Here is a 72,089-nt window from a genome sequence, read left to right on the forward strand (position 1 = left end):
ATGATTCTACTGTTTACCGAAAATGGAATGAGGCCTACAAAGAAAAGAACACAGTGCCTACAGTCAAATATGGTGGGGGTTCAAAGATGTTTTGGGGTTGTTTTGCTGCCTCTGGCACTGGGTGCCTTGACTGTGTGCAAGGCATCATGAAATCTGAGGATTACCAAAGGATTTTGGGTCGCAATGTTGGGCTCAGTGTCACAAAGCTGGGTTTTTGCGTCTGAGATCGTGGGTCTTCCAGCAGGACAATGACCCCAAACATACTTCGAAAAGCACACAGAAATGGATGGCAACAAAGCGCTGGAGAGTTCTGAAGTGGCCAGCAATGAGTCCAGATCTAAATCCCATTGAACACCTGTGGAAAGATCTTAGAATTGCTGTTGGGAAAAGGCGCCCTTCCAATATGAGAGACCTGGAATAAACAAGTGTATAGCAAAACGTGTTAATGCAATACTTTTCTGTGAGAAATACTTGATTTTCTGGAGAAATTTCAGGGGTGCCAACACTTCTGGCCATGACTGTATGAGGGGTGGTTCATGCATATAATAGTTCTAGGGAAGCTACTGATATGACTCACCAAGTCACTTAATGTCTGAACAGAGCCTTAAAATTATGTTTTAAATTAACACCAAATATGAGGGGTGGTTCGTGCACATAATAGCCCTAGGGAAGCTACTGATATGACTCACCAACAACATAATTAGGTATTGTGCAGCTGTTGAATGAATAAATTGTTGCACCTGCTATTGACTGCGCTGGACAAAAGTAAACAATTTCCTCCAGTCGATTGCTCTATTTTCCGTCATAAAACGTACTAGGGAAGAGATGCTCTCATAGAACTGGGTGGAGGTTTTCATATTTGGAGCATGCAAATTGAAAAAGTCACAGAATCCTTTCTTTTTGTGTGTTTAATTCTCATTAATTCTAATGGCAAATGATCTGTATCGTTTGCTACACTGTCAAATTGTTTTGATGGCTTTATTGGTGATGGGACTTTGAATGAGTCGATAGACCATGGTTTTAGTAGTTTTGAAGTTGAGAAATCCATAGGCGAATAATCATTAACACAACAACGCTTTCTGCTGTCGAGCGCAGATATTAGAGACCTGTTCACCAATAATGCATCACCTAAACCACACACTCAAAGATGCAGTGTCATAGGTAGATCACCTAATGTTTATTGATGGTTATGATGGTGTTAAATTCTTCCTTGGGTTATCCCACCTTTAATGAAATAGATTCCAATAGTTAACTTAAGGTCCATAGACACTGCATGAAATATATTAGAAACCTGACATTTAGACTTAAAGACGTATTTATAGGCATTCAGGTGTATTAAACTACAGTATGTAAAACTGTCTTAAGTTCACATTACTAGCAGTATCATACAAGCACAAAGGAGGCACAATACGCTCTTTAAATAGCAAAGCTCATAATAAAGACATTTCCATCCTTGGTAATGCCAAGATGTGAAGTCTTCCATTCCAAGTTTAATCTATTTTTCTCTACGTTTGGTCATCAGTTGTCAGATGTAAAACAATGCTAACATTATATAGGCCTGGGAACTCAAACATACTGTGCAGTTCATTTCCTGCCCAGTAGAAATACATTACTCAGCTTATATAGTCTAGACTAGTAAAAAATATAATTATTTCTTCTATGTGTATTACTCAACGGCATAGATTTGTACTGTGTATTGGAGGGGCTATTTTCAATGGATTTTCACTCTTGTTCAGCGGGGTCACATTGATCTGCCTGTAATATTGGGGGGGTCATGACCCCCTGTCCCCCCCTAATTCTACGCCATTGGTATTACTGGATATAAAGCCTGCACCCAAGGTCTAAAGCAGTGGTTCCCAACTCTGGTCCTCAAGTACCCCCAACAACACACATTTGTGTTGTAGCCCTCGAAAAGTACCCTCCCCAGGAGATCACAAACTTTTGAGCACCAACGTACATTTATGTGGTACAATGGGTGTTATAAAAAAATCTCATTTGAATTTTCTAGGCAACTCCTACAGTTTGATAAAATATTATAAACCTTTTGACTGGTACATTTTAAGGACAGCATTGAAAGCATTACACTGGTAAGAGAGGGATAAAGTCACTGGCTAGGAGCTTTAGGCCTGAAATGCCTTTTTGAACAATGTTTATAATAGTTGTTTCAGTTTTGAAGAGTGAATTTGGATGTTTACTTCACAAACAAGTATGGATCATCCATCCTAAACAAGAACAGGATATTGAGTGCATGAAGATTCCAGTAGTTCCAAGGTTTTGTAATGGACCCCTAATCATGAGAAATAAAACAATACATTTGAATGGTTTAGTTCATTATTGGGCCTCATTATGCGGTGTAAAAAAGTAGACAATTATTAATCATGATTGTTGATAGTTGTTCAGCCCATATCAATAATATACCAAATTAAGGAACAGAAGTGTTAAAATTAAGAGACCTCTGCAAACGCTTCTGTTCCTCACTCAAAACCTTCCTTTTTTGGAAAGGAAAGAAAAAGTGCAGTGGTCTCATATTTTTTCCGGAGCTGTTTGTATAAAAACTACATGTTGATGTTCATAAATATCAATATTTATGCATAAATATATTTGCTGCAGTAAACAAAACAAAAAAAGAAATAAGGGTTTATCCTCATTATTTCTGCTTAATAATTGCTAAAATAATTACATTTATTTATTGCTATTATTTTGTTTTACTAAGCCATGTTTTGTTTGTGTTCATTCATTGATTAGAACACATTATTTGCGTTGAAAGTCATACCATGAATTGTTGTGGCTCAAATGCATAGACTAGGTTATTTTTATTTCTTTGCTTAACAGTTGTTAAAGGTGGCAATTTTAGCAACATTTAAAAAGTATTTTTGATCTGCTACGATCTGCCGCTGCTTTATTTTCTTCCCGCTAACAAATAATGATAATGAGCCTGGTTTATACGTGGGCCAAGCGGCCGGGATAAAACGTCATCACGCTTTGGGCGCGGTCTCTTCTCTGACGAACAATATTTGGAAGGGTCAACTTCTGTTATCTTCCGTCACGGTCGTGCTGCGGCTGCAGCTGAATATATTTGCATGAAGGGGGCATGCCAAGATGGCCGAATGAGTAGACGCTTTGAGTAGACGCTTTCTGTTTTACCGTTTTTTGAAACGGTAAAACCAAATGTATTATCTCGCCAAGCTCTAAATTATGATTTCAGAAATACTACAGCACTCGTAAGACGAACTATTAAGCAATGCCAAACCAATGTGACAGGAACAGAGGCCAAGAGAGTGCCGGACAGAAGCTAAATCCAGATGCTAGCAACATTACTCTTAAGGCTGGCGATGCTCTAGTTTACAATTGTCACGATTATACCTCCACTCTCCTGCCTCTCGCCACTACGGAAAACTTTATGGATTCATTTCCACTTCTTCCTATCACCAGTAAGTCGCCAGCACCGAAGAAAATGATGTACACAGTCGGGTCTGAACAAACCAACACCAACAATATCATAGCTAGCCTCTCAGCTCTGATAAACACGCGGTCAGACAACATTGAAAGCATGGTCAGTGCCAATGCACTTAAAATTGAAGGTCTTAAAAAGACTATTGACTTTGTGTGTGCAGAGATCAAGGATGTAAAGAGCAAAGTGTGTACACTCGAGGTGAAAATGGCAAAAGAAGAAAAACGGGTAGACACATGTCAGCAAAGGGATTCGGAGTTAGATAGATACTCCAGGAGATGGAGCCTTAGACTTTACAGAGTCGAAGAATCAGAAAATGAAAACATATGAAAGAAGGCCATCGAGGTCTGTCAGGCTGTTCTGCCGGAGGAAAAGTACAGGCTGGCTGACGCTATCGACACTGTACATCGGCTCGGCTCTAAGTGGCAGAATGACTACAAACCCAGAGGCATCATCATCCAATTAATTGCACGTGTCTGCAGAGATGCCTTATGGAAAGCTGCGAAGACGTCACTGCACCTGCGTGACAACGGATTAAGATTTGGGGAGGATCTCTCTAAAGAAGACAGAGAACGAAGGAGCAAACTTTGGCCAGTGATATAAAAAGCTTGAGAAGAGGGAAAACACCCTTCCATGAACTGCCACCTTAACGTGGTGGAGGGATTTGAGTACCTGAGTGACCCTAGGAGCTATGTTATCTGGGGCTATATACCCCTGGTAGGGTCTCCCAAGGCAAACAGGTCCTAGGCGACGGGTCAGACTAAGAGCGGTTCAAAACCCTTTAATGATGAGTTACATTTCGAGCACCGTGACGTCGCCCGGTATGGCGCAGCCAGGGACCCACCCTGGAGCCAGGCCCGGGGTTGGGGCTCGTATGCAAGCACCTGGTGGCCGGGCCGGGCTCAGCCCGAACGAGCAACGTGGGTCCGCCTTCCCGTCGGCTCACCACCTACAGGAGGGACCATAAGGGGTAGGTGCGGAGAGGATCGGGCAGCAGTCGAAGGCAGGGGCCTCGACAACCCGATCCCTGGACACGGAAACTAGCTCTAGGGACGTGGAACATCACCTCGCTTGCGGGGAAGGAGCCTGAGATCGTGCGTGAGGTTTAGAGGTTCCGACTAGAGATAGTCGGGATCACCTCTATGCACGGCTTGGGCTCTGGAACCACACTCCTTGAGAGAGGATGGACTCTTCACCACTCTGGAGTTGCCCATGGTGAGAGGCAGCAGGCTGGTGTGGGTTTGCTTATAGCTCCCCAGCTCTGCCGCCATGTGTTGGAGTTTACCCGGTGAACGAGAGGGTGGTTTCCCTGCGCCTACAGGTCGGGGATAGGTCTCTCATTGTTGTTTGTGCCTACGGGCCGAACGGCAGTGCAGAGTACCCGACCTTCTTGGAGTCTCTGGGAGGGGTGCTGGAAAGTGCTCCGACTGGGGACTCTATCGTTCTACTGGGGGACTTCATCGCCCACGTGGACAGTGACACCTGGAGGGGCATGATTGGGAGGAATGGCCCCCCTGATCTGAACCCGAGCGGTGTTCAGTTATTGGACTTCTGTGCTAGTCACAGTCTGTCCATAACGAACACCATGTTCAAGCATAAGGGTGTCCATCAGTCCACGTGGCACCAGGACACCCTAGGCCGTAGGTCGATGATCGACTTGCGGCTGTATGTCTTGGACACTCGGGTGAAGAGAGGCGGAGCTGTCAACTGATCACCACCTGGTGGTGAGTTGGATCCGATGGCGGGGGAGGAAGCTGGACAGACTCGGCAGACCCAAGCGTACTGTACGAACAGGGTACTGGAGAGGAGAATACGGCCGATAGTAGAACCTCGGATTCAGGAGGAACAGTGTGGTTTTCATCCGGGCCGTGGAACACTGGACCCGCTCTATACCCTCTACGAGGTGCTGGAGGATTCATGGGAGTTTGCCCAACCAGTCCACATGTGTTTTGTGGATTTGGAGAAGGCATTCGACTGTGTCCCTCGCGGCATCCTGTGGAGGGTGCTTCGGGAGTATGGGGTCCTGGGTGTTTTGCTAAGGGCTGTCAGGTCCCTGTACGGCCAAAACAGGAGCTTGGTCGGCATTGCCGGCAGTAAGTCAGACTTGTTCCCAGTGCATGTTGGACTCCGGCTGGGCTGCCCTTTGTCGCCGGTTCTGTTCGTAATTTTTATGGACAGAATTTCTAGGCGCAGCCAGGGGCCGGAGGGTGTCAGGTTTGGGGACCACACAATTTCGTCTCTACTCTTTGCGGATTATGTTGTCGTGTTGGCCCCTTCAAACCAGGACCTTCAGCATGCACCGAGACGGTTTGCAGGCGAGTGTGAAGCGGTGGGGATGAAAATCAGTACCTCCAAATCCGAGGCCATGGTCCTCAGTCGGAAAAGGGTGGCTTGCCCACTTCAGGTTGGTGGAGAGTGCCTGCCTCAAGTGAAGGAGTTTAAGTATCTAGGGGTCTTGTTCAAGAGTGAGGGAAGGATGGAACGGGAGATTGACAGACGGATCGGTGCAGCTTTTGCAGTAATGCGGTCGATGTATCGGTCTGTCGTGGTGAAGAAAGAGCTGAGCCGCAAGGCGAAGCTCTCGATTTACCGGTCAATCTACGTTCCTACTCTCACCTATGGTCATGAGCTTTGGGTCATGACCGAAAGGACACGATCCCGGATACAGGTGGCCGAAATTAGCTTTCTCCGCAGGGTGGCTGGGCGATCCCTTAGAGATAGGGTGAGAAGCTCGGTCACCCGGGAGGAGCTCAGAGTAGAGCCGCTGCTCCTCCACATCAGCTGAGGTGGCTTGGGCATCTGTTTCGGATGCCTCCGGAATGCCTTCCCGGGAAGGTGTTCCGGTCCCGTCCCACCGGGAGGAGACCCTGGGGAAGACCTAGGACACGCTGGAGGGACTATGTCTCCCGGCTGGCCTGGGAACGCCTCGGTGTCACCCCGGAAGAGCTGGAGGAAGTGTCTGGGGAGAGGGAAGTCTGGGCATCTCTGCTTAGACTGCTGCCCCCGCGACCCGGCCCTGGATGAAGCGGAAGAAGATGGATGGATGGCTTTAAGAGCTAGAGTTGAATATCCCGGTCATATATCCATGTATTGAAATGACAAAATGTGTAATGTGTAATATAATGCAAGAAAATGTCCTACTGTGGCTAACAACGTTTGTGTGTATGTATGTATGTATGTAAGAGGGAAAACCAGCCTTCTTCATTGGAGGTTGCGTATTTGTCAATGGATCAGAAGTCCCTCGCCTGCTGCTTGTTAACACATGGACACCCACTGGTTTGATTTGCACTACATTCAGAGTTGATGTTGTAATGTTATAGTTTTTGGTGGACTGTTAGTAGGACTTTACAAAGGCACTTTAATTTACAAAATCGCTGCCATTTCTATTATATGTTTAAAAAAATTTAGGTTTCTTTTTAGACTGTTTGATATATGAGTGTGGATTAGGAACGCTGTGCTTTTTAGTTGGCCAGAACTATATCCTTTTCTCTTTACCATTTTTTTTTCTTCTTATATGAAGCAGCACTCGGTCCCCTTATCCGATATTACCCTTCTAACCAATTGGTTAATGATCACTTTCTAGTTTATTCCTTCGCGTTCGTTAATAACTTTGTCTTTATCTATTGTTTCTTTAAATGCTAGGGGACTAAGACAGATTTGTAAAAGGAAAGCCTTATTTTTATTTGCCAAACAACTTCGTACAGATTTTTGATTTTTTCAAGAAAGTCACCCAAACTCTCTTCTTTTGATTGGTGGAGACTTTAATATTGCCTTAGATATTGATATTGACAGGTGGCCCCCTGGGCGGCCTTCCTCAATCAGCACAAACCTTAAAAGATTTATGGGAAGATTTAACATTATAGATGTATGGAGAGAGAAATTTCCTGATGGAAGATCCGCATAGATTTTTGGCTATTATCCAGTAACATTGAAAAAGAGAAAGTTACAGTAAATATCCATGCAACACCCCTTACTGACCATAGAGCAATTCATATAAACATCCAATTTAGTGCATCCCATACATTCCATAGATCTTGCTACTGGAAATTAAACAATTCCCTGTTAAAACATGAAAAGGTTAAGGCTGAAAGTATTAGGATAATAACTCATTATTACAACAAGGCTAAAAAGGAAAAATCTTACAACACTAATTGGGAATTACTTAAGTTCGAGTCAGGAAAATTCTTGAGACAGTATGGAACCTCTATTGCCAAAGCTAAAAGAGCAGAAGAAGATGAAGTCATAAATACAATTTCCTCATTTTATTAGAGACAGGAAGTTTCAGAGGAGAATAGACTACTTCTTTTACAACTCCAAAACAAGTTAGACAAATTATATCGACAAAAAGCAGAGGGAGGCTTTGTAAGGTCTAGGAAAAGATGGCTGGAGTAGGGGGAGCAAAATTCTGCTTACTTTTTCCTTCTTGAAAGATACAGATCTAAAATCAATTCCATCGATAATTTAAATATTAATGGGGTCGTTACTGATAACTATAGCAATTTATACAGCTCAAAATATAATTTACGTATTATTTTCTTAACTCCAAAAATAATGTAAGAAAGATTGATGTGGCAGTCAATGATTATTGTTACACCCCACTTACTTTGGCAGAGGTCACTGATTCAATTGCTCGACTTAAAAACAATAAATACCCCGGCACTGACTGGTTAACTGCAGTGCGGGGAAAAGGTGATCTCTGAGCATTTTGCCTGTTTTTTACTACAGGTTTTTACGGAGAGTATAGAGAATGATTCCCTTCCTCCTAGCCTCACTCAAGGGCTGGTCACATTGATTCCCAAGCCTAGAAAAGATTTGCTCTTTATTGACAGCTGGAGACCCATTTGTCTGCTTAACAATGATTACAAAATTATGGCATCAATATTTGCCAGAAGAATTAAAGAAACCCTTGACACAATTATCGATGAGACACAATCAGGATATTGAGAAACCGGCATATCTCTAATAATATTAGACTAGTATTAGATATTCTTGACTACTCTGACCTAATATCTGAAGATAGCTTCATCCTCCTCTTAGACTTCTATAAGGCCTTTGATACAATAGAACACCAATATATTTATCTTTAGAAAAATTGGGTTTTGGGTACTTTTTCCGCAAAGCAGTTAAAACATTTTATGTTAATGGCAATAGCTCTATAAAACTGAGAAATTGAACTTCCCCTAGATTTAATCTGGAACGGGATATTTGTAAGGGATGCCCGATTTCCCCTTATTTGTTTTTACTTTGTACACAAATTCTCATAGTGCTATACAAGGAATCTCTATTGCGGGTAGGGATATCATCATTAGTCTGCTTGCTGACGATACCATAATCTTTTTGAAAAATGCAAGCCAGATACCTGTTACCATTCAAGTAATTAACCAGTTTTCATATATTCTCTCGTTTTGGTGGTCTGGGCTTTATTTTGAATTGTAACTACAATGTAGACAAACTCCCTGTAAAACTGTCCAGTTTTCACAAGCAGGTCCTCTTTGCTTGGTCTCTTATCTACAAGCATAATGAAGACCACCCAGAAACTGTTTTGCACCTCTTTTGGCATTGCCCACACACCAGAAAGTTTTGGCAAAACCTCAGCAGATTCATCATTGACCATATTTCTAAAGACTTTGCTTTATTGTGGAAGGATGTCATTTTTTGCTTTTATAAAAACCATAGTTAAGAAAAGATGTACTTCATTATACATTTTTTGGCAAAGTTTCACATTCATAAGTGTAAATTCAGCTCTAAAAAACCTAGTTTTGTACTTTTTCTCCATGAAGTTGAACATTATATTAATTTGATTTCTGGCTCAAAAAACAAAAAGGCTGTTAAAACTGAAAACATATGGTCCTCTTTCTTTTTGTAATGGCCTATAAGCTTCCCCTGGCAATCTTATTTTGTATTTTATTTATCCCTTTATTGATGTATGTTTTGTATGCTTTGACTATTCACATGTCATTTATTCCCTTTATTTGCAATAAAATAAAAATATATATACTTGCAGGAACGCACCTTTTGTGATAGTCGCATAATATTGACGTAATTAAGGGCCGCATGCGCACTCGAGCTGCAAAAGCGAGCCCGCTAACTATAACAGAGCTCACGATTTCAGGTAGTTAGAAATTCTACATTAATCTACCTGTTTTGATTAGTTAGATTAAAATGAGTTTAGCATTTACCAAGGAGCCCCGTAAGACGGCTGGAAACCGCATGTCTAAGTTATTGGATGCAGAAGATGAAGATGAATTCTACAAGACCACATACGGGGGATTCAACGACGTGAGTACATTTCGTAGTACTACTGTGGCTGTATAACTAATGCAATTTAGTCTGCTTGTGTATTTAGTTAAATGTTACTCACTTCGCTTGTACGGAACTGTACTCGTAACTACTAATCATCTGAAAAAAACTTCTCGCCATCCTGAAAAAAACAATGCAATGTTCGCTAGCAGGGCTAGCTAATAAGTAACGCTAACGTTATCTTATAAAACAGGCTTGTCGCGTAGTTTTTTCTCCATCTTCGTTTATCTCCACCTCGATTCGATTCTGCTCTTCTAGGCTCTGCAACTTGAGCTGATCCCGCGTCTTTGCGTTCATATATTTTTAGTGACTTAAACAAGTTAATTGATCCATTGCACCGCCATGTTTTTATACTTCTCTGAAAATAATGTAATGCTACAGCTTGAGTAGTTGAAGTATTTTGCAGGCTCTTTAATTAAAGGAAGTAGGGTAATTTTTTGTGCAATTTCAGGAAAAATCCTTTAACTCCAGTACAGTGCCTACAGTACAGTAATTACCACTGAGATTGGCCATAGTGTGTGTGTGTTATGGTATGTAGCCCTACATTTCCTTTGTCCAGACAACTAGGTAGCTAAACCGTAAACTCCTTTTTATTCCCCTTTAAATTTATGTAAATATTTGCATGCATATTGTTTACAATATTCAATTTTAACTTACCTCAATAGCAGTTTGTTCTCTCAAAATGAAATTCCTTGTTGCTTGGTCCAGCTGTCACATTTTCTACCTGACAATCATGACAGTAGTTACTGCATGGAACGCTCTTGTGATAATTTTAGTCGTCTTGCTAATTTCAGATGTTTTAGGGTTGTTTCAGGGTTGTGGGTAATTTGTAGAGCACCAACTTATATCCAGTGAAAGAGTAAACCGCTAATATCTGCCAATAAAATTGGTGAACCGGTATATTGTTCAGGCTCTATATATAGATATTTTGATGTGTGAAAAACACATTGGAACCAACAAAATATACTTTTTCTAGTCAGCTTAAAGAAAAGGTCATTGTGTTGAATTGTGGGTTTATTAATGGGTACATAACTATATTATGCACCCAACTTCTCTTGTTAACTTCCCATCATTAATTTGTATGTTTTAATTTGATTCTCCCTCAAGGAATCAGGAGATGATGAGTACAGAGGGGAACACTCCGACACAGAAGATGAGGTTGACAGTGATTTTGACATAGATGAGGGTGATGAGCCTGACAGTGACCAGGAGGAGGATGCACCTCGCAGGAAGAGTCGAGTTGTCACTAAAGCATATAAGGTACTTTAAGGCACTACTTTTTTCAAACAACTACAATAGCTTCTACCTCTGAGGGATTCAGAAGTAGTTTTGAAGAAAATGTATTAAAGTAGATTTTCTGTGTAGTAATGGTGTGGGTGTAAGTTTCCCCCGGCATCAGTCACACATGCCAGACTCCCACCAAAGACCAGGGTTTGATCCCCTTCATCCACCTGTCTCCATTCTGTCCTACTTGCCTGACTACCCCTTTGATTTATTAAACAATATTCACCAACTTTGTATGCTCTGCAAAGATATCAAAATAGGCTAGACCTTTCAAAACTAACTCCAGTGAAAAGCATTGCGTGACTCATAGGAATGAGCTACCTTATGTTACATCAGCCCATATAGTATGTTATATCATTAATGTAATTCATGTATTGCTGTTTCAGTGTCACAGTTCTTTATGGTTCAAAGTACAGCGCAACATTTTGTTTTGTACTATTCCAAAGTGTTTTGATAAATAAGGAAGAACTGTTTAAATACTAGATGGTTACTAGCGAAGACGTCCACTTCAAGCAAGTGAATGGCTCCAAGATTTTGTCCCACATACAAAACCTCATGGTTATCAAAAGTTTCGGTTTCAGTGTTGGTGCCTACAAACATAGGCTACTTAATATGGGAGGAAATAAACCTGAAGGGTTGAGATATTTTGCCTAACCAGCTATGGCAATGGTACACACATGGCAAAAACTGCAAAGGCCCTCATTAAGTGAGCAGTTAAATAAATAGTTAGACACAGGCTGGACCTTCAAATTGGTAATTAGTATAGAATAGAAAATACTGAACATTAACTGTTTGTTCAGTTTAATAGCACATGATCTAGGATATGGTCTCTGTTTTTTAGTGAGATTATCTACGCTGTTTGCAATCCATGTTTGGAAAACGCATATCATAACTGTACTTGCTATATATCAAATAAATCACAATTCAATATTTATCCAAATCATGAAGCCCTACTATTTTACATTTTTCATACCAATGATTTAGTATGTGACCTGGTCACTTGTTCTATGGTAATATAAGTCTACTTTAAGTTCATGATAATGAAGTAATAGATAATTAACTTAAACAAGGTAAGTATCACATGTCTCGGTTTTGCCCCACTGAACTCTCAAATGTGCTTTGGTCTTTGTAACGAAGGGTTTATGCACTGCAACCATGTCAGTGTAGTTTTAGAAGGACTGTCTCTGCTGACAGTCTCAACATATCCTGCATTCACTTAGTCACCTAGGAAAGAGTTGCGCTTCTGTTTTTCCATACATATTGCAGTATCATATCACTGTCATAGAATGTGTTTTTGACTTCCGGATGAACACACCAGAAAATGGCAGCATAAAAGACTCTCCCGACAAGATTTGAAATATAACCCAGAACTCCCGTGCCAACATATCTCGGTGTATTTGATGGATTCGGGTTAAACTCTGCATCTGTTTATTCAGGGCTGGCATGTTGATTGCGTCTCTGCTGTCCATTTGTTATCTCTTTCTGCCTCGCTGAGCAGCGGTTAAGCTGTTAGCATTCAATGGTGTTTCATTTAAAATGTTGATTGCTGCACAATCCACCATGGTTGGTAATGTGTAGCTAAGTTTACTCAGGCAAGACTGAATGAACCTCACCGGTGTCTGCGTGGTTTAAATACACAGACCACACCAATCATCCCATAACACATGGAAGATTAACACCCACCGGTTCTAGGTTCTGTTGTACTACTTATCGGGACATACAATGCTGGGGAATTTAGCATTGCTGAACCCTGGTGCCCCTTTGAAGGTACATCTTGCTGCTGATATAGCACTTATTTATTGCCTGGGAATTTAACATTCCGGAACCCTAAGACCCATTTGTTAAACATCAAACATATCACACCTGTTATAACTCTTGTTTAACAATCGTTGTAAAACATCAAACCTGGACACATCAATGCAATCATAAATTACAAAGTCACCAGACATGCATACGTCATTCCGGCAGTTCGGCCCTAACACACGTTATACAGGAAGTCTGTACATCACACTGGAAGCAAACCGGATGTCCCGCCCACCTGTCAAATCAATCAGAGCCTCGCCCACCCGGGTTATGAATCACCAACGTGACAGAATATACCAGAGGTGGGGGACTCGAGTCACATGACTTGACTCGAGTCTGACTCGAGTCACAATTTTCTGGACTTGTGACTTGCTTGATTAAAGTATGAAAATGACTTGACTTGACTTTGACTTGAGAACAAGTTACCTGACTTGACTTGAAGTGGAAGACTCGACAATGACTTGAACTTATAATAAACAAACAGCAATAAAATTATTTTATATGTTGTGACATCAGCACCACTAATCAGCGTATGTGCCTTTAACGCTGCACAATTCAAACCGCGCCAAACATGGCAGACAGTAACGTTAGTCGAACTCCACAAATAGTATCGTTTGGATACAAGGACTTTGAACTGGACTGTGTGAATAAAAAAAGATTTGCCAGATGCAAAATATGCAACAACGTCAAATTTCATTAGTTATTTTAAGAACCACAAGGAAAGGTAAGAAAGTAATCTCTTTATATTCAGTTTCACTAAGATCTATAACGATTAAGTTACTAATGTAATGAATTAATCTTTTGTTTGTCAGAATTTGGCTTTGGTTGCATATTATGTTTGTTTGTTTTTCTTGTTAGGAATGTGACCATTATCATTACTGTATACGTCTGGTAAATAGATGTAAGGGAATTTGACTATAACAGTGGCATAGCCTGAATTTTAATGTTGATGGGCATCTTAAAATGAGCGGGCATATACATTACACGTAGGCTATAAGGTCTGTATTAAATGTGGGCTTTTTCAAGTATTTGTGGACTGCGTGTGGAAACTAAAAAGCATTGTGCTTACACCATAACCGTTAACTTTACTGCATGAAAGGCTAACATGGAGGCGCCGATGTGATTACTAGCACCTAAACATTTCAAATAGTTTTTTTTTACTCATACAGACAAGAATAATTGCAGCGTATTTACATATTAGGCAGTTTTTCAGTCACAATAATTTAGTTTATAAGGTTTTTATTATTAGCCCTTATTACATGGATTGGCTGAATTCCAGTGCAGAATGCGTGTTATTTCTTGATAACAGACCGTTGCCATGAAAAACAGCGCGTTGCTATGGACGCAGCAGGATTCTAATCAGAGACGGAACAGACTATTTTCTTTAGAGGAAGCAATACAATCGTTTTTAAATCAATAAATTACTTTTGAAATCAATATTTTGTGTCAAATTATAGATTTATTTTGGTAGGTAGCCATGTAATAAGCGGGATAAGGTATAGCGAGGCGATTGTTCTAGCGAATACAACCCCTTCAGGCTGATTCAAGATCCCTCCACTTCGTCCCCCCAAAAAATTGTACCGCGGAGGAGAAAAATATTTGATTTTGAAATCGAGCTTTGCACCGAGCACACGTCAGAAACAGAGGACAGTGTGTGTGTGTGTGTGTGTTCATCTCTTTAGTACTGTGACTTGACTTGAAACTTATAAGGACTCGACTTGACTTGCTTAGGGTAAACCCTTGACTTGACTTGCTTGATTTATCTGAACTGTGACTTGAGACTTGACTCGAGATTTGATGGTTGAGACTTGCTTGGACTTGACCATGTGTGACTTGTCCCCATCTCTGGAATATACCCTACATAAACTACTCGCATGGTCTGAACTTGCTATGTGGGTATGATGGGAAATATCTTATGAGGGCATGGACTGACTCCTCATCAATATTTTACAACAACCATTCTTGCACCTCTCTAGTTTTGATGCAAACCATCTCTCTTTAGCAATTGGGATGTTTCCCTGAACAAATCTGAGTTGTCTATGAAATGAAAGCCATATTTGCAGCCCTCCAGTTTAAGCCAAATGTTAATGTTTAGTAGCTTAGCTTAGTAGCCTGCCATGGCTGTTGCAGTCTAGTATTGTTTGAGCCAATATGTACTATGACACTGCTTAGTGACAGCACAGCTGTTGCTCCAGGGACCTTTCTAGAAACTAAAACACACCATTCAGCTGCTTAACCAGGGACGTCAATACAGGGTTTTTCCTAGCTCAGAATGGGTCTTTGGGGGATGACTACTCACGACAGTAAGCATGATCGGTCTGCATACAGTAAGGCAAAGAGTTACCTTATGAAAGGAATCTATGCATTTTCTTGTTATTTCTGACCATTTGATAAACAAAAATGTCTCATGCTTGAATAAATGAAACCCCATTAACAGAACTGATTTCAAAAATATATATATTACAACATTGGAACGGGGAGGGAGTTTGAGGGGTGTGGGGTTGGGCGAGGCAGTCAGTTGCGGAAGTCACATCCTGCTTCAGTGCATTTCACCCTCCTCTTTTTAACAACTAAATAAAAGGATCTGACCAGGCCATGGTAGTCTACAGCCCTGGACAAGCACACCCAATTGAACTCAATGAGAGCCTGATAAATTGTTGACTAGTGGAATCAGCTGTGCTTGGCTGGGGCTTCAATGAGAATGTGTACTGTTGGGGGTTCTTGAGGACTGTAGTTGGGAACCACTGGTCTATAGGACTGGACGATAAGACATAAAACGTTTTACCCAGATTACAATTAATGACTTTTTTGTTTTTTTGCTTTGTTTTATAATGTGAAGTTTACATTGTAACATCGTAATAACAAGCGCATTGTAACATTAAGAAAGGTGCTATTTAAACAGTTTTTCTATTGTTGTGAAGGTATTTATTTAGTATGCTGAAGTAAAATATTTATATAGCAAGTTTTTAAGCATAACAAGAACATCAGCACAGAAAAGAAAAGGAGATTTAAAAAGTCATATAAAAACATTAATCATAATTTATGACACAAACAAACATAGAAAGAATATAGCAGCTAGTTACCATCCAGATTTTCCCAATTAGATTATTGAATATTATAGCATTGTGTCTATTAAGCTGATGTGCACTTACCGATTGCAAGGTGCGGCCTGTGTCCAAAACACTGCTGCCGTGTCTGTCCATTGAGCTGTGCAGCTTTGACAACATTAGCGTTGTTGTCTGTTGTTATAGCCATGAGGCTGTCTTCTGTGAGTTCCCACTTAGAAAGCATATCTTTCAGGCCCTGTGCAATCATCTGTGACGTGTGATCGACAGGAAAATATGCCATCTCGAGGCATCTGTTGCAACCTCCATTAATCGTAAGTGCAGTGCAATATAAGGCTCAAGTATGGGTCCATCGTCCTACTTACCAGAGATCAGATGTGGCTGCAAACTGCTGAACAGACTTCAGTTCAGCGGCTACCTTTTTACGACTTTTTTGTACATGTTGGGCTGTGTTTTTTTCAGTGCAAACAAGAACAAACAAGAAACCCCCCCCCCCCCCTCCCTCCCAGGAGACTGGCGAGCAAAAAAAATAACAGTTTTGGATATCTATATTAGAATAGACACAGACAGTTATCAAGTGACATTGTGTAAAGTATAGACATTGTCATAATAATCCAGGAATGGTTGCCATACTTTGTGGAATTGGTTAACCGACCCATTTGAGGTATACCTAAGCTTTTCCAGTTTCAAGTGAGCCATGACGTCACTGACCCAGCGACTCTACGGGGGGGAAGGTGGGACTTCCAGTTGAACAGAATGAGCCGCCTTGCTAGCAAAGATGAAAATGCTAGAGCGCGATTCTGGGACAGAGGGAGGCACAGATGTCTTCGAGCCACTCCAAATATTGCCAACTGCGGTTCTGGGACTATGGCCTATGTGTGAAAATGTCTCAAATCATGTCTCAAAATGGTCTCAACCTTGGGCAGGCCCAAAAAGAGTGATACAAAATTGCTTGGTCCCGATTGCACCATTGACAGGTTGGATCCAGTGCAGGAAAAAGCTGAGCATGTCTGCTCCTAGACAGGTGAAGCCTGTGCAGAATTTAAAATTGGATAACGTTGTGTCTAACACATATGGCGGCTGAGTGAATCCCCGCCACAGCCAAGCTCCAGCAGTCTTCTTAAAACCTTGTACCAAAATCCTCCTTCCATTTTAATTTGAGGTGGTCCAGAGAGGGCGAGGCCATAGACAGAAAAAAAACGTAGATATTGGATATTGAGTTTTTCTCTGAAGGGCCTTCATCAATACAATCTCCCAACCAGCTTCTTTTAGACAAAAGTCCTGATTTGGAGATACCGTGGGATTGAAGAATATTAAACCTAGTGGCTATCTCAGCAAACGACATAAACACATTGTATCCGAACGCATTGTGTCTGTCACTGTGCTCAGGCCCTGCCTAGACCACTGTTTGAATGTAGTGTCTAACAATGAGGGTGTGAATAGTTGGTTGCCGGCAAGAGGCATGCCAGATAAGGCTTGCCTCAGCCCTCAGTGGGACCTACACTGCGACCAAATTTTGAGTGTGCCCCTGATAACTGGGTTTCCAGTACATTTCATATAAATAGGCAGCGGGCTGCACACTAAGGCCCCTAGGCTTCTCGGGCTATTCAGGCTCCTCTCCATGTCCACCCACTCCAGACCGCTCTGATCCTCTGGCCCCAAAAACCAATTATGTATATTAGTCACCCAGTAATAAAAGATGGCATTCGGGAGACCAAATCCCCCGTCCTCCTTGTGGCGCTGCAAAAAAATCTTTTTTACTCTGGGGACAGTTTTGTTCCACAAAAAAGCGCTTATAATCTTATCCAACTCTTTAAAAAATGATTTTGATATGAAAATAGGGATTGTTTGGAACAAGAATTGGAACCTAGGAATAACTGACATTTTAACCAAATGTATTCTCCCCGCCAAAGAGATGGGGAGGGAGACCCATCGTTGAAGGTTCGATTTAGCTTTATCAAGGGCGGGTTTGAAATTCTATTTAAAGAGGTCCCCGTATTTTCTGGTAACTGTTACTCCAAGGTATATACATTTATTGCAGCTCACTTCAAATGGGTATGATGTCGATTTTTGCCGGTTCGTTGATGGGAAAGAGCAGGCTTTTCACAGGATTTATCTTATAACCGGAAATAACCCCAAACTCTGATATAATACTCATCACACTTGGAATTGAGACATCTGGATCAGACAAAAACAGTAGAAGGTATACAGCGCCAATTATTCTGTCTGCCCTCCCCTCGTGATGCCATAAACCCGTCCAGCACCCCTTATTGCAGCTGCCAGGGGTTCAATGGCTTGATCGAACAAGAGAGGGGAGAGCGGACAACCTTGTCTGGTCCCCCTATTTAGACGGAAACATTGGGACAACATGTTATTGGTACAAACTGCCGCCTGGTGGGACATGTACACCATTTTTCCATGCAAAGAAGGGGCCCCCGAGTCCAAACCTTTCCAACACCTCAATTCGATTCTATCAAATGCTTTTTGTGCATCTAAAGTTATGAAGACCTCTGGTATAATTGTAGCATGTGGAGAGTAAATAATGTTATACAGGCGACGCAGGTTGCCATAGAGATGAAAACCTGACTGGTCTGGGTGCACTACCTTTTGCATTACTGTGTCCAATCTTGTTGCTAACAATTTTGTCAATCTTATAATCCACCCCCAACAGACTAATCGGTCTGTAATTCTCACATTTCAAAGGGTTCTTCCATTTCTTAGGGATAAGAAAAAATGGTTGCCTCTGTCATTGTTGGGGGTAGAGAACCTTGTTGTAATGCCTCAACAAATACCTCACGCAGCAATGGGGAGAGCTTGGCCACCTGGTGCCTTCCCGCTCTTTATTTTACTAATCGCAATCTGTATCTTCTCTACTGAGACCGCCATATCCAAGGCCTCCATTTCCTCCCTTTCCAAGGTTGGCAACGTGGTATTATCCAAATTTCTGCAGCCTCTGATGTATACAATTTCTCATAGAATTTTTTTAACTCACTGTTAATCTCCCGTTGGACAGTAGTTATGTTACCATCAGCAGTCTCAATCTCTGAAATATAGGCATCAACTTCTGCCTGCCTTAGCTGATGGCACAGTAGCCTGTGTGCACGCTCTCCAAATAAGTGATACTTAAATCTAGATTTTGAGTGGAGTTCCTCTGCCTTATTTGAAGACAGTGTCAAATTCGGTTTGCCACGTCACCCTTTCCTTATATAGGTCAGCTGATGGTTTAGCTGCATGCTTACGATCTATTTCACTAATAAGAGATGTTAGTTTGTCCAAACGTTGTGTCCTCCTTCTACTCATGCTCGCCGTGTACGAAATTGTTTATCCTAAGGTATGGCTTCCTACAAGTTACCTCTGCTAGTATAGGGTGTGTCATTCATCTCCATGAAGTAGTCTATTTGATTGGAAAGGTATGACACAACATCCTCATCTGAAAGCAAAAAGGGGTTCATTCTCCACATGTGCCTAGAATATACATTCTCTGGAAAACCACTGCGTTATGGTCCGAGATTACAATTTCCCCGAAATTGCAGGAGCTCACTAGAGGTATTAGCCGCTTATCCAGTAGGAAAAAGTCAATTCTCGAGTGCACCGGTGAGAAAAACGTATATAGTCTAGAATCAGGATTTTTAGATAGCCAGTGGTCCGCCATTCCATAGGCTTAGAGGAAGGAAATATGTTGTGCTGAATTGGACAAGGGTCTGCTGGTAGGGCTCGAGCGATCTAGAGTGTGATGCAGCCCACAATTGAAGTCGCCACCTAGAATAATTTGGTGATCATTTTAGTTCCGGCAGCCTGACAAAGAAATCTTTAACCCTTGGATTTCACTACTGGGACATTTTGGGTCCTAGATTCATTTCTGTAACAGATACAACCTATTATGATGTATCCTGGTAATAGCAACCCCTCTGGCTACAATAAAAACACATGAAAACAGATTTCTGGGTCACTATTTATAAAACTCATCTGTTTGAAAGGCAAAAAAATTGTTTTCGGAAAACATTTCTGCCATTCAGCATCAAGATTTTTTTTTTGAAAGCATTATGAGATTTTGTGTCAATGGTATTTCCTCATACTTTCATGCCTTTACTATCAAATTACACTGTAATTGGGTTGAAAATAATGAAATAATTATATAATAGAAGGTAAAAAATATAGGCACCCCTAAAAAATGTGGTTCTTCAACCTAGAAATGAAACACTATAAAATGAAAGATCAAAAACCTATCTAACGGTTTTTTAGGTGTAATGACACAAAACGGCACTAGATCGCTAGTTACGTTTGGACTTATATATTTTATCTTCCCAAAAACTCAAGAACATCCCCATACTATTTTGACAAAATATTTTTTTTTTTATCTTATATATAATACAAACGATGTATTATGGTTCAAAACATCATATATAGTGATGTACATGCTTATAATATCTATCCTTGTCTACACATGAGCCTTTCTAAGATGCATTGGCAATGTCGTTGCCTGGTGAAAAGTTCTCATAGCAACCCAAACTATACAACTATACAACCCATATTATACACGGACAACCCCAATTATACACGGAACGCTTCAGGAAAGTGGCTACAAATAATATACCATTGGAATCAGACGATTTATGCAAATGAGCACTGTCTGCGGTATCGCGGATGTCGACTATGGATGGTTAAAAAATTCGACATTATCCCAGTTTGGAGTGTATATGTTCACCAAAATAACTGGTACATTATACAACTTCCCCTGCACAATTACATATCGTCCATTTTTATCTGATATCACTTTAGATTTTAAGAATTGAGTATTGCTATGTAAAAGTATAGCTGTACCTCGACTTTTAGCATCAAAACTTGAGTGGAAAATGTGTTGAAATCCTCCCCTTTTAAGCTTGGTATGGTCACAATTCTTCGCCTCCTTTGACTTCAGAGTCTTAAGGTGCCGGAAGATCTTATTCCGCTTTACCGGGTGGTTAGCACCTCGTACATTCCAACTCGTAAAGAGAGTTTTCGGTCGGTTATCTAAACCTGACATATGACATTATATACCAGGGGTGGGCAATTCATTTTTTACAAGGGGCCACATGAGAAACCTGAATTGTGTCAGAGGGCCACACCAACGATAACTTGAACTCAATTCTGCTCAACTTTCTTCCATTGTAAAATGCACTAAATTATATATTTTTAATAGCTGATACTGATAATCGGAAGAATAAAACTATTCTGTAAATATTTATATTAGGCAATGTGAAATTGGGGTGTATAGGTCAAATAAGAAAACAAAAGCAATTATTGAATCAGTGCAATTTTTTTTTACTTGTCAATCTCCACAAACAATGAAAAACAACAAACAACTTAACAAGTTTATAGAAATACAGCAATACAACAAACAATAACTTGTAATGTTTTCCACCTCATTTTACCTCTTCAATGAGAATAATCCAGTCTTTTCTGGGCTTGAACAAGGGCATTGAAATCTGGCTGAATGTCTGAGGTGGCTATGCGAAGGACAGCTGAGAGGTGGTCAGTGAAAGAGGATCTGTGTTTGGATTTGTTGAACTTCATCACTGAGAATGTCTGTTCACATACATAGGTAGATCCAAAGAGGACTAGAATCCTCTGAGCATGCCTCCTCAGGTGTGGAAAGTTCTCCTCTTTGAGGGAGGAGTAAAAGTCCAGCAGTGAGACTGACCTGAACTTCGCTTGGATGAAGTTAATTGTTTTAGTTACAGCATCAACAACATGGTTCATTTTTAACACTGTCTTACATAACACTTCCTGATGTATAATACAATGCAAAAATGTCAATTTCTGCAAAGGGTTCATTTCTGTGACTTTATCCTGCATTCTCTTTTAAAGTCCAACATTTTCCCCAGTCAGATTTGGACAACTGCCAGCTTGTCCCATTTCAGTCCTAACATGTCCAAACATCCATTTACCTCTGTGAACAAGTCATTACCAGTGGTTGTCCCTTTCATTGACTGCATGGCTGCCAACTCCTCTGAGATTTGAAAGTCTGCAGTTATCCCACGTAAGAAGATGAGTAGCTGGGCGGTGTCACGTACATCGCAGCTCTCATCCAAAGCCAGAGAAAAATAGTCAAAGTCGGCCGCTCTGTTCTTCAGCTGAAGCTCCAAGTTTCCAGCGATGTCCTCAACCCGACTCGTTACAGTGCGTCGGGAGAGTGACACATTCTCAAATGCGCCCTTTTTCTCCGGGCACAACAACGCAACAGAGTCCAACAAGCACTCCTTAATAAACTCTCTGTCAGAAAAAGCCTTACTTTTTCTGGCGATTTTGTGAGAAATGACATAACTTGTCCTGACGGCTGCATCTCTGGGGGTGTGAAGTTTCGTAAAAAGTCCTTGTTGGGTTTGCAGTTTTGCTAGCAACGCATCAGACTCCCACGCGCGCTCTTCATCAGACACATTTCTGTATTTATCCTCATGCTTGGTCGTGTAGTGGCCATCCAAATTATAATCCTTTAACACAGCGACCTGTGTACCACAGATTAAGCAAACGGCTTTAACTTTATTTTCTGTAAAGAAATACTTGGCAGTCCATGTCTTGTTGAAAACACGGCATTCGTTATCAACTTTTCTTTTTTTAGCGTGAGCCGACATCTTGAGGGTAACCTGGCTAGCGTCACTTGTCGCTGTTCACCTTCACTCTCAGCTCCCGCACGCATATACGTCCATTTGTCAGTAATACAAACGTAACACTTTTCAAAATAACATTTCCAAAGGCCGAAAACCGAAACACCGAAAGAAAAGATGGTGCGGCCGACTTTTCGGTGCATCCCTATAATTTCTCGATAGCATAGAGGATAGCCGACTCCCCGGGCTGCGCGCCCTGTTTGTTAGCGAGGGAGCTAATGGAAGCTAACGAGCCCACGCTAGTTTCTTTAGTTTTCTGCTCATTTTTCTTTGCCCACCATCCAAAGCAGCCGGGAACGTGTCGTTGGTGTGCGTTGTACGAAGGAGCTTTAGGTTGTCACATAACTTTGGCAAGAAGTAAGTTTAGCAGCTCAGGTGAGGAGCTCAGTAAGGAAGCGGCCGGAAGTCCTCCCTTAACAAAGTGTTTAAACCCACTGTGCTCCACTGTAGATGTTGGAGCCATATCCTTCGCTAAAGTCCCCCTAAAACAGGCCTAGCGACATCCCTTCCCTTAGCCAGGGCTTGCAACTTCTGCTTCTCTTTAACACTGGAACCGCCAGGCCTATTTTACCCCCTATAACCGCCAGAGCGTGAATGCCATTTGGTGTCATTAGAATACGAATCGTCCCTGTTAGCATGGACATTCTCCTCCGCGACATCACCATCCAGCCTGAGCATCAGTTCATCTACAGTTCATCATCAAACTTAATAGAAGTATAACAAATAATGTATTACAGAATTTGTTTTAAATGGGAATTTATTTGAAAAATACAATAATTTTATCATACAAAAATATCTAAAAAAGAAACACAGAATGATTGATTGTTTTTAAGAACACAGGCTATAGTAGTTTTGTTTATTAAGCCCTACAAATGTAAAAAAAATAATATTACTCAACACTTCAGTTATTCAAAGGTAAATCCTTTAGTATTTATTTTTTTTTATTTTTTTTGATGTACAAGGTAAAATAAGAGACATTAACGACTAGTTGGCGACAAAGGATATGCGCATGAATAGTCTACATAGGCCTGAAGCACCGTTGCTTGATAAACACGATACATTTCAAAGAATGAATAACACAGGCTACAGCCTATTCGTAGAATTGAAATTATCTTATCTTATCTCGCAGTGACATTTGGGGTCGCCGTTGGTTCGTTTCTTTTTTTATTTTGCGAGGAGGCTCAGGCATTGGCAGTGGCGATTCAATATCTGAATCAGATGAAGACCCGGCATCCGGGATCTATTTCTGATCCTCCATCTGACTCCATCTTATCTAAGTCTGACTTGCTCACAGTGTTCAGATGATATACACTTTCTACCCTCATCACACTTCAGTCACATGTATAGGTGTATCTGGGTTAATGAGGGGGTTATCACCCATTCATCCACTGACGTCATTGCTATTCCCTTGCTATTCATTAGACTAGGTCCCAAGGTAGATGTACGTGTTACAATTGAAAAAGAATGTAAACGTGTGCAATTTCTTAATTTTCATTAAAATAAGCAGAGAAAATCTAAAAGAGACGATATGCTGTGTGTGTGTGATTTTAGTTTTGCTTTTTCTCCTAAAATAAAAAAAGTAACTTGTAATTCCTTATTGAATTGGTGAGTGGTGACTGCTAAACAATATCATTGGTATTTCGTTTAGTGAATACTTTTTTAGGATGATACATTTGTAGATTCAGATTTGATGAATTAGCCTACACAATAAGCTGAATCTCCTACTGAAAAACGTAAAGTGTGATAAGGAGCCTATATCGTTTGTATTATGTTTCAATAATAGCCTAATCAAGCAGTTAATTTTTTCATTTGATTTAAAAAAGAAATTATCATCCTTCTGGGATCCGGGAATATTGCTTTGAAAATGGTAGTTTTTTTAATTACAAACTCAAACACCAATTGGCATAGGCATTTGGCGGTTCTAGTGTTAAGCACATGGCTGGCTGTTGTGCTACGGTGATTTTCCATCTTTTTTATTAATTAATTTTTTTTGCAATGCATGTCACCCAACCAAGCAAGCGTGGGATCACTGGAAGTTTGAGAGCAGTGTAAGTTTAATGTATGTGCAAAACTAACATGAAGTTGCTCTATCAATGCTACAATATATTAGCTGCGTTGTATGTCACAATTGCTGGTTCTTTCACTCAACTACCACTCATTTAACACCTACAAAGAAAAATGCATAGCTGTATAAAATCTATTTCAGGATTTTAAGAATCAATTTCCGATCTTCCAAACCAGAATCCTAATTAATTGGAATATCTTTATTTGTTGAGGACCTACACTTAAGCTAAAATGCTTTTGGCTACCATGCCTCATACTCATAGAAATCTTTGCAGAGCAAACTTAAGTTAGAGACATTGGTTTCTATAATGCAGTTGAAATGTCTAATACAAAACTTTTTCAGTATGAACTGAAATGTTTTGTTGTTTGTACATTTCTCTACATATCTGCGTGTCATATTTATATTGCTGTAATACAGGGCTCGACTGTGAAAGAGTCTTTGGTCTCAGCTTGTTTTCTCTATATAGATAAAGGATGATTAGATACAAATAAATAGTTACATTTTTATTGATTTGGTCCTCCATAGTGTCAGAACTGAATTAATCTCACATACGTTTGCATGCCTTTTTCATACAGTCATATATTGTCTTTTAAAAAATTATATTCCAAGGAACCTCTAAAGATGACCAGGCCTAAACCAAAGAGGCCCTCGGAGGAGATGAAGAAGACTGAGAAAAACAAGGTGGAAAGAAGGTCCCCACAAGAGTTTCAGGAGTTTGGCGAAAGTAAGGTTTTATCCCAACATACTACTGTACATTTTCAGATATTTCCCAAGTTCAAGAGCATTTACAGTATTGCCTGTGTTATTTTCTTGCCATGATGCTATAATTGGCAATTTATCACACTTAGAAACTAAAATGCTGATTTGCCTAAGTCATGAAGCTTGAAGACCTCTCTAGAGTTAACTGTCAACGTGACCTGTATTTCTGTATGTCAAGCATACAAGTAATATAAGGAGGTGATTTGTGCAGGAGAACCTTAAAAACAAAGTGTGATTCATATAGAAGCATTAATAAATAATATTGCCAGAATCAACAACTGGCATGAAAGTCAACTAAACAATTTAGTACTTAATAACTAGGCCTATTTCAGTTTACATCCTCATTGTTCAAGTTCATCTACATTTTTGCCGGCTTGTGTAAGTGGAGTCTCAGACTGACTGGTAGTTACCCACCAACAAGAAAGATTAGCTTAGGATAAGGTGGCTCCAACCATCAGTAGCTTCATATAGTAACAAGCCAAAAGAAAAATATAGCTGCATTGGCTGAATTGTCCATGGTGGCAGGAAATTCACCCCAAAATAAGTCCTGTTTACAGACCTTTGAAATGAAGAGCTAAAATACGGAACCCCATTTGGGTCTTTGTCTCAAAAAGGTCAGTGTTATTTTACAAATTATGAATCTAGGTTGAACTATGACTTTGAATAAAACTACATAATAGGTTAAATAAGCCTACTGACCATTCTGTATTGAATATGTGACTTAAATCTTTGCATATACATCATTTTTTACACGTAGGGATTATGCTATCATTCTTAATGCATATGTCACAGTAATTCATCGAGATGTACAGTTAGTTCTGGAAATAATTGGACACTGTCTTTGCAGTTTCAATAGTCCAGGCAGTTATGAAAATGGTAGGCAAGACGGAGGAAAACTACATTGCACCATTAACAGTTTATTACTTGCAAGGATACAGTACACAAGTCACAAGGTAACAGTGAATAACTTCTAAAGCGTTTGGAAGTACATTCAATACTTACAAGAATGGGTGGGGGGTAAATATCTGCATGGTTGTACTATTAAAAACAACATATGTTCCTTATTCTTCCTACCCCCTGTTGTGTGTCATCCTCTATCCTGTCCTAAAACCCATTGATCTGTGTCTTCCCCCATCCTGACAAAAGGTTTACGTTTACCACAACCCCTCATTCCTTTTCTTATCTTTATGGGGACTAAGTACCATTTCATGAACTCAACAATTAATCCATGTATTTGTAGAACACAAAGATGTACATCATTTTAGGACATTTTTATTTTGGCTGTTTCCTGAAATATATTCAAGTTAGAGTTAAATAATGAGTATGGGCTTTTAAGTGCGGTCTCTCAGCTTCAGTTTGAGGGTATTTGCATCCAAATTGGAGGAGGGGTTTGGGAATTACAGCTCTATAATATCTAGCCCCCTCTTTTTCAAGGTACCAAAAATTGGGCAATTGACTCAAAAGCTATTTAATGGGCAGGTGTGTGCTATTCCTTTGTTGTGTCTTCATCAGTTAAGCAGATATGAGGTCTGGAGTTGGTGTGGCGTTCACATTTGGAAGCTGTTGCTGTGAACCCACAACATGTGATCAAAGGAGCTCTCAATGCAAGTGAAACATTCCATCCTTAGGCTGCAAAGAGAAAATACATCAGAGAGATAGCAGGAACATTAGGAGTGGCCAAATCAATGTTTTGGTACATTCTGAGAAAAAGAACAGACTGGTGAGCTCTGCAACACAAAAAGCGCTGCTGGCCAAGAAGAGGGAATGTCTTTTACTGAGTGAGTAACCCATTGTTAAATAGCGTAGTGGTTAGAGACGCGGACTGCCATGTAGGCGATTGGTGTGTGGTCCTCGCCACAGACAAGACAGATTTTTTCAGGATGGGCTGAAACTTGCAGTTAAGCTATTAAATTAATTTCTACATTATCAAGGTGTTGTTGGATGAAGTGCATGGCCGTGTTGACTGCATCGTCCATATTGTCCCCCTCTGACAAAAGCTAGCTAAAAGGGATTAGCTTCTCCATTTTTCAACTCCTGAACATATTTCTAGTTTCCCAGCTTGGCGAGCCGGATTCAGCTTACTCTAACATGCCACATTCCTATACCCTTGAAGAATAGCTCTTTCTTCACCACGACAGACCGATACATCAACCGCATTACTGCAGAAGCTGCACCGATCCGTCTGTCAATCTCCCGTTCCATCCTTCCCTCACTCATGAACAAGACCCCTAGATACTTAAACTCCTCCACTTGAGGCAAGAACTCTCCTCCAACCTGAAGTGGGCAAGCCACCCTTTTCCGACTGAGGACCATGGCCTCGGATTTGGAGGTTCTGATTTTCATCCCCACCGCTTCACACTCTGCTGCAAACCGTCCCAGTGCATGCTGAAGGTCCTGGTTTGAAGGGGCCGACACGACAACATCTTCCGCAAAGAGCAGAGACGGAATCGTGTGGTCCCCAAACCTGACACCCTCCGGCCCCTGGCTGCGCCTAGAAATTATGTCCATAAAAATTACAAACAGAACCGGCGACAAAGGACAGCCCTGCTGGAGTCCAACATACACTGGGAACAAGTCTGACTTACTGCCGGCAATGGGAACCAAGCTCCTGCTTCAGTCGTACAGGGACCTGACAGCCCTTAGCAAAACACCCAGGACCCTATAATCCCAAAGCACCCTCCACAGGATGCCGCGAGGGACACAGTCGAATGCCTTCTCCAAATCCACAAAACACATTTGGATTGGTTGGGCAAACTCCCATGAATACTCCATCACCTTGTAGAGGGTATAGAGCGGGTCCAGTGTTCCACGGCCCGGATGAAAACCACACTGTTCCTCATGAATCCGAGGTTCTACTATCGGCCGTATTCTCCTCTCCAGTACCCTGGCATAGACTTTCCCGGGGAGGCTGAGAAGTGTGATCCCCCTGTAGTTGGAACACACCCTCCGGTGTGGCTCTTAAAGCCATTTCCCCTTAATTTGAAGCATTTAGTTTTAAATTCTCAATTGGTTGAATTGGTGCAAAATACAAATTTCACTAAACTGCATTTTAGCTATTTTGCTGTTTGTCTTTACCCAGAGGATGTGCTAAATTAGTGTATTCATCCTAAGATGTTATTCATCCTCAGTGCAAACCAAGGTTATAATCGTTAACGAAAATGAACGAAAAAATGAAAACTAGGTGGGAAAAAACATTGTCGTTAACTGAAATAAAAAGAAAAACGAGGCATTACAAAAAATCGATAACTAACTAAAACTGTAATGTGTGGTTGACAAAACTAACTAAAATAAAATTATAGGGTAAATGTTCTTAGTTTTCGTCTTTGTCAATGTCTTTCCTTTTTTAAGTATTCGCTCAGCTGTGTTTCCTTTCCCTGCTCTCCCTCCGTCTCTCTGTCTCACACACACACACACACACACACACACACACACACACACACACACACACACACACACACCCACCCCTTCCCTCCGTGCACACCGCGTCTCCATGAGAACGAGTGTTCGACGTTGAAGCAAGTTCGCAAAAGGTTGGTATCTCGTGAACACCTTTACGCAATCACACATTAAAAAGTGGTATAAAAATATTTTTAATTCTGAATATTATTTTGTCAGTGTGTTAATGTCTACCCGAGAAGTGATTGCGCCTTTTTTAGAAAGTTAACTAGTCGCAAGTTTGAGGTAAAATGCACTTGTGTTGTCGATGTCAAAACCCTATAAGCTGTGATTCAAATATTAAATAATGTTATTTTATTTTTACTTTTACACTGAATGTTTGCTGCTTCAATCCAGATGAGTAGGCAGGAGGCTATTGTATAAATTTAGAATAGGGTGTGAAAATTGTACAGCTGTGGTATTTGTATAGAGTGTGAATTCTGTTTAAAAGATGTGTAACGTTAGATTTTTGGTACGGCGTGTGGATTTTGTAAGAGGTAACGTTAAAGGAATTTCCATGGGGTGTGAATTTGGTAGGCCTCTAGGGTGTTAAATGTGTATATTTTGTGAAGGCGTGAACCATATTTAATATAATAAAGTTCTGTGTAACATTATTAACGAAGGAATTATTTTAACTATCCCTTTCAGATACTTTTTTTCCAAAACATTAATGCAAATCTACTAAATAGCGATCAGATGGCTAAAAACTTAATCTGCATTTTGAGTTCTATCTATTTATGCTCTTGGCGCAAAGGTCATAACAAAACTAGTACTAGACATCTAAATGTATGATGATTCATGGTTATCACAGGTTTTGAGTGCTAACATCTGTGAATCTGTGCCTTGCTCCAAATATACATATCATAACACTTTGCCCCTAAACAACATAGTTTTTGTTGAGTTATTATTACACAATACTTTTTCTGACCTTTTTGAATCTTGCCCCTGACAAATAGCCCATATTACAAAAAAAGAATAAAACTAAAACTAATAAAAACTAAACTAAAACTAAGCTTTTTCCTAAACTAGCAAACCCACTTTTAAAACTAAAACTAAACTGAATTTGAAAACAAAAAGTCAAAATGAAATAAAAATAAAAACTAATAAAAATTGCAAAACTATAACCTTAGTGCAAACAATCAAGTGTCTACTAAAAACTCATCTCTACAGCACGGTTTATGATTAGGTGTAGCCTGGCCCAGGGGCGTGAAGGTGACCAGAAGGCTTGATACTGTCCACCCTTGCTGTCTTGCCAGGTGGGCTCTTGTCACCACTGGGATGCCCTCCCTCCAATGCATTTTCAGGAAGGAGTCACTGGCCTGTTTTCTCTCTGTTGGGCAATTGTGCAATTGGGCTGTACTCTGCTGGCACCCCTCATTCATGGTGGTTGTGGTTGGTGGGTGTCCCTTTGGTTGATGCCTGGCAATGTGGGTTGATTGATTTCCTGCCTGTTGGGCCCTGTCCAGGGCCTCCCCGGGTAGGGCCACAGTGTCGCCGGACCCCCCATGTCTCAGTCCCAAGGTCTTACGCTGCCATACTATTGTGCTGGGGGATTGGGTCAGTTCTCCTTCCCCACCAAGTTCTATAAATCGTTGTTGATATGAGGAATGCATTTTCTAAATTTTCCCAGTCTCCTCCCGTTTTATACTTTAGGAGGACATGAGGTCCTGCTCCACACCGGCGGAATACCTGGTTTGGGGGGCCCGTTGCTGTTTTGTCCTTGTCCATCTGGTCATACTAATGACCTAGTCTAAATTTAAATAGACTCTGGATTTAGCCCACATGCATTTATAAATTATTCCAATTGGACGTTTAATATCTCTCCAGGCACAGCCAGAAGAGGACTGGTCACCCCTCTGAGCCTGGGTCCTCTCTAGGTTTCGTCCTAAATTTAGGCCTTCTTAGGGAGTTTTTCCTAGCCACTGAAATTCAACACTACTGTTTGCTCCTTGGGGTTTAAGGCCGGGTGTTTCTGTTAAGCACTTTATAAATACATTTGATTGATGTTAGGTGGGACAACCCATGATTTGTGGAGGCAAGGCCATAATTGCAATTCAAATACCTCTAAATTGGTATGGGAGAATAATAGATTTTTTCTATTAACTTAAGTTATAAAATCTATAACATATTAGGAAATTGACTATGAGTGGAGTTTGGCTGACGGAAACTCTCCCCCAGCTCGGAAGTCTGTGCGGCAGTCAACCAGCGAGCATACGCGAAAGACCAACCTGCGGCTGCAAGAAAGACAGGATGCCCCACGACGGCGGAGAGGAGCCCATCATGACCGACCCCTGACCCAGGAGGAGTTGCTGGCTGAGGCAAAAATAACTGCCCAAATAAACCTCCGATCACTGGGTAAGACTTAAAGGAAATTCTTAATAGTCACTAATTGCCCTGTAAATTCAGGATAATAACTTGTAATCTGTTCCATGAAAACATGAAATTAGTTTGAATAGAAAATATAGCAAAATGAATAGGAAATACAGCTCCGGAAAAATTTAAGAGAACACTTTCTTTCCATTCCAATAAAGTTGAAATGGAATGTTTTGAGTTAGGAAACGAACCGTTCAGTTTGCAGTGGTCTCTTTAATGTAACCATTCTGTTCCACACTCAAAACTTTCCTTTTTGACTTTTTTGGAAAGGAAAGAAAAAGATGCAGTGGTCTAAAAAAAGACTGCTGTACAGTCACTGACAAGGTTAGAAAATGATCTGTAATTGACATGGTGATGTGAGGAAATGTCCACTGAATATTAGACCATGTATCTTTCCAAAAACATATTGTATACTGAGGCCTAATTCATGACTAGTAAGCATATAGGAATTAATTTTCCACATGAAATATACAGAGGGGAGAAAAAGTATTTGATACACTGACGAATTTGCAAAATTCATGGGTGACATGTAGAAGTTTGTAATTTTTTATCAAAGGTACTCTTCAACTGAGTGACGGAATCTAAAACGAAAATCCAGAAAATCATATTGTAAGATTTTTAAGTAATTAACTTGCATTTTATTGCATGGCATAAGTATTTGATACATCAGAAAAGCACAACTTAATATTTGGTACAGAAACCTTTTTTACAGAGATCATACATTTCCTGTAGTTCTTGACCTGGTTTGCACACACTGCAGCATGGATTTTCATCCACTCCTCCATACTGACCTTCTCCAGATCCTTCAGGTTTCAGAGCTGTCCCTGGCCAATACGGACTTTCAGCGCCTTCCAAAGATGTTCTATTGGGTTCAGGTCTGGAGACTGGCTAGGCCACTCCAGGACCTTGAGATGCTTCTTAAGGAGCTCCTTAGTTGCCCTGGCTGTGTGTTTCGGGTCGTTGTCATCCTGGAAGACCCAGCTACAACCCATCTTCAATGCTCTTACTGAGGGAAGGAGGTTGTTGGCCAAGATCTTGCGATACATGGCCCCATCCATCCTCCCTTCAATACGGTGCAGTCGTCCTGTCCCTGTTGCAGAAAAGCATCCCCAAAGAATGATGTTTCACCTCCATGCTTCACGGTTGGGATGGTGTTCTTGGGGTTGTACTCATCCTTCTTCTACCACCAAACACGGCGAGTGGAGTTTAGACCAAAAAGCTCTGTCTCATCAGACCACATTACCTTCTCCCATTCCTCTTCTGGATCATCCAGACGGTCATTGGCAAACTTCAGACGGGCCTGGACATGCGCTGGCTTGAGCAGGGGGACCTTGCGTGTGCTTCAGGATTTTAATCCATGACGGCGTAGTGTGTTACTAATGGTTTTCTTTGAGACTGTGGTCCCAGCTCTCTTCAGGTCATTGACCAGTCCTGCCGTGTAGTTCTGAGCTGATCCCTCACCTTCCTCATGATCGTTGATGCCTCACGAGGTGAGATCTTGCATGGAGCCCCAGACCGAGGGAGATTGACCATCATCTTAAACTTCTTCCATTTTCTAATAATTGCGCCAACAGTTGTTGCCTTCTGACCAAGCTGCTTGCCCATTGTCCTGTAGCACATCCCAGCCTTGTGCAGTTCTACAATTTTATCCCTGACACAGCTCTCTGGTCTTGGCCATTGTGGAGAGGTTGGAGTCTGACTGGTGCAGTTAATACAGGTAATGAGTGGAGAACAGGAGGGCTTCTTAAAGAAAAACTAACAGTTCTGTGAGAGCCGGAATTCTTACTGGTTGGTAGGCAATAAAATGCCAATGTATTATTTAAAAATCATACAATGTGATTTTCTCGATTTTGGTTTTACATTCCGTCTCACCCAGTGTAAGTGTACATACGATAAAAATTACAGACCTCTACATGCTTTGTAAGTAGGAAAATATGAAAAATTGTCAGTGTATCAAATACTTGTTCTATCCACTGTACATCTCTAGAAAAGATTAAGATACCACTTTTTTCCAGAGCTGTATATGCCCACATTTCACAAAAGCTGGGACAGGGCTAACAAAAGACTGGAAAGGTGGGACAAGGCCAGAAAACTATATGGGATGGCCATGAGCTTCAGGCCCTAAGGCAGAACTGCATTCTGTAGTGGGCATCACTGCATGGGCTCAAGAACACTTCGGAAAATCATTGTCTGTGAACACAGTATGTGCAAGTTTAAACTCTACCATGCAAAGAATTAACCATACATAAACAAGATCTAGTAACGCTGCTGCCATCTCTGGACCCGAGCTCATTTAAGATTGACTGAGGTGAAGTGAGAAATTATTCTGTGGTCTGACGCTTCAAAATGTGAAATAATTTTTGGGAATCATGGTCACAGGATCCTTTGGGCTAAAGAGGACAGGGACCATCCAGCTTCTTATCTCAGTGTACTATTCAAAAGCCTGCATCTATTATGGTATGGGGGTGCATTAGTGCACACGGCACGGGTGACTTGTACATTTGTGAAGGCTCCATTAAGACTGAACAATATATATATAGGTTTTGGAGCAACATACTGTATATGTTAAAGTAGTGGTACTGAAAATCTGTAACTCGAAGCTAGTTCCACTCTATTCAGGGACTTATTTGGACCTGGGGCACTAGGTGGGTGCAATTAATGATAAGAGAATAGAAAATTACCTGGCTCCGGGACTTGTAGGATTTGAATATCTCTGCTTCAAAGGATAATTTAAATTGTAATGTTAGGTTGCTCTTTAACCTGACAATAGTATATGGGCGAAGGTAAACTAATCTATGGTTCAGTTTCCTTTAAACCGCAATCACAATAATTTTTAGCCACCGTTATTAAAGATCAGAGACGGTGTGAGCATGTTTTCTCTCATGAATGCCTGAAATCATGTATATATTTGTTGAAGTATTTCCGCATAATTTTCCCAGAAATCTCGCCTCTCACTGGTTTGACGTCAGTTCACTCTTAAGACCCAAATGTTATCTGTTATTCAGCTCATCTAGAAAATTGGCCTTCATCCGAACAGTTGAGTTGACATGCCATTATTTTAATTATATACAAAAATTAATTAAACTAAGTGTATCTGATTTAGCATAAATGCAGAAAAGTGAAAACCGCTAGGTGCTTGTCTAAACTTGCCCTGGTAATGTTTTTCGATTACTGGGCTGGAACACAAAGCAAACAGCATGTACTGACGGCTAAATAATATCCAAGCCAGCTTGCTTCTTTATCCACTGAAAGTTAGCTAGTTAACCAAATTTGTCAATAGTTTTTGCCAGTTATAGAAGTGGTTCTAGAAGTATGATGTTATTCTAGGCAGCCAACATTGTCTTTGCTGGAAAGCTGATGTGGTTAGAAGCTGACAATAGTAGCAAACATTGAGAACTATGCCTGCTGGTTTGATGTGTAAAATCATAGTCTATAGCCATAGACTGCTCGGTCTGTAACACTAGCCACATTAACACACACAGGGCATTTACTAACTGCAGTATGAGATTAGCTATGTTGTGTTTTAGCTTTAACTTTACTTAATTATTTAACAGAACAATTGCTGCATCAGTGTTGCAGTGTAATGCATATTGCTCCTTGTGTTCCATCCATTGTGGATGGGCAGCTGCACCAATGTTTGCACCAATGTTTTTGCACGGCGTCCATCAGCCTCACTTTTAGCAGATTTGCTTGCTTTTGTTTTAATCTGTATTTGCTTAGGTTCCGTTACATTCTGAACTTCCATTATTTTTTAAATAATATTGGCTAGCGTTTCTCACTGCTTGATTAAAAATAATTCAGCCTCACCTCTGTTTGTTACTTCAAACGCATCACTTCCTGTGCGCAGGAAAATATATTCCTGCCACTGCAAGAACCAACTACTTTTGTCCTTAGCAGTATACAGAGGTTTTTGCCGGACCGCTTAGGCAGAGCCGGCCAAGAAGAGCAAATGTTTCTTGCTGTTAAATTCTGTCCATTTTTAATCAAGCAACAAAATAAATGCAACCGGCATCTTTATTCAGCATGAGTCCAAGATGTTGATCTTCCATAGTTCTTCCATGTTCTCCAGTAATTACAAGGTTAAGTCTTTTATGCCAATACACATAGGTGGCAGTGAGTGGTCATAGCCAACCATCACACAGTCCATTATCCTACAAAATACCCTTGTATGGTATGTTCCAACCTATGGTCCATGGGCCTCTTCATAGAGCCTATGAAAGTCACATGGACAACTCCTATCAGGAGGTATGGACTGGATGTATGGATAGGATGTGTTGGGCTGATCAGTAACGGGCATCACATCTTCTCTATTGTCCTTGGTTCAGAGTTAGTCAGCACTTATGTGTTAAGTTTCTCATGCCCATATCCTATCATTGCTGAGTGAATGACTGAGTGAGTGCTTTTTGGGGTAATATAGGCTAGATCGAAACCCCCTGGGCAGTGAAAGAGTAGGGGTTTCCACGATTCTCTCGTCTTTTAACTTGGTGAAAAAGCCAGTTATCTTCACCTATATTGATAGTTATTGTATCAATGTCATTCATGAATGAAGGAAGCTAGTAAGCCTATTACTGGCTAATAAGCTATTAAAACGGCCAGTGGCAAAAGCCATACATTTCTAAGATGCAATAAAGGGTAACACGAAATTAAAAGGGTAATCACTGTGGACTACACAGACAATTCAATAAACAGAACTCACTGTCATGTTGTTGGAACCATTCTGGGTCAACAGATGCTTAGTGACATGAAACATGAATCCTGGTGGATATATCCAAGTGATGAGGGCTATGCTAAACTGTAGCCATAACTGGATGCATAGTTGGTAAAAATATTTTAAAGAGTCTGGTGTTCAGTCGTTTCAAAATTGCTGTCATGACCCAACATATGCACTCTGCCATTAGCCTGCCCATTTTAGACCAGGCATCAGGGTCCATGGACTAATTTTTCCGCTCAGTGTTTATGATCATGTTCTCACTGTAGCCTATTGTTCTTGTTTATAGCGTATAGCATAGTGTTTATTAATTGACAATTTTCTGAATGTTTTTCTTTTAAAGAGAACTATGAGCGTCTTGAGGCTGATAAGAAAAAACAGGTCCATAAGAAGCAGCGATTTGAGGGCCCCACCATCCGCTACCACTCTGTCCTCATGCCCCTGGTGCCTCACTCCATCTTAAAGGAGGAAAATGTGGACGTGGAAGGGTAAGGAGATAAAATGTCCACAACCCTAAAAATCTGTTTTTAGTTTGCTTCTGCATTTGTTTTTAAATATACAGAAGTCATAGATTGTTAAAATGAACACTGGTTCTCCCCACCATATCTGAGTAATGGAAATTATAAAACATTTGTATTTCTCTATTTTAACCTTAGAACAAGTTACAGGAAGTTGTACCCACATGAACAAACATAGCATCTAATCACAGTAAACATTAAGTTAAGCGACCCATTATCTTTAATCATGCTTGGATGAGATATTAGAAATTTTCTCTCTCATTTCTACTATCCCATTCTTAATTATGCCCCCAAATATGTTTCTCATATATGAATTGCCTGTTCACAGAACGCAACTCCACATATTTTTTTGTTATTAAACACAGAGGAGCATTTATTCCTTTATGTAAGAGTTGTGTGCGTGAGCCCTGTGAGTGCATGCGAGTGAACACTGTACATTATTGTAACTGCTTTGTTGTATACGTTTTCAGTCTTTTTGTGTGAATATTTTGAGTGAAATGGGAAAGCCCTGTACCATAAATGGGCAATTTCCAGTAATTAAGTGCTCAAACTCTAGCGTAGTAAAACATTTGAAATGCAATGCAGTTGGAAAATGCACGTGAGTGTTTTTAGGGCGAGGATTATCTACCTGATAACACTAAATTTTACTGAATTGTCTCAATTCAGTCAGACTCACATTAACAGAAAGTGGAGCTGGTTCATGTGTGAATAATGTATGCAGCTTTTTTCGAGAAGTAACACATTTTTATTATTATTAAACATTTAACAAGGAACACAGACTAAGACCAAGGTCTCTCTTACAGCTGGGCTCTGCATATACATACAGGTTTAAAAAGAGTGGGGGGAAAAACAGAGTACTGACAAAACAAGACATTGAGTTTAGGTGTGATCACAGATGGCACAAAACAAGTAAAACATTTAGATTGTTACAATACTCTAACCACCCTCCAGGGGGACTCTCCACCCTGGTATCTCAATCCAAATTAGTGATCAAAGAATAAAGCGATATGACAGTGTTTCCTACAGGATTTTATGTTAGCAGCAGGAACACCCATTTTATTTTTCATTGCATTGTATTTACAGCAATAAACTGTTGTCCTAAGAACTGACCCTTATATAATGGGACATGACCATAAGGCAGGGTGTTATACTAACCTTTTGGTTCACCAGATGAAACTAAGATTTTTAGCCAAAATATGTTTTCCCCAATTACAGTATGAAACACACATGAGGATGCACTGTAGGTTTCATGTAGTCCAAATAACAGGTAATGCATCAAGATCTTGTGACCTGTGTCAAAGAAAAATATACAGATGGAACAAGAGGTGAAATTGCCCCTTTAAGGGCAGGGCGTTAGGATGGTAATGGAGCCAACATCATATTGGCTTTTTGCACTTTCAGATCTTCCTACTAGAGCCACTTGTTAGCCTGTATCTGATTGACACTTGTGACCTGACATTGTTGCTACAGATTAAATTAAAACCAAAACCACCAAGCATGTGAACCAATGGAACCTCTAGAAGACCTGGAATGAATGTAACAGTTCTCATGATCTGCAGATACAAAACACAATCCACATATATTTCACTACCCATAAATAAACTCCTTTCTACTTGTACATCAAAGCAAGGATTTGAATATATGGAAAATGTTTGCAATTATCCCTCACACCTTTGAATGGTAAATTCACTATTTGCCATTCACGTTATATTTGTGGATTCCTATTTGTTTGTAACATTTTGACTAAAATTTTACTCATGTTTTACACTACATAAAAATCTACAATTGCACAAATTCTACAAACAGATACATCATGATCTTTCAATAGGAAACACAGTCCACAAATGTAGTTCGGAATCTTCAAACACATTTAAAAATCACAAATAAATACTTTATGATTTGTAAATATGACGTGATCCGCAGTCGGAATTCACAATATGCTGTGTGACATTGACATTTGAGTTTGTGGAACATATCATATAACATATCATATCATACCTGTGTCGCCCACCACACAAGGTGGGCGACACAGGTTTAGGGAAGAGAGGAGATCCCGCGCCCTGGCATCCGAAATGCTCGTTCTCATCAGGCTTGTGTCCGAGGTGAAAATTATTTGTTTTATTAGTTTGCTAACTAATGTAGTCATGCAAACAAACGACTGGTACCTTCAAAGTACGTTCCTATGGTGATCTCCTTCCTGCTATAGGGGCATACACTCTAAAATAGTTAGTTTTGCACACTGAGAGAACGAGTTGTTCCGAGCACGGTGCTCACATGGAGAACTATTTTTTTCGAATGCGGTATGGACGTCTGTGCTTCTCGTATAGCTCGTCTGCATAGAGCGTTTTGGTGGCTCCGATTACTATGACAATGCAATCTGTGTTCCACAAATCGCATGCAAAAAATGTATCATTCAAAGTGCTGTTTCACACTGCCTTTTTGCTGCCACTATGCATACTTTAAATATTGGTAGCTCATCTGACAGCTGGTTTTTAACTGGGTCATACTCCATTTATATAGTGAGCTAGTATGCCAGTATCGGGACTGATTGGGACATTCTACGTCGTCATAAAATTAAACATTGTGTTCAACTGACTAACATTTTGTATTAAGTGTATTTCCACCACAAATAGCATCTATGAACTATTACTGGCTAACTGTATTAGCCAGGAATAGGCCTACTAGTATCTACTTACTACTTGGAATAGTCATAAGAATTAAACAGTTGCTAGCGAGACTGAAGAAAATTTACACTGACAAAGCTATTTCATTTCATTTCGCAAAACAATGCTTGCTTTTCTTTCATTCATGAATTACATTGATACAATTGGGTTAGGGTTTTCCGTCTAGTGAAAAGACTAGAGAATCGTGGAAACCCCTCTCTTATTGCACTAGGGGTTGTCTATATCAGTATTTTTCAACCCTGCTCCTGGATGCACCCCGCCCTGCATATTTTAGATCTCTCCCTGCTCTATCACACCTGATTTAAATGATCAGCTCATTATCAAGTCCTTGATAAGCTATATCAGTGGGGAGAACAAGTATTTGATACACTGCCGATTTTGCAGGTTTTCCCACTTACAAAGCATGTAGATGTCTGTCATTTGTCAATGACCATCTGGATGATCCAGGGGAGGAATGGGAGAAGGTCATGTGGTCTGATGAGAGCTTTTTGGTCTAAACTCCACTCGCTGTGTTTGGAGGAAGAAGAAGGATGAGTACAACCCCAAGAACACCATTCCAACCGTGAAGCATGGAGGTGGAAACATCATTCTTTGGGGACATGACGACTGCACCGTATTGAGGGGAGGATGGATGGGGCCATGTATCGCGAGATCTTGGCCAACAACCTCTTTCCCTCAGTAAGAGCATTGAAGATGGGTCGTGGCTTGGTCTTCCAGCATGACAACGACCCGAAACACACAGCCGGGGCAACTAATGAGTGGCTCCGTAAGAAGTATCTCAAGGTCCTGGAGTGGCCTAGCCAGTCTCCAGACCTGAACCCAATAGAACATCTTTGGAGGGAGCTGAAAGTCTGTATTGCCCAGGGACAGCTCTGAAACCTGATGGATCTGGAGAAGGTCAGTATGGAGGAGTGGATGAAAATCCATGCTGCAGTGTGTGCAAACCAGGTCAAGAACTACAGGAAACGTATGATCTCTGTAAAAAAGGTTTCTGTACCAAATATTAAGTTGTGCTTTTCTGATGTATCAAATACTTATGTCATGCAATAAAATGCAAGTTAATTACTTAAAAATCTTACAATATGATTTTCTGGATTTTCGTTTTAGATTCCGTCACTCACAGTTGAAGAGTACCTTTGATAAAAAATTACAAACTTCTACATGTCACCCATGAATTTTGCAAATTCGTCAGTTTATCAAATACTTTTTCTACCCTCTGTATATTTCATGTGGAAAATGAATTCCTATATGCTTACTAGTCATGAATTAGGCCTCAGTATACAAGATGTTTTTGGAAAGATAGAAACCTGAAGGATCTGGAGACGGTCTGTATTGAGGAGTGGGCCAAAATTCCTGCTGCAGTGTGTGAAAACTTCAAGAACAAGAACTACAGGAAACGTATGATCTCTGTAATTGCAAACAAAGGTTTCTGTACCAAATATTAAGTTCTGCTTTTCTGATGTATCAAATGCTTATATCATGCAGTAAAATGCAAATTAATTACTTAAATCATACAATGTGATTTTCTGGATTTTTGTTTTAGATTCTGTCACTCACAGTTGAAGAGTACCTATGATATAAATTAAAGTCTTCTGTAAAACCTGCACAATCGGCTGTGTATCAAATACTTGTTCTCCCCGATGTATGTTTCGGCAGAGAGAAATCTAAAACATGCAGGCCGGGGTGCCTCAAGGAGCAGGGTTGAAAAACACTAGTCTATATTACCCCAAAAGTTATACACGGATGCGTACTTACAAAACCCACCAGAAATAGTCACAATATAACCATAAACAGTTTTATTTTAGGCTTACTATAACCTAGGTACTGAAGCTTGTAGCCAGCAAGGTATGTCCTGAACAAATCCTAATGCATAATTTTTGTTTGTGGCGAGGATCAAACCCTGGTTGCCTACATGGCAATCCGCATCTCTAACCACTACGCTATTTGACTTATAATTGGTAGTCAGACAGTCACTCACTCAACCCACTCAGCAAAAGACACATGCTCTTCTTTGCCGACTCCGCTTTTTTTGGTCCCTTGTCAGTTAACTGAATGTTTTGTCACATTTTCTTAACATGTAAAGCTAAAAGTTTCTTTTTTTTTTCTTTGTGAAGGTTAGACCAGGATACACCACAGCCTGTTGTTCCTGTGGCACCAATGCTTTCCCAGCAACCCATGGGAGGTCTTTTCTCCCGCACATACATCACCTTTAGTGACGAGGAGGCCTTTGAAGCTGCCTTCCCCCAGGCAATGCAGTCTGGCACCCAGTCCCCAACCCAGGAAGTGTGTCCTGTCACCCACAAAGCTGCATTGTACAGAGACCCTGTTACTGACATCCCCTATGCAAATACACGAGCCTTTCGCATTATTCGTGAAGCCTACCGCAAATATGTGGCAGCTCATGGATTCCCCAACTCTTCAGGGGGTTTTGCTGTCGTTGATGCTTCGGGTCCGAAAGGCGCTCGCCAGAAAATGGTAAAGCAGAGCTCCGTTGTAACATAGAGGTTTATATCAGTCTCTCAACTCATCTGGATGAGTGTTTCTTAGAATTTTGAGCACCTTGTCTTTTGAAATGTTTAATTCCAATGATTTATTTTGCAACAATATGACCACCCCACCACAGATTTCCATCCCGGTTCCTGGAAAGCTACTTATCCTTTAGGTTTTCACTAACCCTAATCAAATACATCTAAATATAATAATTGTTAATTAGCTAAATAAGGTTAGTTACAGTTGTGGCCACCCTTGCACTTTCTTCTAGTAACGCACATTGTTAAAAAAAATAAGTTGACATTTAAAAGTATTTGGTCTCCATAATTCTTTATTTCACTTCAACTTGGTTGCAGTCAGTCTTTTAGCTGCAATAACTGCTTCATTTAGCTATGGAAGAACTGTACTGGCAGTTTGGCCCAGTATTGTGCAATCTGCTTCAATTCTCACACGTTATGGGTGCCTCCCAACTACTGTTTTCAAATCTCTCCAAAGGTTTGAGGTTGGTTGCACTTGCATGGGCCTTAAACTTCTTTAATGTTACGTATCATCAAAACGGATACTCAGGATACTCATGAATGAGATCATCCATCCTTGACTCTTGTTTGACCTTTTCTCCATGATCATTGTGGAACTCAGTGACACAAACAGGATAATTGCTTATTTTCTCTATTCAAATTTATTGAATTATGGATTTTCATATTGCAGATAACTCACCACAGAAGTTTGTTTTCAAAGAAAAGCAGAATCTTGAAATCTAATTATTTCTAACTACTTCTAGGAGTTGCCTGTAATATTTTCCAGTCCATTTTAGCAAGTTAACTGAGATTTTTTTTTTTACTGCAAACCAGAAAAATACATACCAAAACATTTTAGAATTTCAACAATTTGCTCATAGAAAATGTGTATTATTTGAATAAAGTATGCAAATACTCTTTGAGCAAAAAAATAATACCCACTTTGGTTTTGAGAAGACTACGGTGGGTTTTCTAACTTTTTGACCTGGCATTGACAGGATCAAAATGAACAGTGAGAGAACAGGTGACAAGGAACCCCTATAACTAAATGCTGCCACCACAATACTTGAAAATAGAGAGGATTAACAGCATTGCATTAATTCTGGGAATATTCAAATCCCAGTTTGTATCCTTAAATACCTTTACTAATTACATGAAACAAGTAATGGCATTGATGCTAACCACACATTCTTTTTTTTAAATAAGCAAACTGTAATATCGGGGTGTCTTTTGACCTTTGAAATTGTTTTACAATTGCTTTGTCATTGTTATTAAGACATTTGTAATTTTTTGTAAAATAAAATATTTTGAAATCATCTGTCTCAAATTTCAGACAAGTTTGTCTTATAGAGGTGTAGGGTGGAGAGTGGTACTGAATCCTGCTCGTCAGTGCGGAGAGGCACATATGTGAGGTATGATAGTGGGGCAGCTGGGTAGCCTACTGGTTAAAGATGATCAAAAAACACTTTTAGGCCCTTTATTATTTACCTGGCCATTTGTCATCATTCCAGATTTTGTAGATCAGTTGCATGAGTATTTAGGTATACAGCTCATGAGTGATGAATTATATCCATCATAGTTTCAATAGACACAAAGCATGTATCCCATGACCTCTATATTCCTAGTAATGAAATTCTTGATTTAGAAAATTTATTTTGGGTCAGTATTGTATACAGTACCGTTCAAAAGTTTGGGGTCACTTAAAATTCCTTCAACATTTTGTCTGTTTAAATAACATCAAATTAATCAAACTGTAGACATTGTCATTGTTGGAAATGACTATTGTAGCTGGAAACTTTTTTACAGAATATCTACTTATTGTACTGAGGCAGGAACTGTCACTCTGGAATTGCCAAGTAACTGAAAAACAGACTGATGAGTTTGTACTGATCCCTTCACAGAACAGCACAAACTGGCGCTAACCATAATAGAAAGAGGTGTGGGCGGCGTTTCAATTTGAGTGTTGAAATGTAGAGTATTTGGTAGATCAAGGAAACTTGAGATGTAAGAAGAAAATTACAAAGTCCTGGTTGCAGGGGTTGATGCAAATACAGCTCTGGGAAAAATTAAGAGACACCTGCACCTTTTTTTTCCTTTCCAAAAAAGTTGAAAAGGAAAGTTTTGAGTGAGGAACAGAAGCATTCAATTTGCAGTGGTCTTTAATTTTAACCCTTCTGTTCTTCACTCAAAACCGGAGTTTAATTATTTCCGGAGTTGTATTTATTAGGTCCGATCTGGATCTATCAAAGTGTCTTTGGCCAAGGTTGGCTCCACAGTCATCCCACTTTATAGGTGTTAAAACAGAATGTCAAGAACATCTGATAAACATTATGGGGGAGACACGATGCCTCTATTCACATGAGTACCCTGAGGTATCGATTGTATAGGGAAGTCACATTCCCACACAACTAGTAGTCACAAGTGGGCCTCGATGCACATATCAGCCATAACATTATGACCGCTGACAGGTGAATGGAATAACACTGATAATCTTATCATGGCCCCTTTTAGTGGGTGGGATATATTAGGCAGCAAGTGAACATTCTGTCCTCAAAGTAGATGTGTTAGAAGCAGGACAAATGGGCAAGTGTAAGGATCTAAGTGACAAGGACAAATTGTGATGGCTGCACGACTGGGACAGAGCATCTCCAAAACTGGAGCCCTTGTGGGATGTTCCCTGTCTGCAGTGGTCAGTACCTATCAAAAGTGGTCCAAGGAAGGAAAAGAGGTGAACCGGCGACAGGGCCATGGGTGGCCAAGGCTAACTGATGCACATGGGGAGCCGCAGACCAGTTAGGGTGCCCATGCTGACTCCTGTGCACTGCCGAAAGCACCAACAATGGGCATGTGAGCATCAGAAGTGGACCACGGAGCAATGGAAGAAGGTGGCCTGGTCTGGTGCACTGAATACTTGGAGAACTGATGGCACCAGGCACATATCACCTACCTGAGCATTGTTGCAGACCCTGTGCACCTTTTCATGGCAACGGTATTCCCTGATGGCATAGGCCTCTTTCAACAAAAATAATGAGCCCTGCCACAAAGCAAAAATTATTGAGGAATGGTTTCAAGGAACACAATGAGTTCAAGGTGTTGACTTGGCCTCCAAATTCCCTAGATCTCAGTCCAATTGAGCGTATGTGGGATGTGCTAGACAAACATGTCCAATCCATGGATGCCCCACCTCTCAACTTGAAGGACTTAAACGATCTGCTGTTAACATCTTGGTACTGTGTACCACATCACGCATTCAGAGGTCTAGTGGAGGCCATGCCTCAATGGGTCAGGGCTGTTTTGGCAGCAAAATGGAAACCTACAAAATATTAGGCTGGTGGTCATAATGTTATGGCTAATTCGGTGTATGTCTATGAATTGATACTGTCAGGGGAGTTTCTTTAACTGATATTTTCTTACTGATTAAAGGACTGGGTCCCCATGTTTAGATAAGTAGAGGAATGTGGGAGAGGGGGATCTGGTATTTGTATAAGGGGGCATCCTTGACTGGTATCAGCAGATTATAGGGTTAATTGTAAATCTGCCTATCTGTATAACACATTAGTGTCTACCTGTAGTTTGTCCAGATGCTTTAAGTCCTCCTCAAGGGTTGAGAAGTTTACCTAGGTGGGGGAGGACAACATGTGCCTTGTGTGAAGCCTAGGATATGTGATAGAACAAAGTGAATGTGTTGTATTGACATGAGACAGATGGGCAGCATCTGCATCTTACCACACCCCTTTGTCTCCCTTAAATACTGATGATTGTCCTGTACTAATTTAGAGATTATTCATTGTTACTTTGTAACCTGTGTATTCTGTCCTTGCAAGAATAAACTGTTTATTGTGCATTTGAGGTTTCCTCTGTCTTACCCCAATTTCGTAAATCGTTTTGTCTTTAGAAATTGCCATCACAATACATTGTGATTTTCTGTGGAACATCCTTCACATCAATTGTCTAGTTTGAGAAACAGATGCCTCACAGGTCCTCAACTGGCAGCTTCATTAAATAGTACCCGCAAAACACCAGTCTCAACATCAACAGCGAAGAGGCAACACCGAGATGCTGGCCTTCTAGGCAGTTGCAATGAAAAAGCCACATTTCAGACTGGCTAATAAAAAGAAAATTCTAAGATGGGCAAAAGAAACAGTAAGAAGGCCAGCATCCCAGAGTCACCTCTTCACTGTTGACGTTGAGGCTGGTGTCTCTGATACTTGCAATAAGGCAGTGGTCACTGATGTCATTTGCAAATACCCAAATAGCTATATATTTGTGAGTTTTATTTGTTAGAATAAGGTCTATTAATTTATTTTTTGCCAGATCTTTTGGATTAGGATGGGTAGGTCTAGTTATTAATTGAGTAAGATTTAGTTTTTTACAAATGTCTTTTAGTTTAAGCGAAGCTGGCATCAGCCAGTCCAGAGAGATTTTGACAGATTTTGTTTGAACTGGGCTATTCGTCATAATTTCTTTTTATGACTATACCAAAAATGTATGGAGCGGATTTCGAGTTTTGTGGCAATTAAAACTAGAGTGGTTTTGAGCAGACAAATGGGAAAGATGTGGAGCAGAGCGTAACCTTCGCTCAGAGAGCAATGCACAGATTTTCCGTTGGCTCCACTCCTGTCACATACTCTGGTACCACTTAATATAACGTTTCCCACTATCTCCAAAAATGAAATAGTCTATGTCTGTATTCAACGTGTGCCTTTCAAACCTCAGATGGACAAATCCAAAAGAGGTTTGCGGCCTATATTCCAATAGCATCCAGCCGCAGACCCACCTCTCTCCATTCTTGCTAAAACCATCTCTGGCTTTTTCCTACAGCATCCATCTCCAGACCAAGAGTCCAAGATGGTGCCTATTCATGTTCAATGTAATCTACTTACTGTCACATACACCAAATATGTGACAGTAATATTTGGTGCTGCCCAGGGGAGAAAATCTGATATCAACTTTGGAGGGTACAATTACATTACATTTTCTCTAGCAATTCCTGCCTATTGGAATGGAGTTATTTTTGGAGTTATTTTGTTTCCATAAGAAAAAACTAAAGTATTAGTATTGCGATTAGTATTGAAAGCAAAACATCAACTAAAAAGTGTTTGAATCAAAAATGTATATATTGCTAATAAAATCTTGATGAAAAACAAATTGATTGCGTTAAAATTATTTTTACTGAACATTGTCACAAGAATTACATTGTGCAGGATGACGCTGTGTTCAGTGCATTTAACAAATAAACCTTACATTTTTTTTGTAAACTTGCTACATTAATAGGTAGACAGGCTAACTTTGAGTGTACGAATGTGAAATAAGTGCAACAGTTTGTTGACTAAGCAACCAGGTATTAATTGTTTATATACAGCTCTGGAAAAAATTAAGAGACCACTGCAAAATTATCAGTTTCTCTGGTTTTACTATTCATATGTATGTGTTTGAGTAAAATGAACAGTTTTATTCTATAAACTACTGAAAACATTACTCCCAAATAAGAATATTGTAATTTAGGGTACTTATTTGTAGAAAATAACAACTGGTCAAAATAACCCAAAAAATATGCATTGTTTTCAGACCTCAAATAATGCAAAGAAAACTAATTAATATTCATTTCTGAACAACAAGCTACTAATGTTTTAACGTACTGTATGAAGAGTTCAGAAATCAATATTTGGTGGAATAACCCAGATTTCTATTCACAGCTTTCATGCATCTTGGCATGCTATCCACCAGTCTGTCACATTGCTGTTGGGTGACTTTATGCCACTCCTGGCACAAAAAGTAGCTTGGCTTTGTTTGATGGCTTGTGACCATCCATCTTCCTATTGATCAAATTCCAGCGGTTTTCAATGGAGTTCAGGTCTGGAGATTGTGCTGGCAATGACAGGGTCTTGATCTGGTGGTCCTCAAGGAAGTAGGTGTTCTTCCAGGATAACCTTGTACTTGGCTTGATTCGTGCATCCTTCACAAAGACAAATCTGCCCGATTCCAGCCTTGCTGAAGCATCTCCAGATGCTAAAAAATTAGAGGACCACTGCACCTTTTTCTTTCCTGGAAGCTGTATATATGTATATTGTATATTTATATACAGCTCTGGAGAAAATTAAGAGACCACTGCACCAACAAAAAAAGTTGAAAAGGAAAGTTTTGAGTGAGGAACAGAAGCATTGAATTTGCAATGGTCTCTTAATTTTAACCCTTCTGTTCCTCACTCAAAACCTTCCTTTTTTGGAAAGGAAAGAAAAAGGTGCAATGATCTCTTAGGGAGCGGGTTTGTGTTAGGGCACTTCTATGCATTAGGGTGCGGGTATAAGTGTTAAGGCACATTAAGTTAAAGTGGTTCTGACGTGCAGGGCACGCTAACATGAATTGAGATAAATAAAAATGGGTCTGTTGTTTCGCCATGCATGGTTTTACTGGATTTGATATGTTGTGGTAAATATTTGGTGAATATCATGTTTATGTTGTCTGGACATCTTTGTGAGTTATTAGGTTTTCCGGTTAATGGTGTTATCATTCGGTGATGGATGTATGGCCTACCAGGCAGATTGGAGGAATATGGACAAGGTAACGTATGGGAGTTGCAGAAGGCATAATAGAAAGTTGTTTGGAAGGCGTAGGCTACGGTATGTAGAAAGTGGTGACTGACAGAAGCTTTAGGAAAGTTTGTATAGGGTTTATTGATCTCTGTGTTGTTGTTATTTTTGCTCAGGTTGGATGGATTGTCCCTCTGACCGCCTCCACCCTCCCGTGGTGTTCAGCCAGGCTGATCGCTGGGAGGCCTGGGACTTTTGCATTATCCCACCCTGCCCGGCAACGCTGCATCGGTGGAGAAACTTTCCCTACAATCAGCGTAGCCAACCCCGCTGGTGACCGAGATAGCCCCGACACGGTTTGCTCAATGGGCTTTGTTGTTGTGAACGTGGTGATGCTGTAGACCGTATGGAGGCCGTTTTGCTCCATTTTGGATGTGTTGGGAGTGTCTACGCGGGTCAAGAAAATAATCGACAGGGGGGAGAAGAACACACCTGATTACCTCTGTTGGCCCAAACAGTGTTTACAGTGGCTAAGACCAAAGAAGACTTCCGACCCGGGGTTGAGAAAGAGACTATGCTAACCACTACGTTTAGCTACCGCTAGACATTCGACTGGACATTGGGTTTGGGAAGATACCCTACATAAACAATGGCTGTTTATGTAGTGTTCCCGCAATAATAGACAATTACGGCAATCTCTCTGGCCTCACCGTGAGCGACCCAACGGGAGCACGCAGGAACGCCAAACCGCCTGAGGGAGAGGTGCTGACGGCCAGCATCAACCGGTGAGATCTTTCCTTAACACAAACCTGGTTTTTCTCTGACATATTTAGAGAATACAGGATTTATACCTTTTTATAGGGTTTAGTAAACTAGGTGGTTGGTTTTGGTATGTCAGGATTGATGGATTTGGAGAAAGTATGGTAAATCTAATTATTTTTTAGGGTATTTCAGTTATAGCTTCTGTAGTTAAGAAACTGCCATTCTTCCGTGTCCTGATAGCACTAGTAACATTCGTGCAGGATTTTCAACAGCTCTCTATTGGTGGACTTGTTTTCTGTTTTTCGACGGTAGGGGAATTGAGCCTCTAAGTCTCCTTGTAGACCCTGTATCATAGGTAGGGGAGATTCAGTCCTGTTGGCTAGCGTTGAGCACCCCAGTGCTCTTTATCATACCATGTAAAAAGAGCACTGATGGCTGATTGGGAAAAATCGACAATAGCGAAATAGAATGTTTCCACTATATCTACAACTGTTTCTAATCTATTTAGACAAAGGACACGGAAAGATATTGGATATACAGGTATACAAGTTTGAGTGTTTGTTAGGACTGTGTTCTAATGCATTAACAAGATGCAACAAACTAATGTAATGGACATATTTCTGATTGTGTACTGTGCAGTTGTAACTAATCTTGTCAAGGAGAATTCACTGACAGGTACAGGACACTTACTTGCACACTTATGCAACCAAGTTATTGTGAGTTTTTTATTTTTCATTTTTCCCCCTCAAAGATTTCAGTTTGTTTTTCAATTGAATTGTTCATGTTATAGGTCACATTAAAGGTGGAAAAGGTTCTGACATGATTTATCTTTGTCTCATTCTTTTACATCACAAGAACCTGGCATTTTAACTGGGGTGTGTAGACGTTTTATATCCATTGTGTATATATACACTCACCTAAAGGATTATTAGGAACCCCATACTAATACTGTGTTTGAACCCCTTTTGCCTTCAGAACTGCCTTAATTCTACGTGGCATTGATTCAACAAGGTGCTGAAAGCATTCTTTAGAAATGTTGGCCCATATTGATAGGATAGTATCTTGCAGTTGATGGAGATTTGTGGGATGCACATCCAGGGCACGAAGCTCCCGTTCCACCACATCCCAAAGATGCTCTATTGGGTTGAGATCTGGTGACTGTGGGGGCCATTTCAGTACAGTGAACTCATTGTCATGTTCAAGAAACTAATTTGAAATGATTCAAGCTTTGTGACATGGTGCATTATCCTGCTGGAAGTAGCCATCAGAGAATGGATACATGGTGGTCATAAAGGGATGGACATGGTCAGAAACAATGCTCAGGTAGGCCGTGGCATTTAAACGATGCCCAATTGGCACTAAGGGGCCTAAAGTGTGCCAAGAAATAATAATTAATTTGCATTTTATTGCTTGACATAACCCCTCCATGAACTGCCACCTTAACATGGTGGAGGGTTTTGAGTACCCGAGTGACCCTAGGAGCTATGTTGTCTGGGGCTATATGCTCCTGGTAGGGTCTCCCAAGGCAAACAGGTCCTAGGCGACAGGTCAGACTAAGAGCGGTTCAAAACCCTTTAATGATGAAAAACGTTTTGAGGACCGTGACGTCGCCCGGTATAGCGCAGCTGGGGCCCCACCCTGGAGCCAGGCCCAGGGTTGGGGCTCGTATGCGAGCGTCTGGTGGCCGGGCCTTTCCCCACAGGGTCCGGCCGGGCTCAGTCCGAAAGAGCGACGTGGGGCCGCCTTCCCGTGGGCTCACCACCTGCAGGAGGGACCATAAGGGGTCGGTGCGTAGAGGATCGGGCGGCAGTCGAAGGCGGGGGCCTCGACAACCCGATCCCTGGACACGGAAACTAGCTCTAGGGACGTGGAACATCACCTCGCTGGCGGGGAAGGAGCCTGAGATCGTGTGTGAGGTTGAGAGGTTCCGACTAGAGATAGTCGGGATCACCTCTACGCACAGCTTGGGCTCTGGAACCACACTCCTTGAGAGAGGATGGACTCTTCACCACTCTGGAGTTGCCCATGGTGAGAGGCGGCAGGCTGGTGTGGGTTTGCTTATAGCTCCCCACCTCTGCCGCCATGTGTTGGAGTTTACCCCGGTGAACGAGAGGGTCATTTCCCTGCGCCTACGGGTCGGGGATAGGTCTCTCACAGTTGTTTGTGCCTACGGGCTGAACGGCAGTGCAGAGTACCCGACCATCTTGGGGTCTCTGGGAGGGGTGCTGGAAAGTGCTCCGACTGGGGACTCCATCGTTGTACTGGGGGACTTCAACGCCCACGTGGGTAATGACAGTGAGACCTGTAGGGGCGTGATTGGGAGGAACGGCCCCCCTGATCTGAACCCGAGCGGTGTTCAGTTATTGGACTTCTGTGCTAGTCACAGTTTGTCCATAACATACACCATGTTCAAGCATAAGGGTGTCCATCATTGCACGTGGCACCAGGACACCCTAGGCCGTAGGTCGATGATCGACTTTGTTGTCGTTTCATCTGACCTGCTGCCGTATGTCTTGGACACTCGGGTAAAGAGATGGTCAGCTGTCAACTGATCACCACCTGGTGGTGAGTTGGATCCGATAGCGGGGGAGGAAGCTGGATAGACTCTGCAGACCCAAGCGTACTGTAAGGGTCTGCTGGGAATGTCTGGCCGAGTCTCCTGTCAGAGAGATCTTTAACTCCCACCTGTGGCAGAGCTTCGACTGGATCCCGAGGGAGGCTGGAGATATTGAATCCGAGTGGACCATGTTCTCCACCTCCATTGTCGAAGCGGCCGCTGGAGCTGTGGCCGTAAGGTATCCGGTGCCAGTCGAGGCGGCAATCCCCGAACCCGGTGGTGGACACCGGAAGTAAGGGATGCCGTCAAGCTGAAGAAGGAGTCCTATCAGGCTTGGTTGGTTTGTGGGACTCCTGAGGCAGCTGACGGGTACCAGCAGGCCAAGCGGACTGCAGCCCGGGTGGTTGTGGAGGCAAAAACTCGGGCTTGGGAGGAGTTCGTTGAGGCCAATACGGCCGATATTAGAACCTCGGATTCCACAGGAACAGTGTGGTTTTCGTCCGGGCCGTGGAACACTGGACCCGCTCTATACCCTCTACAGGGTGATGGAGGGTTCATGGGAGTTTGCCCAACTAATCCACATGTGTTTTGTGGATTTGGAGAAGGCATTCGACTGTGTCCCTCGCGGCATCCTGTGGAGGGTGCTTTGGGAGTATGGGGTCCTGGGTCCTTTGCTAAGGGCTGTCAGGTCCCTGTACGACCGAAGCAGGAGCTTGGTTCGCATTGCCCGGCAGTAAGTCAGACTTGTTCCCGGTGCATGTTGGACTCCGGCAGGGCTGCTTTTTGTCGCCGGTTCTGTTCGTAATTTTTATGGACACAATTTCTAGGCGCAGCCAGGGGCCGGAGGGTGTCAGGTTTGGGGACCACACGATTTCATCTCTGCTCTTTGCGGAAGATGTTGTCATGTTGGCCCCTTCAAACCAGGAGCTTCAGCATGCACTGGGATGGTTTGCAGCCGAGTGTGAAGCGGTTGGGATGAAAATCAGTACCTCCATATCCCAGGCCATGGTCCTCAGTCGGAAAAGAGTGGCTTGCCCACTTCAGGTTGGTGGAGAGTTCTTGCCTCAAGTGGAGGAGTTTAAGTATCTAGGGGTCTTGTTCACGAGTGATGTAAGGATGGAATGGGAGATTGACAGACGGATCGGTGCAGCTTCTGCAGTAATGCGGTCGATGTATCGGTCTGTCGTGGTCAAGAAAGAGCTGAGCCGCAAGGCGAAGCTCTCGATTTACCGGTCAATCTACGTTCCTACTCTCACCTATGGTCATGAGCTTTGGGTCATGAATGAAAGGACAAGATCCCGGATACAGGCGGCCGAAATGAGCTTTCTCCGCAGGGTGGCTGGGCGATCCCTTAGAGATAAGGTGAGAAGCTCGGTCACCCGGGAGGAGCTCGGAGTAGAGCCGCTGCTCCTTCCACTTCGAGAGGAGTCAGCTGAGGTGGCTTGTGCATCTGTTCCGGATGCCTCCTGAATGCCTACCCGGGAAGGTGTTCTGGGCCCGTCCCACCGGGAGGAGACCCCGGGAAAGACCTAGGACACGCTGGAGGGACTATGTCTCCCGGCTGGCCTGGGAATTATTAGAAAATGGAAAAAGTTCAAGATGACGGTCAATCTCCCTCAGTCTGGAGCTCCATGCAAGATCTCACCTCGGGGCATCAATGATTTTGAGGAAGGTGAGGGATCAGCCCAGAACTACATGGCTGGACCACAGTCTCAAAGAAAACCATTAGAAACACACTATGCGTCATGGCTTAATATCCTGCAGCGCAGGAGTCTATAATTATTATCATAGGTACACTTCAACTGTGAGTGACGGAATCTAAAACAAAAAAGCAGAAAATCACATTGTATGATTTTTAAGTAGTTAATTAGCATTTTATTGCATGACATAAGTATTTGATACATCAGAAAAGCAGAACTTAATATTTGGTACAGAAACCTTTGTTTCCAATTACAGAGATCATACGTTTCCTGTAGTTCTTGACCATGTTTGCAAATGGCAGAGTATCTTTTAGCTTTCTCTTGTAAATCCATATCTGGCTTCAACAGTATATTGCAAATCGAGTCCAAATCATTTTCATCAGATTGTGTTACATCGGTACTAGTCATTTTGTATTCTCAGTTTTTATAACTGATGTTGTGGCACCAGAAAATTTTATGAGCATGATCCATGTTGTTTAACCGTGTCTCGATGCAATTAGACTGGTTAGGAACGGTAGTGCAATGCTTAGTAATGGTAGTAGAAAACCTCCAGATTAGTTGATGGGTTTTTTTTTCTTTGCAACTGAAGTGTTTCTTCTAGACATGTATATAATGTTGGCTTTTTGTCTCTTTACTTTTAAGTGCTGCGATTCTGTTAAGGGTATATTTCCGCTTCTAGATTAAGTGCTATTTTATAGAGTGATAGGTTGGTGGAAGCAGATTCTAAAATAACTTTTTGTTGACTTGCCAGTGCCTTAAATAGCATCTTAAAAAGTGGTAAATATCTACGAATGCATTTAGACATGATCAAACTTTCTTAATCCCCTGAAAACAACCCCGTTCTCAGACAGTAGTCTTCTGGTGTTGTAGCTTTAAAGTCAATAAGTAAATAACCAAAAGGCGGATGTTTTGCGTCTTTAAAACTCTCCATGAAGAACCGAAAAAGACCGGGATATATCTGTCTGCCTAAAATGATAATCTGCTGATTGCCACGGGTTTTTTTTAAGTTAATAGTTCTATTAGATTTGCCTTTAAAAAACATGTTTTGGGTAAATTGCAGTCAGGTTACGGTGGTGTGAATATTGTGTGAAAACTCTCTTCATCTCCAAACTCTCTGATGCACTTTTCATTAAATCGTCATTAAAAGATTAAAATCGGTAGCAGATTGCCATCACACAGCGATTTTGGTAGACCTTCTATAAAAGTAATCTCCCTCACATTCAACATTTCATCATACAGCGGTTGCCAACATGAATAAACCCAGATGATATTCTGAATTTCTTTGGAGAAAACAACGTCAGCATTATCCAACAGCATCTTCACAAATACATGTTTTACCCGAGTTACTGGGGCCACTAATGACACAGCTGAATGGGTGTTGAAGCCGTGGGTCAAAACCGCTATCCATCCTAGAATGTGATTTAGTGGTGAAAGCCCAGAATTGGAATATTTTAACAATAAAAATAGAAACCCAGGTACCAGTTAAAGATCTTTCTGAATCAGTTACCTGGTTTTCAGACTCTGCACATAATCTAACCAAGGGAAAGAACAGCTTATCGCCGACCCAGTGTGGTAAAACAGGGTGATAAAAGCGTTTCGGTGGACACACCGTAGCCCTAACAATACCAAAGCTGATGTCTAGCTGTGTTTTTAAGCTGATTCCATTCACACTCCAATTTGTATTAAACATGTATGTTGTGTTGTTCTTTCAAAGTCTCAAGCATTGTCAGCCATTGACAGTGCATCAACCTGTAAGGAAAATAGCCTTTTTTTCCTGAATCCTTAAAACCCATAGCATGTGCCAAGGCCGCCAGCTTCATCGGTAGGAAGCAATGACTGTCAATGTATCTCTGATTGAATGTGCTGTCTGTAAAAATCATGAGCTTGCTACCATTATCAGTAAGTGTCATGCCAATACAATTTTTAGGAAGGTACTGCATCAAGATGTAACCATCGAAACCTTTAGAGTTGTGAGCTAAAAATGTGTAGTCATTATAACTCACGACCAGTAACCAGGGCCTTAGCATGTGTACTATGGGTTCAACATACTCATTAAAATATGTAGAATCATTATTCACAGCCACATATAAATACCTTTTTTATTGATAATCTGCTCTATCAACAGTGTTTGAGCTTTACGTCGCGGGGCACCACCCTCAAAGTTGTTGACAATTTGTATCACCAGCTCTAGTGATTCATCAATCCTAATCTCAGCATTACTCTGCATAACACTTAAGTAAATTACCAAACGTGCGTTCATTATATTCATCTGCTCTCATGGTCATAGCGGTGACAAAGATAAGAAAGGTTTGATGCCTAGTGCCTTGGTTGTGGCCCTAATCACTTCTAAGAACAGGGCATGCTGACCTAGGTCTTCTTCTATTCATGGCAACTATGAACAGTCTAAAGCAAATTCAGGCCTAGTCTAAAACAGTCAATTTATTACAGTTAATTTGCAGAATTATGGTAAATAAGGATATGGTAATAAATTAATCTTCCACAAACTCTTTAGGAAGTAGAGAGAATTCTCTTGAGAGAATATCCTAAAATGTTCCAATTGCTCATTATCTGTTAACATAGCTTGCATACGTTGAAGTATTAATGTCAAAAACTGTTCATAACCATTCTCAGTTCATAATCTAACCAGATCTCATTTGATTTATAATTACATCTGATTGTTTTATTTCTCAAAACTGTTATTGAATTTGCCTTTGTTTCACACATTAAATACCTTTTTGCAAATCATACTATTTCTATCATCTTGGAGCTCAACTAATATAACTGTTATTTAATCTTAATTGCTATACCAAATGTTGCATGGTGTCAGTTTCTCCATGCCCCTTCATGTTTGAACTGACACAACAAAGACACTGCAATCCTGTCATAAATCATTACCTCCCCACTATGCCCTATCTCCCCAGGGCTTACCCTGAAGTAGGATGGGAGGGTCCTGAATAAAGTGATTGACCTCATTTTAATTGATAACATGTTACACTTTTACCCAGGGAAATAAATAATCCAGATCCAATTCATATCTATTGTACTTTTTCAACTGTTGATTTTACTAGATCACGTTTCAAAGTAATATTAAAATCTTTATTTTATACAAAGTCTCAACTCCTTGAGTGTCAATTTAGTTTCCAAACTATTTGATATTAAGAGCTAACTGGTGGTCTCAACCAGTCATTTATCTGACTAGGCTTTATACAATATGTAACAATTGCCCTCTGTTTCTTTAGGATTGATTTGCCATGAGCACTGAACTCAGAACTAAACCCAGAATAATGAACACCAAGTATTCAGTGTAGCCTAATTGGAATTACAATTTTGAAAATGTCACCAGTAAATCAGTTATTTCTCTAAGGAATTCAAAGAACATCCAAATGCACCTAAAACCCAATTTACACAGCCTCCCACGCTGGTGTTTGTGTGAGTGAGTAATGCATCCTAGGGGTCTGCATCTCTTATAATTTAGGCCAAGTTAACACTTCACAAACTAGTTTTTTTCTAACAGAACCTAAACAGAATTTTTTTCTCAATTAAAATATAACAAAACTTAGTACCAATTTTAAGAAATAACAAAAACATTCTCTCTGCACCTTTTTTACCCATTCATTCCCTAGTGCATGGGGTTACCATAAATTAAACTGAACAGTCACATTCTTATAGTTACTATTCATCCCAACAAATTAATTGTTAACCAAATCAAAATGGTAAGATTTCTCAACCATGACAATGTTAGACTTGAAATCAAACTAACAATTAAAAAAATAAAATAATTAGACAAATACTGTGAATTGAAAATAAGGGCCACAACATATGCCAATATTCTGTTATAACTATTCAAACAGGAAAAACACAATTTGTCCTGTAACTCTTTATATACAGTGGATATAAAAAAGATAAATCATGTCAGTACACATTAAAGGTGGAAACATGATTCTGACATGATTTATCTTTGTCTAATTCTTTTACATCATAAAAACCTGGCATTTTCACAGGGGTGTGTAGACTTTTTATATCCACTGTATACCAATTTGTTTAACTTTGAGCTTAGAGCTCAGCTCTTAAAATCCCTTAAAATTAATAGTCATCAGACATTTCAGAAATGGGTTTTCTTAGAAGGGTGGCTGGCTTCTCCCTTAGGGATAGGGTGAGAAGCTCAGCCATCCGTGAGGAACTCGGAGTAGAGCCGCTGCTCCTTTGCGTCGAAGGGAGCCAGTTGAGGTGGTTTGGGCATCTGGTAAGGATGCCCCCTGGACGTCTCCCTAGGGAGGTGTTCCAGGCACGTCCAGCTGGGAGGAGACCTCTGTGTAGGCCCAGGACTAGGTGGAGAGATTATATTTCGACACTGGCCTGGGAACACCTCGGGATCCCCCAGTCAGAGCTGGCAAATGTGGCTCGGGAAAGGGAAGTTTGGGGTCCCCTGCTGGAGCTGCTGCTCCCGCGACCCGATACCGGATAAGCGGATGAAGATGAGATGAGACATTTCATACCTCCCCTCCTGTTATCTCTTCATCAGCCAAACACTGGAGAAGGTGCATGAAAAGAAAAAGAACGTTGAGACCAAACATGGATCTAACATCCAGAAAATAACACTGACAAAACATGTACAACCATATTAGGGTAACGCCGAAAATATATAAGAACACATATCTCCTTAGCCATAATAAAAACACAAACATTTTGTAGTCAGCCAAAGCGAATTTAATGCAAAATAACGTATCTGATCATGGGGAATAAGCTTGCTTCGGCTATTTTACCATCTTTTTGTTTTATAGGCTAGAACGATATTGGATTCAAATTCTTAACGTTAAAGACTATTACCATGTGGATCCTTTACTCTACCACTTATCCTTTCCAAGGGCTGAGAAAACAATATTTTAACCTTTTGTAAGGACATCATAAATCACATTTTACCAGATAAAAAAATTACCATTGTACAAAATCCTAATTTATCATTGGATTATAGTCACATGTGCCAGCTAACAGCTCAACACTGAATAGCAAAATAACATTTGGTGGAGTCGGCTCTTTGGCAAAGGCCAACAGAGGGGGCCTTGCCGAAGAAAACACACATTATTGATGCAGGGAATGCATTCGGCTCAAGTGTACATCAAACAAAGCAAAAGAAAAACTGTTGATTGAAGAAAATAGCAACTTCCGTAAACCTGACCAAACATCATTTTTTTATCAGATAATACAAATGCAACCAATCGGAATCCTCGTACACCGGAATACCAATAGGAAAAATGCATTTACTAGGTCGACCACAACAAAATACTGACTATTGCCTAGAACTTGGGTCATGACTGTATATGGATCAGGTACAATTGGTGACTGTGCTTATACTGCGTCATTATGTTTTTAAAGACCTTGTACAAATCACCAAACCACAGGTTGTCAAACAACAAGCTTTTTTTATTTACTGGGAAAATAGGAGTGTGGCAGGAGATTTGGACATGGAACAGTTATGCCTTTCTCCAACAATGCTTTAAACATGGGAGCTATCTGTTCAATAGCTTCTAATTTCAGTGGGTGTTGAGTCTGGCAGGGTCTCTGGGGTCCTTTAGGTGTAACTACAAGAGGCTGTGCATTTTTGATTTGCCCAACATCATATTTATGCTGTGACCACAGGGAGGGTGGAACTTCCTCTAACCTAGGACTGCACAGACCTGACGGACCCAGTCGTCGTGCGGCATAAGATGTACTTTTACCCAAAATGGTGCACCTGATTCCTTCTTTATAGGCTTGGGTTTCTAAGGAAAATTCCACTCCCTCCATGTGACCCAGTCCGCTGCTTCATTGCACCTCCTCACCCAAGGACCCAAGCTTTCCCACTTCCTAGAAGCTAGTCTAGCATGGGAGACATGGTGGTCTGACCCCTCCACTTAGAATAAGCAAAACACCCATCTCACTATTTGCACAGAACATGCACAAAAACCTTCCAAACACCGGTATACAAAGCCACCCGTCAAAAAATAACTTCTTCAAGTGATTCAAAACCATACTCAAAACCAACATCTTCTCTTTCTTAAACCTGCCCCAAAAAATGTAAGTCACCCATATCCATATACTGGGACAAATCACTTTCTACTCTATCCATCTCCTTATTTACCAGCTCTAGGCCCTGTATGTTCTAAATCCCATGAATAGTCAACAGGCTGCACACTGTATTTAACTGTAAGACTAAGTTTGATTATTTTGCCTTTGTCAGAAAATGCTAACATGGTCCCTAGCTGTGTCATCAAATCTCTGGCCAACAAATTACCTGGACAACAATTGAATAACAGAATGAATGTTTTGAATAACGCTGTCATTTGTGATCTACAATTGACAGAGGGGAAGTAAATCGCTCAGTAGTCTGTCCTCCACTAGCCCCTTACGTATTTATAGTTCTACCACTCACATTCCTCGACCCTAAGGACGGAATATCCCGCTCCAGAATCTACCACAAATTCTATCTGTTTACCATTAATTGTAAGAAACATCATGGGTCTGATTTGTTAATCTACACATTCTCTTAATGCCTGTATATTAAGTTCCTGGATAACATCAATATATGTGGGGCCATGTAATGGATTGGTCTCACTGGTAGTTGTCCCTGTTTTTTCTCCTCTGACTGTCAGCATCTCTCCCTCAGACGGTTAGCGTTCCTGCGTGTTCCTCTTGGGTTGTGTGATGGCAATTTCTAAAGTTTAAACAATTTACGAAAATGGTAGGTAAGACAGAGGAAAACTCTAATGCACAATAAACTGTTTATTCTTGCAAGGAGAGAATACCCAGGTTACAAAGTAACAATGAATAATCTCTAAATTAACACAGGACAACTGTCTGTATTTAAGGGAGGCAAAGGGGTGTGGTAAGATGCTGTCCATCTGTCTCATGTCAATCAATCAAACACGTGCCCTTTATTCTATCACATATCACAAGGCACCTGTTGTCCTCCCTCCCCCCTGGGTAACCTTCTCAACCCTTGAGGAGGATTTAAAGCATCTGGTTGAACTACAGAAAGACACTAATGGGTTATACAGATAGGCAGATTTACAATTAACCCTAAAATGTGCCGCTACCAGTCAAGGATGCCCCCTTAGACAAATACCAGATCCCCCTCTAACTACATTCCTTTACTTATCTAAACATGGGGACTCAGTCCTTTAATCAGTAAGAATACATAAGTTTAAGAAATTTCCCTAACAGTTGTTCACGGTTATTCCATCGCGGTAGTCAGAACTGTCTCTATTTTCATGGGAACTGTCTCTTTTGTCTGACTCAGAGCAATGGCAAGGTCAATGAACTTTAGCACCATACATAAAACAGCCATTGCCATGTTTGCTATGGGTATCTTCCATTGGGTTTCATTTCCGTGGGTATCAAACCCAAAGTCCATTTGAACCACAGCGGTGGCAGCGATCATCATAAACATAGCATAGCCTCTTCTTCAACCCCGGGTCTGCAGTCTTCTTTGGTAGCTGCAGCTGCAACCACTGGCTGGGTCAACTGAAGGTATTGTATCCTTCTCCCCCATTATTTTACGTTTCCTGACCTGAGTAGACTCTCCCAACAGGTAAATAAGGCGATGAATAGAGTAGAAGGCGATTCAGCCCAGTTTATGGATATGGGTGAGTTATGTTGTCTGGCAAAGGTTTCAGAAAGTCACAATGTTGGTTTTGATAAAGTGTGGTTGGAAGAGGGTAAAGGTGATTTAAGGGGTAATATGTATAGGCCTACTGGTGTTTGGAAGGTTTTTGTGCATGGTCTGTGCGAAATGTAAGAGAGGTGTCTCGCTTATTCGAAGTGGAGGGGTCGTATCCCCATGTCTCCCTCGCTAAACCAGTGTTTGGTAAGTGGGAAAGCTTGGGTCATTGGGTATAATGATGAAGAATGCTGATGAGGGGAGAATTTGTATATAATCTGAACTCTGTGAGCAAGTCACACAATTTACAGCATTTTGTTCACAATGGCACAAATATCTCCAAGATTTGACATCCTGACAGCACTGCAGATGATGCAAAATTTAGATGAGATGGAGTCAGATAGAAATTGATCCCAGAGGTCGGGTCTTCATCTGGTTCTGATAATGATCCGCCACTTCCAATGCCTGAGCTTCCTCGCAAAAAAAATTACAAACAAACAGCAACTGCATATGCCACTGCAAGACACTACTTTAAGTTCTTTTGATCATCCTTTTACTCTGATCATTGAATTTATATTTTTACATTTAATTATTCATGTATGTCACGGTGTGGTAAGCAAGGAGTCCAGGCACAGGATGAATGTTGAAACAAGAGTTTTCTACACAAGGGCAGTTATAGGCTGTAGTAGTGAGGATCTGGTGTGTGTAATGATGGGAAGTCCGGGGTGATGTGAACAGGTGTGCATAATAGAGTAGAGTCCGGGGGTCTCCATGTATGCAGTGCTACCAGCGGGAAGAATGGACAGCGGCGGCTAATAGGCCAAGGACAGGAAGCAATGTAATCAAGCTTCCCCAGAGGGAGGCGTGATCACAGGAGGCACTGTGACAGTGTAGGCTACTGTAAATCATCCTTTGATCATCGTTTTACTCTGCTAATCAAATTTACAAATAAAATTATTTGAAAAATACACTGCAATGTATTTACTTGGAGAGGCTACATATCCTTGGATCTATAAATTTTATTTCTACGAATAGGCTGTCGCATGTGTTATTCATTCTTTGAACATGTTGGTGTTTATCAGGCAACCGTGCTTTAGGCCTATGTACGACTATTCGTGCAGATATCCTTTGATCATCGCAAACTGGTCAATAATGTCCGTTATTTTATCTTGTACATTATCAAAATGAGATTCTACTGGATTTATTTAGAATAATTTAAGTGCTGTGTAATTATTTTTATTTGTAGAGCCTAATAAATGAATGAAATTACTATAGCCTGTGTTCTTAGAAATAATCATTCTATGTATTATTTTAGTAGATTTTTCATATGATAAGATCTTCAATACAAACACATTCTTATATATTTTTTAATTAATTAACCATTTAAAACAGAAGAATTCTGTAATTAATTATTTTTTAGACTGTTCTTTATAGTTTGATAATGACCCAGTAGATTAACTGATGCTCTGGCTGCAAGGTGATGCTGCAGAGGAGAATGTGTATGCTAATAGGGCCGATTCGTATGCTAATGACGAGAAACAGCATTCAACTCCGGTTGATACCGTTTGTCCGAAAGGCTTGGCGGTTCTAGTGTAAATAGCGAGTTTTCAAGTTTCAAAAGATTACGACATCCTGCCCATTGCTTCGTATTGGTTTGATGCACTGCCCCACCCATCCCTCAGTAGTGGCACATCATGCAGGTACAGTGTATGTGTGGGAATCTGATGGAGTCTATTGTTGGTGGCTTACTTTCAGTAAGTAATTCAAGCAAAGGATATGTTAGACATTTCTTTACTTCTACCACTCAAGACACATAGTCTTCATTTTCATTGCATTGAATTACAGGTTAGGTGATGTTTAGCTGATGGTTAGTTGACTTTTGGTAGCTAGCTACAGTAACATCAACTCAGTGTTTGCAGCAGTGGTGGTTCCAGGATTTGAATATTGACTGGGTAGGACAAAATCATTGATGGGCAAAAAAAGATAAAACAAAGCACAATAACAGAAACCTATATATTTTTGAAAAATGCATCTAGGGCTGAAAGAAAATCAAACATATTTATCACTATCCAAATTTTGCTATACTAATTATTCACCTGCTTTTCTGCGTGCAAAGTACATAGCCTAAGTGAAGGCAATAGGCCGCATTGAACACACATGGTTTTAAAACACTATGCCATTGACAAACAAAAAATTAAAACTGAATTACAACAGTTTTAATGTTTGCTTCAAACAAATGATTTATAATTTTTTAAATATTTTTTTTATTCACTCAATTCTCTTAATGGTTTACGCAATACATGGCCATTAGGTAATGGCAATAACATGAATCGTAATGCCATGTAGAAAATTAACTAATAAACGTTTTCAGAAGATCGTGAATGTGTGGATATTTAAGTAGCAGCCTGCCAATCAAGAGAACATATCTATTCCAAACCCCAAATGTACTAGTCCTACTAATGGTTACTAAAGTAGGAGATGATTTTTTGAAAATAAAATGTCCATAACTAATTTAACCTGTTGGAAATCAGGCAATAAATGTACATTTCCACCTAAAATGATGTACCCAAATCTAAATGCTTGTAGCTCATGACCTGAAAATACAGTGGGGAGAACACGTATTTGATACACTGCCGATTTTGCAGGTTTTCCCACTTACAAATCATGTAGAAGTCTGTAATTTTTATCATGGATACACTTCAACTGGAGTGACGGAATCTAAACCAAAAATCCAGAAAATCACATTGTATGATTTTTAAGAAATTAATTTGCATTTCATTGCATGACATAAGTATTTGATACATCAGAAAAGAACAATTTATATTTAGTACAGAAACCTTTGTTTGCAATTACAGAGATCGTACATTTCCTGTAGTCCTTGACCAGGTTTGCACACATTGCAGCAGGGATTTTGCCCCACTCCTCCATATAGACCTTCTCCAGATCCTTCAGGTTTCAGGGCTGTCGCTGGGCAATACGGACTTTCAGCTCCCTCCAAAGATTTTCTATTGGGTTCAGGTATGCAGACTGGCTAGGCCACTCCAGGACTTTGAGATGCTTCTTACGGAGCCTCCTTAGTTGCCCTGGCTGTGTGTTTCGGGTCGTTGTCAGGCTAGAAGACCCAGCCACAACCCATCAATGCTCTTACTGAGGGAAGGAGGTTGTTGGCCAAGATCTCGCGATACAGGGCCCCTCCATCCTCCCTTGAATACGGTGCAGTTGTCCTGTCCCCTTTGCAGAAAAGCATCCCCAAAGAATGATGTTTCTACCTCCATGGATTTTAATCCATGACGGCGTAGTGTGTTACTAATGGTTTTCTTTGAGACTGTGGTCCCAGCTCTTTTCAGGTCATTGACCAGGTCCTGCCGTTCTGGGTTTAACCCTCACCTTCCTCACGATCATTGATGCCCCACGAGGTGAGATCTTGCATGGAGCTCCAGACTGAGGGAGATTGACCGTCATCTTGAACTTCTTCCATTTTCTAATAATTGCGCCAACAGTTGTTGCCTTCTCACCAAGCTGCTTGCCTATTGTCCTGTAGCCCATCCCAGCCATGTGCAGGTCTACAATTTTATCCTTGATGTCCTTACACAGCTTTCTGGTCTTGGCCATTGTGGAGAGGTTGGAGTCTGTTTGATTGAGTGTGTGGACAGGTGTCTTTTATACAGGTAACAAGTTCAAACAGGTGCAGTTAATACAGGCAATGAGTGGAGAACAGGAGGGCTTCTTAAAGAAAAACTAACAGGTCTGTGAGAGCCGGAATTCTTACTGGTTGGTAGGTGATCAAATACTTGTCATGCAATTGTTGAAGTCTAACACTTCCCCGAGTTGGTTTGTTGGAAAGGAGAATAAAACACCAGGAGTCAGGTCAATTACTGTACCGCATATTCCGTTTATTACAAAAGCTTTTGGAGACAAGTGTTGCCGCACAATGTCTAAACATGTACTGTCATAACAGCATTATTTATACTTCAAACACGCCTAAAAAGTGGGGGCGTTAAGGTAGCCAAACAGTGTGCCATTGGTCCAATTTATGTTATATACCTTATATGTGTACATGCAGCACAAGCGTCATATTTGGGCTTTATGTCTTCAGCTTGAAGTTCCTCAGTATGTGTGTGCGTTGTTAATCTGTGTCCTATTCCCTGTGTGTCTGAGACACACAAGCTAAATCTACTTCCTCTTCCTAGCAACTGCCTAAATAAGATTTCCTGTTTTTCTACTTGCAACTTTCAGCAGACATCCAACAGTCTGCTTCAATGCTCACACAACAGTTTAATAGCTTATACATTCAATATATCCACACAATTAAAAGCAAATTAATTATTTAAAAATCATCCAATGTGATTTTCTGGATTTTTGTTTTAGATTCCGTCTCTCACAGTTGAAGTGTACCTATGATAAAAATTACAGACCTCGTAAGGAACACTGTAGTAGAAACATGTTTGGTTCCATTTGAAAGGAGACACTGTAGTTTGTAGGAATTATAAATACATGCAGGAAAGTATAACACAATAGATCTGGCATAAGATGAAACAAACCAAAAACATTTGTTTTTTTGTAAAAAAATTAATAATTAGTCATCATGTTTGAAATGCAGTGGGGAAGGCCAAACATGGAGTAGGAAGCTGGAGACACTTCTACTAGATCCACTAGATGGCAGCAGAGTCTGGGTAAAATTCCAGGCCATTTGATGCACAATTCAGTAGTCTACTTACACATTTCCAACGTTTGTTCATAGTATCCTTTACAGATTGGCCACTTTGTGCCAATTTGGACATATTATGAATACCTACACAGAACATATAACAATGCAAAGGTGATTAAAAATAAAGGTTACACACGCCCAAGAATGTTATACATGATGGAAATTTGCTTCCCTACATAAAGGTACTAACAGGAGGCATGATAATGATCCAATGCCTCCTTACACATATACTTTTTACAATAAGGGCCAAGTTATTAGCCAACAATGATTTAACATCATATATGCAAAAACCACAGTCAACACACAAGGTGGAAGCAATACTATTTATACACCATTTACATTGACACTATTCAGATTTAGATTGTTTTTATGATTCCCACAGCCGTGTCTTTCTGTACTGTATCTCAATGGTAAGCAAACAGGAGTTGAAAGGAATAGAAGAAGAAGGGGGAGACTTATCGACTTTTGGGAAAGCTCTGAAATGACCAGCCAGGTGATGATGTTGTTAGATTCTGTCCATTTGTGATCCATGAACAAAATGAATGCAACCGGAGGTCAGGGGAGGCCTTTATTCAGCATGAGGTTTACGAAGATAACCTTCCATAGTTCTTTCATTGTTCTCTCCAAATGCTTACAACGTAAACACAGTAATTTATACCAGGACACACAGGAGGTGGTCAGTGTTCAGTGTTGTGGAAATTTCTTTAATAATGTATTCTAACTGATTAAACGACTGAGCAACTGTTTAGATGAGAAAAGGAATGTTGATTGTGCTGTGGGAAAGGAAGTATGAGGTGTTGAGGTAAATATGAAGCTCCAGTAGGATGGGGGTAGATGCAGATCAATGGGTTTTAGGACAGGATAGGAGAAGATACACAACAGGGGGTAGGAAGGATAAGGACCAAAGGTGGTTTAATGGTACAACCATGTGGATTCCTAACCCCACCCATTTCTCTATTAGTATTGAATGTATTTCCCAATGCTTTAGAGACTCCTCAGACGATTATGTGTGTGTAAGTGGTTGACGCGTCTCTCTCATTTGCAAATTATTTAATAAATTAACTGTTAATTTGTGGCAAGAGTATTTCGTCTCTGTACTTCCTTCTAAAAGAGTTCTGATCTATAAAAATAGCCCCTCCACTAAACTTGCCAACTCTAATTTACAGTTTTTTAAAGATAAAATAACAACAATAAACCCCTCACTATCTAATAAATCTACCACAGCCCCCCTGGCTCAATTCCTATCTCATCAACCAAACCCATTTCATCTCACTCAAAGGCCTAAACTCCACCTCAGCTACAGTCACTCAAGGTGTCCCAAAAGGCTCAGTACTTGGTCCCCTACTCTTCATCATCTACATCCTTCCTCTTGGTCGAATCCTCTGCCAATTCAACCAAAATTTCCACTGCGGTGCTGATGATACACAAATATGTCTAGCCACCAAGTCTCTCACCAACCCACCTCTGACCCATATTGAATCCTGTCTGACTGCAATAAAAGCATGGATGATGTACAACTTCCTCAAACTAAACAATGTCCACCCTCACCAAAACTGGCACCTTCAGTCTCAGCATCGATTACACCGTTGTTTCTCCACCCCCCTAGCATGTAACCTAGGCATCATTTGGACTCTACACTCTCCTTTGATCAGCACATCAAACAGACTGTAAAATCTTCATTCTTCCATCTTAGAAACATCGCCAAACTCAGACCTTCCCTCTCCCGTCCGGCTGCTGAAACCGTAGTACATGCATTCCTAACCTCCGATCTTGACTACTACAACTCCCTACTCACCGGCATCAAATCTACATCCCTCCATAAGCTCCAAATGGTTCAAAACTCTGCAGCCAGACTACTCACTCACACCAAGTCCCGGCAACATATCACCCCTATGCTCTGTGAGTTACACTGGCTTCCTATCTCCCAACCCATCAATTACAATATCCTCCTATTGACATTTAAAGCCCTAAACAATATCGCCCCTGCCTACCACTCTGACCTTCTTCTTTCATATCAACCAACACACACACACTGTTCCAGTACTGCAGGACACCTCATAATCCCCAAGTCCAAGCTCAAAGGCTTTGGTGACAGGGCATTCTGAAGTGTTGCTCCTCGTCTCTGGAACTCTCTCCCCAAAACCATCCGTGACTCTGAGATTATCCCCATCTTCCAGCAACACCTCAAGACTCATCTGTTCAAAATCGCCTACCCATACCATACCATACCATACCATCTTCTTCCGCTTATCCGGGGCCGGGTCGCGGGGGCAGCAGTCTAAGCAGGGATGCCCAGACTTCCCTCTCCCCAGACACTTCCTCTAGCTCTTCCGGGGGGACACAGAGGCGTTCCCAGGCCAGCCGGGAGACATAGTCCCTCCAGCGTGTCCTAGGTCTTCCCCGGGGTCTCCTCCCAGTGGGACGGGACCGGAACACCTTCCCAGGAAGGCGTTCCGGAGGCATCCGAAAAAGATGCCCAAGCCACCTCAGCTGACCCCTCTCGATGTGGAGGAGCAGCGGCTCTACTCTGAGCTCCTCCCGGGTGACCGAGCTTCTCACCCTATCTCTAAGGGATCGCCCGGCCACCCTGCGGAGAAAGCTCATTTTGGCCGCCTGTATCCGGGATCTTGTCCTTTCGGTCATGACCCAAAGCTCATGACCATAGGTGAGAGTAGGAACGTAGATTGACTGGTAAATCGAGAGCTTCGCCTTGCGGCTCAGCTCTTTCTTCACCACGACAGACCGATACATTGACTGCATTACTGCAGAAGCTGCACCTGTCAATCTCCCGTTCCATCCTTCCCTCACTCGTGAACAAGAACCCTAGATAAGCGAGGTGACATTCCACGTCCCTAGAGCTAGTTTCCGTGTCCAGAGATCGGGTTGTCTAGGCCACTGCCTTCGACTGCCGCCCGATCCTCTTCGCACCGGCCCCTTATAGTCCCTCCTGTGGGTGGTGAGCCCACGGGAGGGCGGCCCCACGTCGCCCGTTCGGGCTGAGCCCGGCCGGGCCCCATGGGGGAAGGCCCGGCCACCAGGCACTCGCATACGAGCCCCAACCCCGGGCCTGGCTCCAGGGTGGGGCCCTGGCTGCGCCATACTGGGCGACGTCACGTCTGTTTTGACATCTTATCGACAATCAGGTTAATCTTGTCACAATAGCTTGAGTCATTAGGAAAAATGCTTGGTAATTCGTTGCTAAATAGTCAGTAACTAAGTAAAAGGTGTTTTCTAACGTATACATTAGTTAAATATAATTTGAATATTGCTGTGACGACTGTGTCATCTGCTTCCTCTTCCCCACTGTTTGCCGTTTGACATCACCGGACATATGAAACTACTGCCCAGTTTAACATTCATCACTCACTCCTGTCTCGTTGATAACACACACCTGATACCCAACAAGTCATCATCCCAGTCGTATATACAGTATCTCACAAAAGTGAGTACACCCCTCACATTTTTGTAAATATTTGAGTAACACTGAAGAAATGACACTTTGCTACAATGTAAAGTAGTGAGTGCACAACAGTTTAAATTTTCTGTCCCCTCAAAATAACACAACACAAGCGCTGGCAACAAAAGTGAGTACACCCCTAAGTGAAAATGTTCAAATTGGGCCCAAAGTGTCAATATTTTGTGTGGCCACCATTATTTTCTAGCACTGCATTAACCCTCTTGGGCATGGAGTTCACCAGAGCTTCCCAGGTTGCCACTGGAGTCCTCTTCCATTCCTCCATGACGACATCACAGAGCTGGTGGATGTTAGAGACCTTGCGATCCTCCACGTTCCGTTTGAGGATGCCCCACAGATGCTCAATAGGGTTTAGGTCTGGAGACATGGTTGACCAGTTTATCACCTTTACCCTCAGCTTCTTTAAAAGGGCAGTGGTTGTCTTGAAGGTGTGTTTGGGGTCGTTATCATGTTGGAATACTGCCCTGCGGCCCAGTCTCCGAAGGGAGGGGATCATGCTCTGCTTCAGTATGTCACAGTACATGTTGGCATTCATTGTTCCCTCAATGAACTGCAGTTCCCCAGTGTTGGCAGCACTCATGCAGCCCCAGACCATGACGCTCCCACCACCATGCTTGACTGTAAGTAAGACACACTTGTCTTTGTACTCCTCACCTGGTTGCCGCCACACACGCTTGACACAATCTGAACCAAATAAGTTTATCTTGGTCTCATCAGACCACAGGATGTGGTTTGAGTAATCCATGCCCTGAGTCTGCTTGTTTTCAGCAAACTGTTTGAGGGGTTTCTTGTGCATCATCTTTAGAAGAGGTTTCCTTCTGGGATGACAGCCATGCAGACCAATTTGATGCAGAATGTGGCGTATGGTCTGAGCACTGACAGGCTGACCCCCCACCCTAATTTGGACATTTTCACTTAGGGGTGTACTCATTTTTGTTGCCTGCGGTTTAGACATTAATGGCTGTGTGCAGAGTTATTTTGAGGGGACAGCAAATTTACACTGTACACTCACTATTTTACATTGTAGAAAAGTGTCATTTCTTCAGTGTTGTCACATGAAAAGATACAATCAAATATTTGCAAAAATGTGAGGGGTGTACTCACTTTTGTGAGATACTGTATGTTCTCTCTGCTCCCCTTGTCTTTATGTGTAATTGTGTCCTGTTGTAGCTTAGTCTGGCTTCTGTGCTATTTAACATTTTCATTACGACCTTTACTGTTTGGTCAAATGATTTAACTCTTGCTTATGAGGTTACGGAATAAGCACTCCTTCATTTCACTCCTCTGTTCCACTCCATATTACGAAGCCCTGAGATTAGTGAGTTTACTAATCTTCTAGGCGGGCCAATGAGTAAATTAGTCGGGCCAAGGCCGGCCCAGGCCCAGTAGTACAGCCGCCAGTAGTTTGCAGCTGTTTGAATGGGAGTCAATGAGAGAAGTTTGCAATGCAATGTAGTGTTTGTTAGCTGGCAATGTGCCAGTGCTCGTGTCTACCGTCTGAAAGGCACTCAATACTGTAGATGTAGTGATTGTATAAGTTAGTGAACTGTTATAAGCTGTTGTAACCAATGAAACAAAATATTAAATGTCTGTAATATGAACCGAAACTGAAGGAGCAAGTAGGAGAATAGGAAAACCTGTTCAAGCGGTTGCCGGGGATAGAAAGATTTAGTATGTCTGTTTTGTGAGAAACAGGTCACAGGTCAGAGACACACACACATAGTCGGACAGACAAGACAGAAACCAGAAAGGGGGGCAAGGGGATACTTGCAGTTATCCTATAAGGAATAAAACTGGGATTGGGCCAATGGCACACACTTTGTAAGTTATCGCCTCTATCTTTTTGGGCGTAGTAGAAGTATAAAAATGATGTTTTGAATGTTGATCCTTAGACATTGTGCGGCGACACGTGTCTCCAGAAGCTTCTGTAATAAATGGATGTATAACTACGGTAATTGCCCTGACTCCCTGTGTTTTATTCTCCTTTCCAACAAACCAACTCGGGGAAGTGTTAGACTTCAACAATACACGTAAAACACAACACAATAACACCCAACAACATTAACAAAAACAAAACACAATTAGCGATGCAAACAAAAGTTGAAAACACAACAACATAAAAAAAAAAAAAACATTTAGAAAATTGCTGCATTTCAGAAAAGAAATGAACTACTCACAACACCACAACATTAAGTGACAACACAACAGCATTAACTTACAACATAACAACATTGGTTCAAACCACAACAGCATCAGCCCATATCACAACAGCATTAGTCCAAAACACAACAACATTTGCAGACACGCTGCATTTCAAGTTGCTCACAATGGAAGTGCTCCAGACCACTAGGGGCAGTGCAGGTGAGTGTTTTGGTGTTATACTTGCCCTTCGGGGGAAGAGTCACTGGCTTGTTGTTGACTCTCTATTGCCTACTTGTGCAGTTGGGCTGTACGCTACTAGCAATACTCGGCCCTCATTCAGGGGGGTTGCGGTTGGTGGGTGTCCCTTTGGTTGATGCCTGGCAATGTGGTTGGATTGATTTCCTGCCTGTTGGGCCCTGTCCGGGGCCTCCCCCGGGTAGGGCCACAGTGTCACCGGACCCCCCCGTCTCAGTTTCCAAGGTGTTACGCTGCTATATTATTGTGCTGGGGGACATGAGGGATGTACTACTAACTTTTCTCAGTTTCCTCCAATTTTAAATTTTAGAAGGAGATGAGGTCCTGGTCCACACCTGCGGATTACCTGGTTTGGGGGGACCGTTGCTGTTCCTGTCCTTGTCCACCTGGTCATACTTCTGACCTAGTCTAAAATCAAATATACTCTGGATTTAGCCAAGAGAAATGTATTTATTATTCCAATTGGACTCTTAATATCTCACCCGGCACAGCCAGAAGAGGACTGGTCACCCCTCTGAGCCTGGGTCCTCTCTAGGTTTCTTCCTAAAATTCGACCTTCTTAGGGAGTTTTTCCTAGCCACTGAAATTCAACACTACTGTTGTTTGCTCCTTGGGGTTTAAGGCCGGGTGTCTCTGTAAAGCACTTTGTGACAACTGCTGTTGTAAAAAGCGCTTTATAAATACATTTTGATTGATTGATTGATTGATACCTCTGGTTGAAAAATCTA

At 41.2% G+C, this 72,089-nt stretch overlaps 1 protein-coding gene across 1 annotated transcript; it reads left to right on the forward strand.

The window, feature by feature from the left end:
* Nucleotides 1-9,490: 9,490 nt before the first annotated feature.
* On the forward strand, nucleotides 9,491-42,912 carry vps72a (vacuolar protein sorting 72 homolog a). Its single transcript, XM_010903946.5, has 6 exons — nucleotides 9,491-9,730; nucleotides 10,859-11,011; nucleotides 25,222-25,336; nucleotides 30,985-31,161; nucleotides 36,231-36,375; nucleotides 41,204-42,912. Exons 1-6 carry the CDS (start codon nucleotides 9,614-9,616, stop codon nucleotides 41,589-41,591), a joined length of 1,095 nt encoding a protein of 364 aa, XP_010902248.2. The 5' UTR covers nucleotides 9,491-9,613; the 3' UTR covers nucleotides 41,592-42,912.
* Nucleotides 42,913-72,089: the final 29,177 nt, after the last annotated feature.

Source organism: Esox lucius, chromosome 6 (genome assembly GCF_011004845.1).
Source record: "Esox lucius isolate fEsoLuc1 chromosome 6, fEsoLuc1.pri, whole genome shotgun sequence".
NCBI lineage: Eukaryota > Metazoa > Chordata > Actinopteri > Esociformes > Esocidae > Esox > Esox lucius.

Bases quoted from the DNA above. Each gene is read 5' to 3' on its own strand.
- vps72a (XM_010903946.5), top strand. From the start codon at position 9,614: ATGAGTTTAGCATTTACCAAGGAGCCCCGTAAGACGGCTGGAAACCGC. The intron at 9,731-10,858 runs GTGAGTACATTT...TTCTCCCTCAAG, and splicing joins CATACGGGGGATTCAACGAC to GAATCAGGAGATGATGAGTA. The intron at 11,012-25,221 runs GTACTTTAAGGC...TTATATTCCAAG, and splicing joins TTGTCACTAAAGCATATAAG to GAACCTCTAAAGATGACCAG.